The 71439-nt window shown below is 39.5% G+C and overlaps 3 protein-coding genes across 4 annotated transcripts; 2 read left to right on the forward strand and 1 right to left on the reverse strand.

Annotated features, from left to right (window-relative positions):
* Positions 1 to 15844: 15844 nt before the first annotated feature.
* BNIP2 (BCL2 interacting protein 2) lies at positions 15845 to 34360 on the forward strand. Of its 2 annotated transcripts, XM_054387710.1 has the most exons (12): positions 15845 to 15885; positions 19603 to 19740; positions 20259 to 20389; positions 21009 to 21076; positions 22105 to 22272; positions 24007 to 24183; positions 24821 to 24923; positions 25210 to 25341; positions 25922 to 26008; positions 26147 to 26245; positions 27637 to 27672; positions 30108 to 34360. In XM_054387710.1, the coding sequence occupies exons 3-12, from the start codon at positions 20340 to 20342 to the stop codon at positions 30154 to 30156; spliced, it is 969 nt and encodes a 322-aa protein (XP_054243685.1). In that variant the 5' UTR covers positions 15845 to 15885; positions 19603 to 19740; positions 20259 to 20339; the 3' UTR covers positions 30157 to 34360. The 2 variants fall into 2 exon arrangements, with proteins under 2 accessions (XP_054243685.1, XP_054243686.1); XM_054387711.1 differs by lacking the exon at positions 27637 to 27672.
* Positions 34361 to 35735: 1375 nt separating this feature from the next.
* On the forward strand, positions 35736 to 40260 carry GTF2A2 (general transcription factor IIA subunit 2). The gene is made up of 5 exons (XM_054388028.1): positions 35736 to 35776; positions 36297 to 36435; positions 36955 to 37059; positions 38225 to 38351; positions 40014 to 40260. Exons 2-5 carry the CDS (start codon positions 36364 to 36366, stop codon positions 40037 to 40039), a joined length of 330 nt encoding a protein of 109 aa, XP_054244003.1. The 5' UTR covers positions 35736 to 35776; positions 36297 to 36363; the 3' UTR covers positions 40040 to 40260.
* Positions 40261 to 48636: 8376 nt separating this feature from the next.
* GCNT3 (glucosaminyl (N-acetyl) transferase 3, mucin type) lies at positions 48637 to 49914 on the reverse strand. The gene has a single exon (XM_054388026.1). It carries the CDS (start codon positions 49912 to 49914, stop codon positions 48637 to 48639), a length of 1278 nt encoding a protein of 425 aa, XP_054244001.1.
* Between the last annotated feature and the right edge of the window lie 21525 nt (positions 49915 to 71439).

Consider the following 71439-nt stretch of genomic DNA (forward strand, 5'->3'; position numbering starts at 1 on the left):
GTAGAGGAAATTAGCCTGCAGAACAAGGGATAATGGTTTTAAACTACAAGAGGGTATATTTAGACTAGATGTAAGGAAGAAATATTTTACAATGAGGTTGTTGAAATGCTGGCACAAGTTGCCCAGGAAGGTGGTAGATGCCCCATCCCTGGAAACATTCAAGGACAGGTTGGACAGGACTCTAAGCAACCTGATTTAATCTTAAAACTGCTGAAACACATGCAGGTAACAAAGTCAGCAGTCTCTGAGGCTTTTTGTTATGTGGGACTTGGATTAGAAAAGAGGACTCACCCGAAATGATAGGATGGAAGCTATGCTACAGAATACTCTTGTGGAGGCTCTTATCTGAAGCCTCAACAAGTTCATGGGTTCTGTCTGAACAATGATTTGTGGTTACATTGTCACAGGATAACTCATGTCAGAACAACTCTTTGGAGCTCTGTCCAGTCTCCTAACCAAACCAGGGACAGATGTGGGCTAGGGCCAGGTTACTCAGGGCTATATATCCACTTTTGTCTTGACAACCTCTAAACAATTTTCTGAATCTTCTTTCCCATCTTTTCATCTATTTGTCTTATTGCTGAGTTTTTCTCAAATTTCGGATGTTTTAATTGTAGGTGTTAGGAATTCTCTGTGTCAAACAGTAAAAGCTGAACAAAGGAAGCAAGTCAAGGCACTTGCTCGGTAGGCTAAGTATAGATGTGCATGCACTTGCCCTGAAGATTTGTGACCTGAATCTGGCTTCTCTCTCTAAACTAGTTCCCTGTCTTTCAGTAGAAAACTACTGAAGATGCAGGTAATCTGATTATGAAAAAAATCAACTGCTGTGTAGCAGTAGACTATACACTTAAACCTGTATGAGGCAAAGAAGCTATATGAGTCCTCAAAATATAATCATAATTCTCTCTCTCCTTTAACAGTACACCACCTGCTATTTAAGTCACTAACTATTCTGATTATTTTAGACAAATTTCAGTGTGCATTTTCCTTATGTCTCAGTAATGAGGAGTGAGTTTGTTCCAAGATCACCCTACTACAGCTAAATGTGAAAGCATGTATTTGATCCATATTAAGCTTGGAGTTTGTTGTATTGAAATAAAACAGGAATACTCCCGACAAGTAAATACTAAAATAAACAATAAAGCTGATGCAAGTATGAGGAATGCTGAGTCCACAGAATGCATTATTAACAGCATATTAGTACACACATTGGCTGAGAGAGATAGGCAGTCGTGCATATGGGAAATAATTCTCTGGGTGTCAAAACAGTAGTGTGCAAGATAATTGAACATGCTGCAGGCAAAAGGGCATGACCCATTTTATTTTCTTTAAAAATCATGGTTCGTTCATGAACCAGTGAGTAGCTGTTCTTAGATTTTTACCCTCTATTAAAACAGTTGGGCAAGATCCTTCTGACTGGAGGATTAGTGATGACCTCTGCTCCTGTCATCCTCACCTGTGTTAGAGCTTGCATGTGTCTACACATATAAGAAGCCCTTACTATCCCTTTAGATTTCCTTTCAGAAATCTCAGAGCGTGGTTCCTTTGCCCCACTGACTTCAATTTTGTTCCTGTGCTTCTCCACAAAACTGACTTCTTGTCTAGCCTTTCTTTGACTCTATAAAAACTTCCCAAGGAGGGGAAGGAGAAGGAAATCTGCTTCAAATTGAAATTCTTGAATTCTGGTATGATCATGCAAACAACTAGGCAGAATTTATTTAACCTTCAGCCAGCTGCTTAACCAAGTTGAAATTATTGATAGCCCATCAGCAATGATCAAGATTGAAGGACTAAATGAAGAGGTGCCTTTTCTTTTTCTTCTTCAGTCCCCCCCTCCCCCTCTTTTCTTTCTTTCTTTTTTTTTTTTTAAATAAGAGAACTATTGAGCTGGTAACAAGACTTGAAATGCCGTGTCAGCTCAGCTAGCATGGTCAAGGAGCTCAGCTGTAGAAAGGAAATAAAACTGTTAAGTTATGGCTGCCCTCCAATCAGTCACAGGGGTAATGATGTTTGGCTTTAGTCAGGTTATATGTTAGTAAATATACATCTCTCAGACAGCCTTTAAGACAGCCTCAGGATCATGCTTATTGTTTTATACAGATAGGGGTTGGATGCTGATATATGGTGGTCATAGGCCACTGAAATAAATTTCACAACATTCAGCAGGTAAAGTTAATCTCAATAGAACGGAATGTGACTGCACTTTTGATAGAATATTCATACCATTGACAGTGATGGGGCATTTTTTCTCTGTTAGGTTTTGTGCAAATCACTCAAATGCAGATAATTTTTTCCCTCCCACAGCCCTGCCTTGATTCTATATTTATCACTACCTGAGGTGACCAATTACCTTCAGTCTTTACTGTGGAGTCTTGGGAAATTGAAAACTCAAAATTCCAGCTTATAAATACCACTGTAAGCTATATTCTGTTCAGCCAGCATACTCACAGAAATAAATGAATCAAATTTGAAGGTAAAGAGATCTCAGAATCCTTTACATGTGAAAACTGAGTAAGAAATGAAAGTTCTTGTTTGTCTGGACTACAAATAGGCCTGAAATTATTCAGCAACTTCCCATGTGATCATCATAAGTTAACTTTCACCTAGTAAGGCCCATTTTAGGGAGCATTTAGACAGGTATTTGAAGCTACCTAAGCATGTGATTAAGAGATTTCCTGAAGAGCGACCCTAATTATCATTCTTATGACTTAAATAAGATTGGCTACAACTGCACACCTACTTAACTTGGGGAACAAAGATTCAGCTTTCCAAATTAACATATTAAAGGTTTGTATTTTCCTTGTTTAATATATTAAGTTCCTTCAGAGAATGAGAAATGTTTTTAACTGTTTTTTAACAGTTTGTAAGGGACTACTGTTTCTCAACTCCTCCTGCTGGCTAAGTTTAAAAAGCATTAAGTTATAGGTCTCTGAATTTTTTATTACAGGTTTTACTATTGGCCAATTCTGACTGTTGTTCTATTTAATATTTGATCAGTGTCTGGAAAAACTTTTGTCTGAATGGAACGTATGATCAGTTATGACTTTGACATTTTCTGTCTTGCTGGAAGTTGGCTATCTTTTAGCAATGCTTTTAAGGCTATGGAATTGCCTCCCTGTTTTGCAACAGTGTATCTTGTATTGAGTTTCAAAGCTTTAAATCCATGCACGGCATTCCTAATGTCAATGTCTCCTTATTCGTTCTCCTTTGTCACCTTTTCCTAATTATTTGTATGATACAACCCAGTACTATAATCAGTTCTACAAGATCACTTCTAAGATTTGTAAGAAATAAAATAAAATAATCTATTTTTTATTGTTAACTTAAAGAAAACACCTTAAACCAATTGTGGTGTAAAAAGCAAGTCTCATTTAGGGCATGGCTCTAGCTTAAAAGAAGGCAAAAAGCTCCTGCTGCTTTATAGAGATTTAATGTAAAAAAGTTCCTTTAATGTGGACAGGAATAGGTATGAATTTTTTTACACCAATAAAGCTCATTCCGTAGGAAAACACAAGTCATGTAAAGTCTTTAACAGCACCTTTTAAAGCACTGTCCCTTCCTGTATGCCAACATTTTTGCTGGCATGATAGCATCAGAAAAAAAGTCCCACCCTTTTCCGTAACTACACTGGTGTGCCTGTTCAGTACTGACTATTACTTCCATGCTGTTACAGGATCTTCATGGTGATGTAACAATGGCTGTTGCAGAATCTTCTAGGGCAGAAACCCATGGAAATAAATATTTGCTTTGTTTCTTAGAGATTATTTTTGTAGAAGAAAACAAGAATTTTTCCAGTACAATAAGTCCAAACCAAAAATGTCTTCAAGAACTACTAATATAGGTAACTGTTTAGCATTTCATAATAGGCTACCAAAGGATTACACTAATGTCCAGAAAATGGAAGGGAAATAGTCAAATAGCAAATTTCTAATTTTACATAAATGATCTCGTAGTATAGGATCAAGTCTATGCAGAAATTATTCAGTATTTTACTGAGACTGATAAATGAGATCTTAGCAATATCTCTGTATGGGTTTTGGGATGAAACTTTTTCTGCTTATATCTTCACTGAACAGATTTTCAACCCTTGTAAGGAAAATATATTCTTTTTCTTATTTTTCTTTCCAGTGCTTTACAACCTACAGCTTATTCTCATATTAGGAAAAAAATAAGAAAATGTTAAGGAAAAAAAAAATCAGGAAAATTATTTCATTAATGCATATCCAGAATTCAGGCACCCTTTAGAATGCTGCTGTGGGGTTTTTGTGTTTGTGCAACAAAGGCAGGTTTTGTGCCAAGTTTGGAAGGTACTCTGGGAGGAATGGAACCTAGTAACTCTTCATAGTATGTACTTCTAAATACTTAGCAGAAAGAATTTATTAGCTATTTAATATAGAAGTTAACCAAATCACAGCTGCCCAGAGCCAAGACAGATATGCCAAACAATTTTTTGCCAACCTGTCCATTTCAAACGCAGCCAACCGATGTGCAGATTTATCTTAAGGCTATGAAGAGAGTAAGCTTCAACATTGAAAGTAGATATTTTCATGGTTTACTGTACTGGCTTTAACATCAAGTGTTCACTGCAATGAATACTTTTGCCTAGTTACTGGTATAGAAGATCCTATGAAGACTGGTTAATGTTTGTCCTCAGTAAACGCTTCCTAGGCTATCCTTGCAGGAAGAGTCAAGTGTGTTACAAGACACAGTTTCAAATTAAAATATCTCCTGGAGCATTAAAAACCACTTCCAGAGAGAAACTGCAATGTTTAACCACATATGATGTGCACACAGCTGATCTTTTGGAATTTGGTGGGATGCTCTCATGAATAAAGGTTTCCAGAACTGACCTCTATTTTTCATGCGCTTGGTTGCTGAAACATAGGGGTATTTTTATTAATTAAGATGAATTATTCTGATATTTTCCATAGCCAAAGTTTCTGGAGGCAACTATAACATTATTCTCTGAGATAATTTGTCTTGCCTCATAGAAGGTGTTTCATCACTGTCAGAAAAGCTCCCTGTGTAGTTCCCAATGAAGCCTCGCAAATATTTAAATCCCTTACTGGAGGGGAAGTTGATTTAATTGGGAGTCAACATACTTTTTAACTATCACTAAAAAAAAAAAAAAATCACAACTTATTTCTTTTTTTTTTTTTCTTTTTAAATCAACTCTGGACCTGAGTATGATTAACTTCTCTCTATAGCACTACAAGGAATAATTAAGCTGTAAATTTAGTCTGTGTTTGCCAAGTGGGAAACAATATTTTTTTAACACAGGCTCCCCCACCCCAATTTCATCTGTCTAGATAAACATAATTAAGTAATGGATGATGGTTTGTTAGCATTTTATTACATGTGTTTGCAAGGGCATTAAGAATAATCATAAAATGCACAACAAGTATCGTAGGTATTGAGGTTTTCAGCAGTTAAAACGTGACTTTTTAAAATCTGGCCTGGAAACATGTATTCCTGCAAATTAACTATTCTTCTATGCAGAACACCAATTTGAGATGCCGCTGTCTTAGTTGATTTACATACACTAATTGCTAGTTCCTATTAAGCACTCAGTGGTCACCTGCTCAATGATGTTCATAAGTTAATATTTTCAGATAGCACTTATTCACAAATAGCAGGAAACACTAAACTGACTTCAGATGATAGCAATTAAATTGGATTATGCTTTTGTTTAGGAATTCATTTGCTGCTTTACTAATCAAAATGATCTAGTGAAGCTAGTCAAAATTTGCAATATTTTGTATGTGTATATTACATAAATGTATGTGTCTGCATTTATTTGTATAATGGTAAAAGTTTTGAGCAGACAGGGATGGAGATACTTAATTTTTTCTGCATTTTGGAAAAGTCACATGATAAAAATGTCTCTACTAAAGTGACTCATTTATCTGGCTGGGAAATAATTATGCTCATATTTTGCTGATAAACCTTTAAAGCAGATTGAATTCTCCATATACAGGACCTACAGGAATAATCCATATTTATGGCTAATATAGTTCAAAGGAAAATCTGAGCTGGCACTTGTAAAATTCCTTGCAGCTGAACTTCCCCAAAAATCCATTTAACATCTTAGTTCACTAGCATATGGCTCATCTGTATCTTAACCAGTGCACAGCTGACAAGTCAGAAGACAATACTATAGACACAACATGCCTTGCCAGCCTGTGGCAAAGCGAAGCCACAGGCTCCACAGAAAATGAGAACTGAGAATGCTCAACCATAGCACAATGGACATAACCTGTACAGGCTTCACAGCAACATCAGATGGAACTTCACATAACGATGATGCCCTTGATTCAGCAAGTGCTCACAGCTAGGGAGACTAAAGCATAGCAATGGCTCTTCTGCTTCTGATCAGATTACTCCATTAAATACTACACTGAATTGAGGTCTTTATATGAGATTACTCTGGGTCCTATTTACCAAACAGATGTCCTCCATTAATAGTAGGCATCAGTGGTTAAAAAGCCTTCAGTGTTGCAACACTTCAGCTGACACATATTCTGATTCACTTGGCTCTTTTGCATTCATGTAGGTTTGGGAAAAACGCTTTAAGTCTGAAACAGACAGCCCTGGAGATGAGAGCATAACTTTTGGTACATGCTGGAAAAACATACTGAAATTCCTTATTCTGCTTCAGTTACAGTGTGAAGGGATTGTTTTAGGAACAAATTCCTCAGTTACAGAGACTCAGTTCTGTATCTGACTTCTGAAGATAACAAGATACTTTTGGTTGTTGTTATAATGACACCTGTCATTGAAGAATTTCCTGATTTATCAAAACAAAAAGACCACCCAATCTTCACAGTGTCTTTCCTTTTAAGGAATTCTTGATTCTATGTATTTGTAGTTTAATTTTCTAGGAAATGAAAAAAAAAATAGCAAGAGAAATAGGGGTTTACCTCTGTTTTTTGTCTTCTTTTTGTTTTAAGTAGTATTTGGGTCTACTGAAGGACTAGTTTTCAGTATAGTTTAGATGTGGGGTGTGTGTGTATATATATATATATATATACACACACACACACACACACATTTAGGCTTTACTTAATCTTTGGACTGCTAAATTCAGTAGCCCCTTTGAAAAAAGCTCCCCAAGAAGTAACTGTCCAGGTGTCACCGAAGATACTATGGATTAAGATCAGGAAATAATAAGAAGAGAATTAAGGTACTTGTCCCTGATTTGCATAAACATTCAGATGGTATTTTCCATTTTTGTCCTTTTGAAATGCTCATGTGGTAGCATAAAGTCAATAAATCATTCTTGTAAACCAAAATATCATTTTCAAGTTAACAGTATTAGAACACTGGTGAAATTTGAATGCATTCCATGTTCAATTTTTTTTAATAAGAACTGTAAATAACAGGCCATTTTGGAGTATAATAAATGATCGCTTCCAAAGTCTAATGATAGCTTACTTTAGTTACAGCCATCCTTTTATAGCAATAGACAGCTTTAAAAAATCATTCTTGCAGCATACACATAATTTTAAAGAGCTGGAATAAAGTTTTGGAGCCAGTCCATTCATTTAATTTATACAAGTGTGACAAGCACGAGGAGTATCTTGGATGACCTAAATCTCATCTTACATTGGAAGCTGCCTTAACTTTTGGGGTTTCAGCTTGTATATTGTATTCTCTTTGGAGGTATTTCATATTCCACAGATTTCCTTTCTACTCAGAGTATTGCTTATCTTCATTGATGAAATCTCATCAATCAGATGCTAAAGATTTATAAAGCAGGTTTAGAAATAATATCGTAAAAATTAATGAAATCTATGTTAAAATTTTTCCTCTGAATTTGAAGTCTCTGAAGAATTGAATTTTCCATATTTTTACTGGAACTCCAAAGTTTTAATTTTTTAATTAAGCACCAACTTGTACTTAATTGCATCACTTTGAGGGTTGCATATTTAAAAACATACCAAGATTTAGAATATCATCAAGAAGTCAAAACAATGCAGCCATATTATTAGCTCTTTACCAATGTTGTAAACAGATAACTATTTTCAAGCAAACTAAGATTCAGCTGTTCTGGAAAAAATATAGACATAATAAAATCAAGTCCCCTTCAGAGAAATAGCTACGTCTTTGTGCCACTGGTGAGGCTTCCATTTTGTGCTCAGACCAAGACACAAAAAACAGAGAATGTTTCATGATGAACACATTATGCTTTTCATGATGAAAAGAAATGGTAAGATCAACTTCAGTTTGAAAACAAATGCTCTTTTATGATAATATTTTGCTTGCTTGTTAGTCCTGCTCTTACTGTACTTACAGTAGTGTCCCATCACCACAATATGTGGGCATGTTATACAGAGGCTACAGCCACACAAAACCTGAGTTGTTCCTGAGGCAAAAAAAGAGAGATTGAAAGTTAGTTATTCTGAGTAGGCATTTTTTTCCCCTCAAATTTTGCCATGTGGTCAGGTTAATTCTTGAAAAGTGTAACTTTCTTGCTTTCCAGAGTCCTGCTGCAGGCTAACCACCAACTGGCACAGCCTGTTTTGTCCTTTTTGCACCACTGTATTTTTTTTTTTCAAAGTTTAACTTTTTATGATAGTTGAAACGATGAAAAGCTATTTATGGAATGAACAGCAACAAAAGCTAGCCAACTCTGCACAGCATAATGGGATTTTAATATATTCTTTGTGTCGGCATAGTGTATTTCTGTGATAATTTTATGTGACAGCGTAATTAAACTGGAAAACAATTCCCATTTCCTATGTATTTTATCTATTTATCATCATTTATTTCTTTACTTTCTTGCTCTGCTATAAATATTATTGTAAGGAGAGTTAAATAAGTTAAACCAATGCAATTACTTTTACAGATTGAAATTAACTTCATATATCAATTTATACTGGTTTGTATACAGCACCTACTATTTGCCCTGTACAAATAAATGCATTTGTTGCGGTATATTTATAGTGTCACTATGGTTTCCATGTTTGCACTCCTTTTGACTAATGATCCATATGTTAAAACTTGACATTTTAACAGTATTTTCAAACAATTTCATTCATTATCAAATAACCATTTATTATATTGTAGCAATTTCAAACCATTTACTGGACTCTCTAGACATTGCTAAACAATGATTTATCAAGGAAGGTGTGTGCAAATTTCAGTGCTTATCACAGCAAATATAAAAAGTAACATTAAATGGTGACTTGACAGTAGCACTGACTAAATTATTTGGTCTTTTTTAATCTTGATGAGTAATATTTAGTAATAGTAATTTGCAAATGTGCTGGAAATTGAGGGCAATATTCTAGATTGCTCCATTGTAGAAGGCACTTTCTGGTTTGTTCAATTCTTTTGTATGTTTGGGGCATAAATTGGAGACTCTGGAACACAGCAAACATGTCTCTTACTGCCATTTTTTATGGTGCCTGTGATGCCCCAAATTGTCATGTGTGACAGTACTTTTTACATTTTGTTTGTCCATAACTCTAACAAAATCTATCTCTAGCCAAATCTGTACTGACTTTTGCTAACCTAGAATGAATAGCAGTGTTACAAAGGAATTTCAGTTCTGTTTTCAGGAAATAAATCTCCTTTCCAATGTTCTAGCCAACAAATAGGACTGATGTATGTGACCACTTGGCTGCAAAATGCTGTGCTTGTATCCCTGTCTGTCCCTACTCAACTCGACATCCACAGTATGCTTGTGAGAGAACAGACTGATACCCACAAACAATAATGAGGTCTCTTTAAGCATTTAATTGCAAACTTTACAAGGCAACAGTATCTGAGAGAGAAATCCCCATTCTCAGAGATCTTTTTCATGGCTGCAGAGCTCACACATTCATCTCAACATTAAGTAAATGAAAAGGCTTAAATATTACAGGGAAGTTCCACAGAAGTTTCAGTGACTCTGCTGTATTCCTCATTTGTGAGATATAGCTGAACGAATATCATTCATATGGAATTTAAATTATTTCTAAATCTATTGATTGCTGTTGTTGATTTCTACTACAGTAACATTAAGTAGCCTCACTGCAAGCTAACAGCTTAACATCATTCTTGCTCAGAACAATTTACAGTCTACATGTTTTGCTTATGAGTTGGAGTAATAAGGAATGACACCTTAGAGTTTGATCTTTCTTGGCCAAGTTCATGGAAAGACCAGAACTAAACATTACACACAGATTTTCTGTATGTCAGTCTTAATTTGATTCATTACCTCTGATTTTTTTGGTGGTAAACTGTATGTTACAATCCATGGAGGTTCAGTAACCATCAGCTATTAAGATCAGGCCTCAAAATGGCAAACCCCATTTTAAAATATAATCAGGGTTAACAAGGTTCCCCTCTCAGAATTCAGAAATGTAAAGGAAAGTTAGTTTTCCCCATAATCAAAGATATTATTTCTACATGCTCATCAGCTTAGATGTGAGGGAAGGAAGTCATCAAGGTAAAGTCTTTGCTCATTTAAGGAGACGTGATACAAAACATTAAACCCAATGAGAGTATCTGTCAAAGCCTAAGAGATTCTATCTCCACTGTTATCTACCTTCCATTATGGATTAATTTGACACTAATTGCAAAAATTATTTAATTTAGCTAATCTTGAAAAAACAAAACAAAAAACTATTTGAAAATTAAAATTAATGGCAAGGATAAAATCTAAGTATTTTAACTGAATAAAAGAGACGAAAGGCTAGGGACTGACAGAGAAAGCTTAGGTGGGAATTACCTGGAAAAAAATGCATTTAATACATAAATCAACAGAAAACAAAAAAAATTAAAAATAATAATATGCCCGCTACTGGTGGAAGAAACGTGTACTGATGGAGAGAGATGGAAAAAATAAACTTAAAGCATTTTAGTTCTAAAATGGAGTTTAGAACTGTAGTTTGTTAGATTAAGACCAAAACCAAAAAACACAACAACGAAAAGAACCCCAAAAAAATAAGAAATTACATACTTTTAACAGCTTTATCTAACTAGCAGGATGTAGAAAATCAAATATTTGTCAGCTATGTATTAGACAATGGAGAATGTGATTTATATTTTTTTTTGGAAGTTTTCAACCTCTCCATATGAGGTTTGTAGTTCAAAAGTTAAATTTGCACCAGCAAACTAATCATAGCTTTGTGATGTTCTTCCAAGTCCCTATTTCTGATAGAGACACTGTGTAGTATGACAGACTCTCATCTGTACCAGATGGTACAAGTCCCCAATGAATCATGTGCCAGCTGTGCACAGCCAGAATACAACACACTCCAACCACACTTCCTCTTTCGCTGTGCATCCAGCACAGCAAGGCTACGTTGGCACTTGGGCTTGTGAGCATTCAAAGCAGCAGAACTGGTGTGGGAGGCTGTTTGTACAGTAGACGTATGAAAGATGATGGCTTCCAGATTTGCACACTGCGTTCTTCCTACTAGCTTCCTTCTTTACCAAACTTACCAGGAGAAAGGAATGCAGAGACAGCCACCTTTGTCTATTGTGCTTGTTTTGCCCAGGAGTGTTTTGCCCAGGAGAGGGAAGAGTATGGTTTCCCTTCTCTGTATATTTGCCATTTCAACATTACCCTGGTGCCACCAGCCTTGCCTTGCTATGCAGTACAGTGGGAAATTCAACTACCCCACCACAGCACTGACACCTGCTTCCCTTGTGCTCTCGTGTGCTTACCTAATGTAATTAGCAATGTGTACAGCTTGCAAAGGAGAATAAGGTTGATTCTTAACACATGGTTAATTAAGATACTACAGTTAGCTATTTGCTAGGCTGACTCAGGGGAGTAGTAATAGGATATGGAGTCTTTCACCTTCAGTTCAGCCATTCTTACCCCCAAATTCCCAGGTAGTGATCAGTAATTTCTCATTAACCCTGGCACAAGATGAATCTGACTCCACTCAGGCATGTGGATGAGTTCTGAGCACATGTCTGTCAACAAGGAGTGTCAGTGCCTCTGATAATTAAATTTCCATTGCTGTGACTGAATAGCAGAAGCTGATGCCTCCCTTTGGCAGTATTTTAGCTCCTCCTTTTTTTGTTGTTTGTTTGTGGTGGTGGTGGTGTCTCCAGACTCAAAAAGCTATCATAAACTATCAAAACATCAGCAGCTACAGATTTAGGTTGTTAAGGCTACAAATTGACTGTTGTCCTTAGTTTCCCCTACAAGACAAACAACTAATAGCAATAAAACCATAAAAGCTGGGAAAACAGTTTAAAAATTACCCAACACGTAAATTATAATGAATCTGCAAGAGGCCCCTAATTTCATGATCCTACCTGCACTGCCAAGAACGTAAAGAATCATTGGTTCTTGACATCATTCTCTTGCTGAAGGGCAATTACCTCTTCTGTATGCATTGCCTTAATCATGTCAAGTTGTGTCCCATAAATTTGCATGTCTCCCAAGGAAGCACAGTGCATTGCCAGCAGCCTGATAGGCCAGATCAAAACAATTTCCTAATGTATGTTTACATCAGCTTTGGCTCCTGAGCTGCTCTTGCTCTAGCTGATGAGCAAAACAGCAAATTTGCTCTTTAAACTGTTTGTTGCATCGGGGATAGGAGGTGCAATAAGCAGGGTATGGATGGATAAGTTGTCCTTACCAGGACTGGGCAGTGCTTTCTAGACTAATGAACTGCAAACAGCTACACAAATGAAACGGCATGCTAGGCATAAACACAGTCCTCTGAGATGGGTTTGTTGTCACAGTCAGAGAGGGAGACAGAAAGAGAGAGGAAACACACATCCTTATGTGTGATGGGGGTGTAATGAATGCCAGCTCCCCTCCCAACTCTCTAGGATACGCGAGGATGACAAACTCTCCAAGGAACAATTCCTTTGACTGGTTCGTCAAGGAAAGGAAACTTGTCACGCTGCCAAGAATAAAACTGCTTCTGGGCTTAGTTTTGAATTTTATAAAGTGAATAAGTGAAAAACGTATACACATTCACTTCAGACCCAAGTCATGAATAATTAAAAGAATATATAATTGTACCCAGTTTTCCCCTCAAGCTCAACCAGCAAAGATATCTTCTGTCCATGTAACAGGGTGCTTCATGGTTTTTTTTCAGAAACCGTAAAAAGTGAGCTGAGCCAAGTACCGCTGAATCTGTGCTGCATGGAAGTATGAATGACAGCCTGACCATCAGAACACACAGAAATGCAAATTGAGAACTCAACAGCTTCATATGAAGGAAGTTACAGATTTTTTCATTATGTGTAAATACTTTCCTGGTGTGATTCATCCACGCTTACGATGGATTTGGACCATAATATGACAAAAACTATATTGTTAACTCAGCATTATGGTAGACGTTAAGCTGATACTGCAAATACTAAAGATCAGACATTTTTTATGCGGCACAGTAAGATAAGAATGTTTACCATGTCAAAAATACTTATGCAGAAAATAACCTCAGAAAACAGAAGTTACCTGTATCTCCATGTAACTATCTCTTTTTTTCTGAGGTAGGCAGGCTTTCTAGTACAAATTAAGGACTATGAGTTAACAGTATACAGCCACACCTTTGTCTGCAATTCTACCAGTGCACTAGAATTGTCTAATAGTATTTGTCTGGAAGAGACAGATGCAAGAGTTATCCTATTGCTTTTATTTTTCCATGTTATTCCCACAGTCAGTGAGTCTGTCAATTTTCCACCAAAGTGAAATTTGTGATTAATATCTATTTTTCTTGAGGGCTTAGCTGATAATAGCAATACATGAGTACCTTACAACTGCAGGTACAGTAATCTTATTTAAATACTAATGAAGAACATCAGTAACTTCTGTAAATAAGATAATCATTATATTCCCCCTTCATACACAAGTGCAGACATGAAGATTCTCATGGCCAGCAAGTTAGCTCTTGCTTTCTCTCATACTAGTATGGCTGTTTGTACCCAACAAAATGTGATGCTCTTTGAAAGGAAAAACATATTTTAAAACTCCTGACAAGTATACACACCAAGGATGAATATGTTTTCTTCTGTACATAGGTAATAGCTATGTCCTCGAAATGGCAAACGTCTAGGGGTTGGTTTGAATGGAAGAGGGCTAGGAGATACTAAGTGTAAGTTGGCTTAGGAAGAACTAGTCCACTACAGAATCATGGGTGCTATCTGAAGCAGCTCAGGAAGGTTTGGGAGAAAGTATAGAAGGATAGGACTACTGTGCTAAGGGTCATTCCATGATATGCAACTATGAAACACAGCTACCTACAGTAGCAGTATGACAACTGATTATAATAGAATTGCTTTAAAGAGGTGATGATGTACCCCACAGGTAAGAAGTGAGGCACTACCAACTTCCTGTCCACAGATCTGAAAGCTCTATAATGTGTCGCTCTTGTCATTTTGTATCACAGGTGTCTAAGACAGGAGCCAAGTTATGTGGATAGACTACAAAAGCAGATGTAAACTGCAGCCAAAAGCCCTTTTAGCAAAAAGGGGCAAAATAGAGTTGGAAAAAACCCTATTTGTACTTTCTATACAGGTAAAAAAGGCAAGGAGGCATTCTATACAAATGCAGATCCTACATCCAACCCTACAGACAGGCATTCAAATGTTTTGAAATTTCAACCTTTCTGAGATGATGCTTGATCCACTTGAAAAGGGACATTTTTAATATAATTGATGCTTTTGTTTTTTCAGGTTACTAGAAAATGTCTCTCTAATAGGTAAAATGGGAAAAGACCATGAAAAAAGGTGAGTTGTATTCTGTTGCTTTTGATGACTACTTTCTATGTAAAGGATAATTGTGAATTCTGTCAGACGTAAAATCACGTAAGTTTATTTTTCCCATTTAGAGGACAAAATTCACATGTCAGAGCATTATTCCTTCAAGTCTATTCTCTTTGGTAAAGCTCTCGTGAGAAACTGCTTATATTTGCAATTGTCTGATGTTTAAAAATAGAATTACTCAACATTCGCTGGTAGCTGGCTCTGACCTCTTGTTTGCTTGTTTTCTAGGCTACATTTGAACACTTGAGAGATTTCCAACAACATTGCGCCACCCCGTGGTAGATGTGGGAAACTGCACAAATTTGCAGACCATCATGACACGGGCGGCATTGGTGTCCTGCAGATGACACTTGCGCGTTTTGAAGACGGCTGTGAGTCATTTAGCACATTTAGAAGAGCACTAGTAGTCTTCGATATGACACCAAATTTTTCTTAAAACATTAATCTGCTGGGAAATTTTCAATCTTTTGACATTAGTGTGGTGGCCATTTATGTATTACTGCTTTGTTGAAAACCAATGAAGATTATCTGTAAGAAAATTATTCTCTACAGCATAATTTAATCTCATTTTCTACTTTAAATAAGAATAGGACAGTATTGATTCAAAATCTGTACTCCAACACTTTGCAAAGTCAAGTTTGTTGATTAAAAAAACAAGGAAGAAAAGGCTATTCAGGCACAAAACTAAGAGACGAGATTTGATCCATGTTAACTGAGCACTTCTCTTTCTGTAATGCAATGTGCCTCTCTAATGAATCAGAGACACTCTCATCTTCATAGCTCAGTTAGAGCCAGCTCACACTGGAGTAATTTCAGCTGTTCACAGATATGTCAAAGCAGCAGGCTGAGATCTCTTCACATTCAGGTTTAAATACCTGACAGGCTGACTCAAGTCACAAAATCAGATCTTGGCGGTTAACAGCTGGGATGCTGCAAGCACTGGAAGCCCTGAAGCAGGTACAGGGCGGCAGTGCGCAAGCTCCGGCTGCCGGGGGCGGCTGGTCCTCAGCTGCGCTATTTGCGAGAGGGGCTGTCACGTGAGTCCGGCGGCCTCTGCGCTTCCGGGTGAGCGGGGGCGCACTGCGCGGCGGGACCTTCCGCGGCGGTGGTGAGGGTGAGGCCGTGGCCCGCACCCTACGTTCCTCCTTCGTCTTTCGCCAGGTACTGCCGCAGCGAGGGGCGGTAACGGAGACTTGGCATGCCGCGGCCCGGCCGCTCTGTGTGGGCGCAGGGCGGGGCCGCGGCCCGCCCGCCGGTGCGCGAGGGGCGTTAGGGCTCAGTCATGAGCCGTCGGGGTCTAGGCTTCTGCCGGGGCAGTGCTTGAGGGCGCCTCGGGCGTTAAGAGCTGCTGCCGGGCCCCGCCGGTGACGGTGCGACAGGTGGGCGGCTGGTGTCCGGGGCGGGCAGCAGGGCCCGCCTTCGCGTCCGGGCTCCTGCGGGGAGCGGAGCGGGCTCGTCGGGCGGCCCCGCTCTGTCGAGCTCCCGGCTTCCTCTGCAGAGCTCGACGGCGGCGCCGCCGTGTCCGGCTGGTGGTTAGCGCTGGGAGCCGCAGAGGGAGTTCTGAGCACGTAAATGTTAGGCTCGACACAGCGCAGCAGCACAGGCCTCAGCCCCATTCTCACTAATGGAGTTGGGGGTTGTCTTCAGTTGAACAGAATTACCCCCCTGCCTTGTCTTTTGTGCTGAAGTTTGTCCAGTGCCTTTTTCTGCTGTAGGTTTAGCAGATGCCCAGTGCAGGAGTATCTTGGCAGAGGTTAGAGTTACTTTCTAGTGCAGCTTTCAGTTGCTTTTTCCAGTACTTAGTTCCGCTGTGTTTCCAGCTACTAAGGTAATGTACGATGTAGTAATCGATTACTTCGGGCTAATTTCTGTGCATATTTAAGTTCTGCAAAGAAACTGTGTTTATGTAGAGTATAAATTCTTTCTGACTTGTCTGACAAGCTAGTATTTACCTTTACATGAGTTGCAGTGATTCAGAAAGCTGCATTCTGCTATTGCTCCGACTATGGAGTTTAAATTAGTATCTTCAGAAATGAATGCTAAGAGTGTTCTCAGAAGTTTTCTTTTTCATCTGATTGATTTTTCTACGCTTTGATGCTGAGGGAAAGGGGATAAATTGTTATTAATGAAAGAGCTTGCATCACCTCATTGTGCAAACTTGCAAATTACAAAGTCTGGATGCCCATCTTCCTATCTAGGAAGTACTTCTTCAGGTCATGGCTAGTGTGTTCATTCTAAAAGCTAATGGGTTTATAAAAACATTGAGACTTTATAGTGAGTTCACCCATGTGACTATGTGTACCAGAGAATATCTCTGTGCTTTACTTTTGGCATGTTGTAAAATCAAATGTGAAAAATACCCTTAGAGGCACCTCTTTAAAGCCTGAACCTGTGTGTAACTTAATCAACGCTTAGTTATTCTGTTGAAACAGTGAAGGTGAAATGTAGAAAAAAAAATAGGCTAAGCTTTGAAGTTGACTGACTTTTCAAGAGGAAAAGCAGGCTATTCTTGCTGATTGGATACGTAGTTCACTAGTGATCTTATTGTTGCAATTGTCTTGCAAAATAAATTTTATTTACCTCAAATGTGGTAATGCTGATCAAGGAGTGAACATAGGCCTTTTTATTGGGTAGGCAGATTTGATCATATGAACTAATAATTCCTCTTTATTTGTGTTTGCTTCTGAGAACTCCTGGTTGACAACATAAAAAATAAATTTTTCCAAGGAGTCTTTAACATCATGAGTAAAATGATCTCTTTTTCCTAAGTAGCAGGCACAGATTAGTGTCTCTGTTCAGTTCTCTCTCTGAATTTAACTTTCTGTAAAGGGCAATTTATATGGGACTTCTTAACACTGTTGTATTTGGGATTTCAGCAACTATCAACTAAACCAGCTCATTATTAATGAGAGAACTCTGAAAATTCTCTGTCTTTCCAGGAAAAAAGAGCACTGGAACATTGATGGTTGACTTTTGGTTCAAGCAGTGGTATTCTTTACATACAAACTTAAGTAGGTTTTAATCTGGTGGTCTGGAAATGGAAATCCATTCATTAGCTGTAGTGGAAGATTAATGGCTTTTAGTGATGTGTTCCCTTGCGATTCCACTTTTGTTTTGGTAATATTGTAATTTAGCAGGTGAGTTACTTATAAAGGCAGTTCTTGAGCACTGAAGTCACTCAGTGGTTCCACTAAAAGAGCAGAACCACATGGCAATCCTGCACCCAGATGTTTCTTGATGAAGTTTCTGTCCTTCAGATGGCTTCCAATATTCCAATTCAATTTCTTTACCTGAAGTGGGAAGTAGTGAACAGTGGACAGTAAAAATGATCAGGCCTGCTCTTCTCAGAAACCATGCCTTTTTGAGGTGGCTGTGAAGGGTGTTAGGATCAAGTAGAAAGTAATTGCTTTTTTTCTACATGATTAATAAATACTTGCATTATTACCATATACTGCATGTTTCAAGTTAAGCTTTTAGCTTTGTAAGCATTTATATTAGTGATGTAAAATTATTCATTAGTTGAATTTGAAGTTAGCACTTTTCTAACTTTCCTGAGAAGATTCCTTTTATTCCTTAATTACTCATTCTTCTAGTTGACAAATGATAGTCCTTTTGTACCTGAGACTTTAAGTTGAAACATGCAGATTAAGTAGTTCTTTTCAGTGTTAAGTAGGGTGTTGAAAACCTAAATTCGAGTTTATCTGATGTTGAATTTGGAACTTGCCTTGTCAGTTGTTTGTAATTGTACTGTGTGGTACTTAGTGAATGATTGCTTTCAAAGCTACATTACTGAGAAAAGTTGCTGATGAGAACTCCGTTAAGTAATGAGAAGTGTTTTGTAAAAGTGTCTTAAGCTTTGATTACACATGAGTAACTTTTAAACTCTGTCCCTGTTTTAGTGTATCATCTCGATGTAATGAAATGCATGCAGAAAGGAATTGCTTCTGTACTGAAAGTAAATAGATGTTACTTGGTATTCTTCAGAATTGAGGTGGGGAATCTGTTCAGGTCTTGGAGCAAAATCCCACTCGATACTGTCTTGTGGGAACTGTATTGTGGATGCTTAAGAGTAACACATTCACAAGCACAGTGACAGGGTTGGTTCGTGGTGATGGGTTAGTTTTTTTGTGCAAACACTCAGCAAGTTAGTACCTAGGAGAAACTGTATGCTGAGCATATCATCTCAATGAAAGAACAAACATGTTTCATGTGGAAAGTCATATGATTCAAGCAGCAAAAAACCTGCTCCAAGCAGCATATTAGTCAAAAAAAGATAGAGGGAGAGCTCTGTGGACAGTTGCTGGGAGCAACTTCTTGGAGACTCTGCACGAGCACATAGTGCCAGCTACTGAGCCATGTAGGGTATGAATGATTCAAACAAGGAGGGTCTGACCATTAAGATGAACTAGGTTACTACCTTCCAGAAATTTTATTCTGTTTTGTGGGCAAGGGGAGCAGGGAAATGTCAGTAAAGTAAGTTTGAATTTTGGTTGTTAGTGTTTAAGTTGTCTCTAATAGTGCAGTTTTAATAAGAAATGTATTTTAGTTTGCTTTTTTATTATTATTAATCAGCTTGTATACTGTAGCTTTAAAGCACTGTAGGATATTTTAAAAACAGTCTGTGGTTGTAATTAGGTCAGGAAAAGAAATTGGGATCTGTTGTGAAAGGTGATCCTACACAATAGGAAGTATAACATTTCATTTTTAGCCATGTGAAAAATAATTGTCTGGCTTAATTAGCAGTATGATTGCATTCACACCTTATACTTGTGTTCTGTGTTGATTGCTTCTTTGCATTTAAAAATCTTTCCTGTTTTGATCAGTGTTTTTTTTTTTTCCCATCTTCATTTAAGTTTTTCTGTTCCTGCCAATATTTAGAGCCAACGCAGTCAAGAGCATCAGCTGGCTTGGACTTGTATATCGGCAGAATGGTTTATTGCGTTTCATTATTGGGGATTCCTTGTTGCTGGTGATGGGTGAGCCTGAAAAAACACAGCTTGACTTGCACTTCACAGGGTGAGTTCTGTGAAAATGCTTTCTGAGATAGTCATCATCAGAGAGAGGGTTTTTGATGTTTCTCAAGAACTGAGTTGTATTTTAGGTATGACCATCTGGTTTGGTTTTGTTCTGTGGTGGTTTGTTTTGTTTTGTTTTGTTTTTTTCCTCAAAATACACACTTTTTGAATATCTCCTACAGATGCCAGAGAGCTGTCAGGTTTCTCACAGTTTAGAGTGAACTGGTGTGCTTGTAAGTAATTGGGTTGCCTAGGGTCTTGATTTTAACTGAAAGATTGATCCCTCTCAAGCAGGGCTTTGGAGTATATGAGATCCTGTTTCAGTTTAAATTATTGATGATAAAGCTTTCTATAAGCAATTTGGTATTAAAAAGAGTATCTAAGTCAAACTTTTCCTTGGTTTTGGGTTATTTTTTAGCTTTGCCTAATAGTGTAACATGCTGGTAAGTGAAAGGGTGTGTTGCAAGTATGGGAATTACAATAGTGTTGAAACTAGCATGTTCTTGTATGCTCCTGCAGCTCCTTTTCATCCCACTGTCCTCAAGACAAGAAGTTCTGGCTGATCAGGAGTCTCTACTAGCAATTCAAGTTGACTGAAGAATGGAAGGTGTTGAGTTTAAGGAAGAATGGCAAGATGAAGATTTTCCAAGGTTCTTAATTTTTTTGAGTAATTCTTATCAAATGCATAACATCCAGAAGAAGCCAGCTTTCTATTTTGCCAGTGAACTGACACTCAGTAACAATCTCAAAGGGATTTCTATTAATACAGTAGTCTCAAAAAGGCTTTGTCATGTTTCTTTATGGTCTAGAAAGGGATCACTTCTTGTTCGTGTGTAATTTAGTAACACGGGAATACAGCTTTTAAGTTTCCAGTGTTAGTAAAGTGAAAATGTTTCACAGTTAAGACTGCTAGAGGTGCTTGGGCCTACAAAGAAATGAAAACTGACTTGAGAGCCATTCTATAACAAGAAGCATATGACAAGTTTTCTTAAGGTTGACACACTGTAGCAGCAACCAGAATTTTGGCATTTGTCACATCAACAGATGCTCACTTGAATGCAACAAAGGAATTTTCTGGTGCTTTGGTGCTTTGTTTACTGAATGCTTGAATTTAAGCTATAGGTAAATTCAGTTGAGCATTTTCCCACAGTGTTTTTTGTGTTGGTTTTGTTTGTTTTTGTGTTTTTTTTAGCAGTGGATATTTGTGTTCAGGTGGCTACTTAAAAAAGAAAACACGTTTGTAAGAATAGTTTTTACTTTGTGCACCAGGCCCCTGCCAGAGGATGATCCTGTTGAGTCAGATATATTGGCTGCAGCTGGAACAGAAAGTGAAGCTGGTAAGACCATTCCACTCCAGTCAAGCTGATTGCTTACTACTTAGATTACTGTCTTTTTAAAGCTCTATTTTTGTGTTAGGGTGGGGTTCGTTTGTTTGTTTTGTTGTGGGATTGGGATAAAGATCTTGTCGAGAAAGAAAAGGGGGTTAGAGTACAATATGAGATTCTTCATCCTCCCTGTGAACAAAGCTATCCAGGTAACACTGGATGAAAATGAATTACTGCACTCAATTCCTGACCTGTCTTAAAATCTTGATTCTGTGCATCATTGAAGGCCTCCCTTTGTTTCCCTTCAAATTTCAAATCTTTGTGGCCTTTTAAGAATGTTGTCTGTCTGGTCCGAGGAGAAATACAGAGTTGGGGTTTCATGATGAGTTTTTCCTTCTTTTAATCCCTGCTATAGTTGTGGCATTTCCAGTGTTGCATCAGTCTTTTTTTTTTTTTTTTTTTTTTGTTCCCTGCTTTCAACTGCTGAGTTATACAAGTATCTGTCTTCTGTCTTACAGCATGCAATTATTCACCTAATAGTTTCTTTAATTGTCTGTCCTTGCTGTTGTCTGCCAGCTGGCTTGTTTGTTGTTTTGGTGTTTTGTTTTTTCCCCCAGCTTATGTAGTATGTTTTATTTCATCAAAGATGGTTGTGATATTACCAGTACCTAACAAAAACAAAGGACGTGGATCTATTGCATTATTTGTAACATTTATTTTGTATATCTAGACCAACTCATAGTATGCTTGGATAGAGCAAATGTTATGTGTAATAGCTGATTAGAGATGATGACAGCACTTCAGGTGGTTCTTCTGTAGGAAGTGTGGTGGTCTGCACTGATCACAGTTTGCATGCAGTCAGGTAAACTTGTGGTCTTGAGGACTTGAGAACTTTGATATTCACGTGCTGTGTTTTTCACCTCATTTAATTCTTATTCCAAATTGCTTAGATTTGCTTTTCTACATTCGCTTTGGTTTTGAAAAGAGTTTGGTGGGTGTTGTTTGGGTTTTTTTGTTTGTTTGTTTGTTTTTTAATACAGAGGTTAAAGGAACCAAAGTGAAGAAGAAGTTAACGGCTCCAGATATTAGCTTAAATTTGGATCACAGTGAAAAATCTGTTTTGTCTGATGACTTGGATGAAAGTGGAGAGATTGATTTGGATGATATAGATACTCCTTCAGAAAATAGCAATGAGTTTGAATGGGAAGGTAAGTGCTTTGTTCCTTTTGTCTAATGCCCTAAAGTAAATCTCTCGTTGTGCAGGTCAATGGTTTTTCAAGTGGGAAATAACTATGACTCAGTATTACAAGAGTACAAATATAAAGAAATTGGAAATAAATACAATGAGTTTTTAATAAGATGCAAGTCAGACCTGAAATGATTAGTGTACAGGCAGCATCATAATAACTAACCCCAAATAAAAACAGGTCTTTAATGATATTCACCTAAAAGATTCAAATCTACGGAAAATCCTCTCCATTACAGTATGTTTTTAAGAACTGACTTTGTGGAGGGTAAAAAATGTTTTACATGTGTTATAGATGAGTTTTAAGTAGAGGTGAACCATATAAAGGGGTGTAGGTTGGCTAGTCAGAAATGGATGAATTGCAAGCCTTTGTATCTAAGGAGGACTGAATGGTAGTTCTAAACATGTAACACCTCATGTCATCTTATCGTAGTGATATAATGGCAAAAGGTCAGTAGCCTTACAGTTATTGGCTGTCCAGACTGACTGCAAGTGGTGGAAGAGCCTCTATTATGTGTCAAGGATGCTTTATCTTATAGGCAAAACCTGGAGATTTCAGCAAATTGTAGTTGAGGTAAAAGCGTTGTGTGCAAATTTTTCAACTTGCAGTTTGTGTTTTAAAGCTCTTTTGTGTAAGCTAGGAACTCTATTGTTGGCCAAACAGTTGGGGTCTTTAGCTTAGGTAGACTTCATGACTAAACAGTATCTGGAAAGAGAATAAATTTGAGTAAAGAAGCTGCTGTCTTTTGACTGTTAAGTATGAAACACAACTTGGTTTTTATCCCATGATAGCTTATATATGGAGAAAGAAACTCTTGGTTTAAAAAAAAAAAAAACAAAAAAACAAAAACCACAGACATATTGGAAGTGAAGTTTTCTGAACAGAGACTGTTGGTTTACCTGTGTAAAAGGATTTTGATCATTCTAGTGAAGAACAGTTTGTATTTAGCGTTAGTTTTGCAGTGATGTGAAGGAAATATTCCAGATATGTGTGTCTTGTTTTTAAAAGTGGCTGAAAAGGGTTTCTGTCTTTTCTTCCTTTAATGCTGCTGTCTTCATTTTCCTGGAAGGATAGTTTCAATTAACAGCTTTGTCTTGGGAACTGACAACTAACTTGCAGTAGGTTTTTCTCGCTTTGGGTAAGGTCTGCGCCACGAAGTCTAGAATCGTAATGTAAATGCAGAAAATTGTTTCACAGATAGCTATCAGCATAAATTTCATGTATATTGATTGCACCCATATGAATGAAATTTAATTTCTAATAGATTCGCCTGCATGTCTGCTTGCAAGGTACTGTCAATATTTAAAATCATGCTTTTATGTCAGTCTGTGATCAAGCAATCTGTGTAATGATCATTGGAGTTAACCACTTTGTCTATTTTGGTGAGGCTCATCATGGTCTCAGCTGAAAGCCTACAATTAAGCAGTTTTCCTACATGAATGGAAATTCATCATGTGCCTTAACACAGAAAATTATGAAATTCAGTAAATGGGTAACAGGCAACAGAGTATTTTGATAAAATACATGAAACCCATCAGATCCTCTTCTGTAATGACTGACAGGAACTAAGTCATCTGACTGGCTCAAGAGTACTAAAATAATTAGATAGCAAAGTGGTTAACCTGAGTTACATAGTGGTTAACCTGAGTCACTTTACATTCATAGTGGATCTTCAATATGTTTTAACTTTGGCAGATGATCTTCCAAAACCCAAAACTACTGATGTAATTCGGAAAGGATCACTTACTGAATACACTCCAGAAGAGGAGAAAGATGATGGTCGACGCTGGCGTATGTTTAGGGTCGGAGAACAGGACCATAGGGTGGACATGAAGGCAATTGAACCATATAAAAAAGTTATCAGTCATGGCGGTAAGCCTTAGTGATATGCTGAAGACAACTGTTGAGAGATTATTTCCTTAAGATGAGTTAGGGTCACGGAGGAAGAGCTTTGGGCATGAAGAGTCATGTAACAGTTCATTTGTTGTAGTATTAAGGCATATGGTTGATTCTATTCCCCCCGCCATTAAACTGAGATTCTGAAATGTGCACTGTTCAGATGAAGCTCCCAACATGCACATGTGCAATAAGATGCACTTACCAGTTCTACAGTACCATCACTACCAGTATGATTTTTTTGGTTTTAAGAGTGTTGTAAGCATTAACTATAAATTGACTAAGGTATAAATCACTTTAATGACTCTTTCCAACAGGTCTGTGGAATTTAAGATGAGGGAAAACTGACTATATAAAATATTGTTAAATATATTGAGATACTGGTTGTAGGTACAGCATTTGATTTACATCAAATTCAGCTCTTTATTTATAGGTACACAGACTTAAAAAAGAAGCCTTGAAGTTTTCTGAAACTGAGTTAATTTGTCTATGGAGAATAGGTGTTTATAATCTCTGAGGTAACTAATGTCAAAGCTTACTTGAATGTGCTTGACTTCCTAGTCAGCATGTAGTCACTTTTGTCACTACTGCTGCTTTTTTCCTTTGGTTTTAGGTTATTATGGTGATGGGTTAAATGCCATTGTTGTGTTTGCTGTTTGCTTTATGCCTGAAAGCAGCCAGCCTAACTACAGATACCTTATGGACAATCTATTTAAGTAAGTCATCATCTGCCTCTGAATACTGTCTTTGTTTTCATATTATGAAGCCTAGCATTTTAATGCAAGGGCAATTACTTCTCTCTAATTAAAGCTTTTTGTATTTCAGATGAGGGAAAGGTAAAAAATAGCAAAGCAACACTATCTACTTCCAGGAGAAGGAAAACAATTATTAGATGTTGCTCAACACTCTTGTGGACTTTTTTTTTAACGCATTTAAGCATACTAGGAATTACATTAATATCCACAGGTCTTCATTTGAAAGTTTCCTTGCTTGTCTCTGCAGGTATGTAATTGGCACTTTAGAGCTGTTAGTAGCAGAGAACTATATGATAGTTTACCTGAATGGTGCAACAACACGGAGAAAAATGCCAAGTATAGGCTGGCTTAGGAAATGTTACCAGCAAATTGATAGAAGGTAAGAAGTTCTGCAGTGTTTTCTTACAGTATTCACATGCTCAGTGATTTACATAATTTAGGGAAAGCTGCTTTTTAATGTGGTGTCTGTACATACTGGTTAAGATTTAGTTAAGCAAATTACTTGCAGTATTGAAAACCTCTTCCTAAGCTAGACAATGTGGTATAGTGCTACAGGCATGCTTGGCTTTTGTTATGGTTTGTTCTTGGTTTTGGGGGTTTGTTTGGTGAAAGTAATTGTTAGAATACTGAATGCTATTACTACACAATATGATGAAACTTCATGTGTTAATGTTGATAAGGGGATCCTTTGTGAAGCACTTTATTGTTAGTAAAAACATTTGAAGACACTTTTCTTTGGAATGTTATTTCTTTGATGTTGTCAAAATATTGTATCTTAAATTTTGACTATACAGTTGCTTGGTATTTTTTTTTTTCTCTGGCAGACAGTATTTTCTAATAATGGAATGTCAGAATACTACATTTCTGTGACAGTTGTGCTTGCAAAAACTTCTTGTATATTCTTGTTGCCATGCTGCCTTTTTTTCTGAGTAATTATGCCTTCTGTTTAAATTCTATAGGTTAAGAAAAAATCTGAAATCATTAATTATAGTTCATCCTTCTTGGTTCATCAGAACACTTCTGGCCATTACAAAACCTTTTATTAGGTAATACTCTGGAAGCTCGCTATTTTTAAAAAGTAAAATCATAGAAACTGTTTACTTTACACTTGAAGAACTGTTTTAATATTGACACACCGAAATTTTTTGAAGTAGTAACTGTACCCTGCATTTGTTCTTCCACAGCTCAAAATTCAGCCAAAAAATTAGGTATGTCTTTACCCTGGCAGAACTAGCTGAACTCATCCCCATGGAATACGTTGGCATCCCAGAATGCATAAAACAGTATGTCTCATTATTCACACGTGTTCTACACTGATCATGCCTTAAAAACAGTATATATTGTGTTCAGTGATTGGTTTGAATGTAATAGCTTGCATTTAATAAAATACAATTCAGCTCAGATAATTGCTATCTTTAGGAGGTGTATCCCTGTTTGACCACATTGCTAACTACAGTTCGGTATACAGTAGCATGGAGAGTCAAAGTCCTGAAGTATGGGGATTTTAGCAGGTAGTGGCTTACGTAATTGCCAAGTTATGGTGTGTGAATTAAGTCTTCTAGAGACAAGGCCTGACTTCAGTTTGCTACCCCTTAGGATACTGAACTGGCTTGTGAATGAGAAATTTTGGGCATGTTGATACTGAAGTTGTTTGTAGTACCTTCAAGTGTATGTGCTAAAATGTAGAGGAAGTTAAATGGTGAAATATTACTTGGGTTGGAATTTAGTTTAAAAGAAGAGTTGTGGTGGGAAGAATGTTGACTCCCTACTCAGTTCTGAAACTTTGAAGAGGTGAAGGCATTACTAGTGTCCTTGGTTCTCTACCCTTCCTTCCCTCCAGATATGAATATCTATCAGCACAACTGTGCTTTCAAAATATGATACTTTTGTCAATAGCAGTAATAAGAGTTGAAACCATAGACTTGCGTCCTGAAAAGGACAGATGGAAATACTAACAATTCTGTTAAATTGATCAGCCTGCTGGAGGGTATAATATGAAAAACCTAGAGAGCATGCATCACAATAGATGTTCACAAACTGGGAACTCTATATAGATGACATAGTCTTGCTGTGTGGAGAGATGGCACATCCATGTTGGACAAATGTGCCCTCTCTCAAATGAGTAGTTATTGCAGTAAGCATTCAGCTGGTGTCAGCTGCATGGTGTAACTTTTTATAGAACAGTGTTCTTGGTGTGTAGAAGAACATGACAATGCTGAAGCAGCATTGTGTTATGCTTAGAATGTTTTTTCTACTGGAGCTTTTGAAGGATGTGTTAGGACTAGCCTGTCATTCCAAGTCTTCAAAGACTCCTTTCTGTATTGATGAACCTGTAACTATTCTGCTAAGGCTGGACTTGGTGGACTTGTGCAATTAATTCTTGGACTTCAGTGGAATGTTTAGCTTCAAACTCTTTTGGATACAGACTTTAGTGGTGAATATTAACACTGTACAAGAAGTTGTATTGAATTAATGTTATATCAGAGTAATTAAGTCAGTGTTCCTTGTTTAATTCTTATAAGTGTTGTAGATACAATGTATTTTTTTTCTTAATGATACTAGCTTTAAAGTTGGTATGCTTCTACAAACTGTGTTGACACTAATACCAGTGTGCAGCTTCTGTGAATTTGGCCTTCATGTGTTATTTACTGAAATCAAACTTTTCCTCACCAAGGTATGAAGAAGAAAAGTTTAGAAAGAAACAGAAAAGGTATATTCGTATTTTGATCAGGGTTGCATCTAGATAAGATGATTTGCACTGCAACTAACTCCCAGTTGATTGGCTTGCACAAAGGAATAAGCATTTGTAAATATAAACATGCACTAGTGACTAAAGTTTTATGCATGAAAGTAACTATACTGCCTGCAAAGTACAGTATGTCATCTGAAAGAACTCTCCCGGGGTGTTCAAAACAGGCATTTTGATCTATTTACATGAGATGCTTGCTTTTAAAGGGGTACGTGAATTCTCAACTGAACCTTCAAGAGGCAAAAGTATGCTTCTGTAGGTTTTACTCTTTCTAATAAGTGAAGTCTGAAGGAAGAGCTGGTTTTAGGGGCTAAGCTGTAGCTATGCATCAGCAGAGATGCAACTCCGGAAGATGCTCTGAGTCTTGCATTTTGTATCTGTGGTATTCACTACCTTTTTAGTTATCTGTGCAAGTTATAATTTAATTTAGTATTTGTAGTGCTGTTTGTATTTGCGGTGCCCATGTTCCTTGCTAATAAACACTGGATTTTCCGTTTTGTTAATTTTCAGTTTCATGCTAACTGAAAATTAACTATTCAAGCTATTGCAGCAGCCGATGAGTTCTTTAATGGATATGTTGTTTTTTTACTCTCACTAACAAAAGCAAAACTGAAAGGTTTTGCTACTAACTCTGCCCTTTTTTTTAATTACCCTTCTTGTATGTGCCCTAACTTGAGGGAGGCTTGTCTGTCTAGATTGGCTAACAAAGAGGAACACTGAGAGGTTAAAACAGAAGGCATGTCATTTCTGACAGTTATCAGGTAAAGCTAGTGACAAGTGTTGAAGGTTCTCTAGGAATTATTCCAATGAAGTGATAATTTTGCAGTGTGTAACCTACTAAGCATGTCAAATGTAAGAATGTATTGAATGCCAGTTCTGCTTCATTTCCTTCCTCCCCACCCTGAGTCACAGGTGTGCATAATTTGGCCCAATCCTATTGCAATGCCCATTGCATTCAGAGTGCAAACCTGAGGCTTTTAAAGGGTAATGTAAAACCTTTAAAAAAATCTACAGTACAACAAGCACTTTTTAGTGTCCCTCTCAATATAATCTCTATTGCCATTACTTTTGTAAAATTTATTGTGCTCCTAAGTGAAACTTCGGTGTAGAGGTCATGGGTGATGTTTGATACTGAGACTTTATCTGGTTGAAAGGCAGCATTTATTATAATAGGAGGAAAGGAGGTGTCTTGAAGTTGAATAAATTCCATGTCAAAATAAGCTTTTCAAAGATAACTGCAGTGAGGATGGGAATGAGTTGCATATTGAGAATATGGACAGATACTCAACTAGGATTGTTTCTAGACAGCTCTGCTCTGGTTCTTGGACCTTTACTAGGCTCAGTTCTTAGAGCTGAAAAAAAATCCCAACATACCAACAAACTTACTTCCCCTATTTATGGTTTGGTAGCCAAGAACTGCTGTCACTGGTTATATTAAAAAAAAAATAAATGGCTGCTTATTAGTTTGAGAGACTGGACCAGTAAGTTAAAGACAAGTAGGTTGTTAGAAGACAAACTCTGCCTTAGCCTGTCTCACTCTGGAACTCCTGTTGGTTTTTAAATTAATTTATCTCCACAACTTATTTTCTGAGAGATACAGCTAAGACTGTAGCTTGCTCTTACTGTGACGAGTAGAAGCATGTCTCATGCAGGCCTGTGAACCATCCACTGGTTTCCACAAAACATTTTGTTTGCTAGTCCTTAGGCAGATAAAAATCAAACAAGCCAACAAAATGCAAACTACAAAACAAACAAACAAAAAACCCCAAGAAAACAAAAATGAAAAAAATGCCAGCAAAACAGACCAAACCAATGTTTAGCAGCAAGTCTTAGAACTTAATAGAGAAAGTGTTGTAGTTAAGGAGCCGCTTAACTTTGGTTCACTCAGCTAGTGCTATTAGCTTCTTGGCTTAATTACTACAACATTAAAGGTAATTCTGTGCATACTCTACAGTGAAGTACATCAAAGTAGTGGTGCTTGATAGTATTGTCATGCTACCCTTAAGCTTTGTATTCCTGCTTGCATTTGTTTAAAGCACAGAACCTGCTTTTTTATTCCTTCTGTAGTAAAACTTCACTTGCACTTTTGAAAGCTTTTTGTTTTGAATGCTGTAGTTAACTGAAATGGTTTCTTAAAAAATAGTAAATAATTTATAGGGGAAGGTAGGAAAACAGATTGTGTTGTTTTGTTTTGTTTTTTTTTTTTTTTGCCTAAAATGAAGCATTGCTGTGACTGCATTCAGTAAAAGTCTTCATTTAATATTTACTAAAACTTTTCCCATGTAAAAGCTTCATATTTTCCTGTTAAGATTAATAGGTTTTGCTTAATATATAAGCTATCAAACTCAACAACTTCTTAACATAGTAGTAATTTTTCTGCTTTCTTTGCTAAGCAGAGTTGACCAAGAGCTGAATGGAAAACAGGAGCAGAAAAGCGAACCGTAAGTTCGGAGTCCAAACAAGACTGAAGAATATGCAGATGGAATGATGCTGATTTTGCTCCATTTACAATGCATTTTCTGTGTGCATGTACTATATAACCTGTTGCAAAAGGTGCTTAACTTCCTTGGACTAGCAGGCAGTGTACTGCTTACTGCTGTATTGGTTTTTCTTGACTTTAATAGCTATGTTTATATAATCATTTTATACTGCTAAATGTCAAAAAACCCCTGTTTCTAGAGGATGTTCTTGCAGTTGTTTATCTAAATGATGCATGTTCTTCAGCAAAATATTTATATACCTAAATGTTAAAGGAAAGAGATAATATATATTTTTATGACTGAGCAATATATTGTGTGTACCTGCTGAAGGAATTAATGTGCAGGTAGACAAGGCCATAAGTTACTTGTTATTGTATAAATCTGTTATGCTGTAAATGGTCAAGTGCATTTCTTTGTCACAGAAACCTTAATTTTTTTGGGTATTAACAACCACATATAATGTAGTCTTTCACAAGTGTGGAGATCCTTATTTTTTTGTTCACATACCTAATACAAGCTCTACTCATTTACCTCACTAGAGTGAGTAATGAGCTCAGAGCTGAAGCTTTTAATATCTTTTAGTCCTTTTTTTCTGAATACATAACTGCAGTTCTGTGAACTTCAGTCTGCTAGTCAAAGGGTTTAAGCCTAAGCCATAGAAGAGAAGCTAAACTCTTTGAATGACTAGTACGATATGAGACCTTTCTCAATTTCAGTTGTGAATTTTGCTTCAGTGAATCAAGGCTGTCTCAGCTGACAGAAGGAAATCAATTCATTGCAGTTTTTCTGGGGTGAATATCAGTTGCCACCAGTAGGAGCTCTGGTCATAACTCAGTAGAGCTTGGGAGTCACATAGATGCTCTAGTTGTAATCTCAATTGTTTGCAGAGGTATGGTGGGTCCTTGTAGATGAAACACCCATTTCCAAAACTATTTGACACATGATATCACCATTAATTTGACTTAACCAAAAAAGAACAAGTGACTCAAAAGTTGGACTGTTTTTTCCCTCCCCACAATGGTAGTAAACTTGTTTGTGGGAGGTGTTCTTGAATGCATAACTAGTGTCCATAGGTTTATCAGGACAACAAATAATGTACCAGTTGTGTGGTAAAACTTTTTGATATCTTTTGATAATCCTTGCAATTTTCTCATAAGGACAGGTACATGCAAATACATTCAGGAGTTGAGCAATATAATATTGTAGCAAATATATTAAATCTTCACTTTCAGTTTTTATTGTGCTCATGATTTTGTCTTAATGCCAAAAATATCACTGCCCAACGACATTAAAAGTCAGTGTTAGACAGTTCCCTTATTTAAAGAAACCAAAACAGTTGTGTTCAGCCAGATAACTATTTGATGCTGATAAACAGCAGTTAGTTCCACGGTCAAGACTTATTACCATTTAACAATATGTCTCTAATGATACATCTGTAGACTATGAGTGCTTATTTGAGTCAGATGAGGGCAAATTGCCCCTGTCTCAAGAGTTTGTCTGCAATTCAGAGACTTTCAAGATCTAGGTACTTGTGTTATAAAAGCTGCATCACATGTTTAAAGAGATTAGTATGCAGTGTGTTCTTTTTCAGCAGGAAGTCCTAATTTCAAGTTGCCTTGCATTTATTTCATCATGTTTGGATCTTGGTCTCAAAGCAGAACACAAATGTGAACAGTTTCTTTGGGGCTGAACAGTTTCTTTGGGGCTGTCTTACTGTCTTGCTTCAATTTCAGTGTTGAACCAGATTAATGTAAAGTTTCAGACAGTGAATTGGGCACTTCAAGCCTATTTGTTTCTGATACTTTCCAGTGTAGTGTGTATGCAAACCTTCTGGTTTTCACTGATTCTGTGTGGGTCCTAAAGCTAGATACTAAGTGTTCTGATCATCTCATACACATTTTTTCCTAATTAGAAAAAGTATTCTTGCCAGTAAAAGCATATTCTTAGTGGAAGGATTGTAGTTCTGTGTGTCCTGTTGCTTCCTATGTGTATAGTGGAGTGTAGAGTAGCCAATCCTCTGCATAGGTCAACTTTTACCTACTGATGGGATTGGTACTGTTTCTTTTGTGCAGGCTGAGTGGTTCTACGGTTTCATACTACAGCAGTACTATTTCTTTTGGGAATGTGCATGTTTACTGAATGGTTTATTTCTCTAGTATAAGTTTTTTGTGAATGAATATACAGCACAACAGTTCTTCTGCCCTTAAAGATCTGCAGCTGGAGAAAGATGTACTAAAGAACTATTCCCCTCTGACCTTTTGCAGCTCATCATCTAATGGTGAGGTGGATGTTTACGAAAAGTGGAGAGGTCCCAAAATTTTCTTGAACACAAATGGGTAACTTTTTGACAAACTTATCTCTCTTGAAATCTGTAAAAATAAAAAGATAATATATTTTAATATTTAAGACCATGACAAGTTGGATGTCATACTTCAATAAAAGTTAATTTAAAACCTGGATCACTTTGTGATAAGCCACAGCATTGCAGGGCATTCAATCATTCAATGTCACTTCCTTCTAAAAGTATAACTCATGTTGCTGGAATGCAGTTTGAACCCTGTCAAGAAAAGAATTTCATGAGTCACTAATTTACCTTTGATCTGGAAGTCTCATTAGTTTATATATGTATGTGTGTATTTGCAACTGAAAGAGATGTGTGTATGGATGTGACATTTTGTAAATCAGTTTCTACAAGAGAAGTGTTCAGAAGTGGCAAAAGTGTTTTGGAGAAAGTGTCATTAAAACCTAATGTGAATAGACTAGATTGCTTGAGTGTTCTGGATGTTCTGTGCAGAATGGCAAAGCCATGTGGTGTTGGAAAGCAGTGGAAATGGGTATATAAGAATTTAGTGCCTAATTAGATTGAAGGTTTTGAGGTTCTGGGATGTTAAAGTAGAGAACTTTTTGTTTCAAAACACCTAGAACTAGTTTGAATAGTGTATGACCTTGTTCATAACAATGGAGTTTAGTGGGGTTTTGGTTTTTCCTTCTTTTGCAGTGAACAGGTGAAGAATAGTACTTCTTGCTGTGAGAAACTTTGACGTGAGAAACAGTAGTTAAGCTCTGAATTACACACATTATAGCCTGTATTTGTTTGCATGTCTCAGCAATTCTGTTGCATCATATCTTAAATGTTCCAATGACATTTTATAATCTTTAACCAGTTAGTATCAGACTTCAAGATTAGGTAACATGGTGGTAATGAAATTGCCTTGAAGTGTCATAGGGAGGAGAATGTGGCTTTGGTGCCCAGGCAAATGTCACCTTCACTGATGTCATTTACGGAAATGTCTGTAATTAACTGAAAATAATGGACCTACATTGTGCATAGGCACTTTCAAAACAAATGAGAAATGAGTTTCTTGATGAAAAGTGTTTCTCTTCTAGTGTCAGATTTTTGTCCGTGTGTCCTACAGATTTATACAGTATTTATTACAAAGAAAGCTGACTTAAACGCACCTCTTAAAAAAGCTGTTGTCTTTGGATATGGTTTTAATTCTCAAGTCATTCCAGTCTCCCTCACTGAAGTCTCATACAGGGAGCAGAGGGATAATAGCTTGTGTGCTTTCTGTAACCACAGAAGTCTTACAAAGCTTGCATTGGAAATTGTTGTTCAGTCCTTGTGGATGCAGGTCATTCTCTAGAGGATTTGTGTCACTGGTTTTCAGAGATGCTTGAAGTAAATGCTTTAATTACACTTTTAAAAAATACCTGGGTTTAGTCAGAGTAGCACTCTGAAATACAAGGAGTGTTTAAATATTCATATTCTGAAAGATAGATTTTGCAGTTTTATAGCTTGAAAGTTCTAAATCGAATTACATTGTTTCCCTTATCACATCCTTTTCCCTGTATGGAGCTAATGCTTGGGGGGTGAAGGGGGGCAAAATGGCATTTGTGCCGTAAAGAGGGTGCAGTCATGTTAGTTTTTCATTATTCCCTGCAAGCGTGACTGAGATCAGTGAAATTAAAGGCGTTCTTTCGTCAAATAGATCTTCTGTTTTGCTATTTTGACTGCCCACATTACTCCCATTTACACTGAATTTTTCCATTTTTGTTTGGGTTGTGGCTTTCTTTTTTGTTTGTTTTTTCGTTTCGTTGGTTGGGTTTTTGTGGGTTGTTTTTTGTGTGTGTGGTTGGTTTGGTTTGGTTTTTGGTGTTTTGATTTTTGTCTTTTGTGGGGTTTTTTTGGTGGTGGGTTGCTGGGTTTTGTTTTTTTTGTTTTTTTTTTTTTTGCATTAATACTGGGGAGAAGCTGCTGGAATGTTTTCAAAAAGTCTTTGTTATCATGCTCCTTACTCTAGCATGCTCAGCTGCTAGTTAGTATTTATGATATAGAATTCCAGGTTAATAATTACAAAAAATATTAATGAAAGACAGGTGCTTACTTTCCAAGTGACTCTGCAGTTTCTTACTTTGTCATCTGAACAAAGTCTTTTCATCAAAAAGAAAAGCTTAAGTACTGAATGGTAGATACAAGGATTAAGATATTGTCTACTATTATCAATAGACCTAAGGTTCAGGGATGTTACAGTGGAGGCTTTCTGGTTCTAAAAAGCTTAAAACTAGTTAGAATAATGTGTAACCTTGTTCCTAACAATGCAGGCTAGCGTTTTGTGTGATGCGGGAAACGTGGAGCTGCAGTAGTCGTGCAAAAATATAGGTTGTGAATCATAGAGGATATAACTGGCTTAAAATTACTATCAATATTCTTCACAGTTGTGAATATTTTCTATTGTTCCAATGTTAAGTCCAAGGCTCCTCACCTACCTCGTAAGGGTATGATCCTTTGTTTTTTAATGAGCTTGTTTTCTGTTTGTTCCAAGGTGTCACGGACTAATACGATAAACAAATTTCTGAATGTCCTAGCTGTTACTAGTTATGGGAAACATTTTAATTGAGAAAATAAATAAATGTTATATGCAATAATCACGTTTGGAAAAGGTCTGAATGTTTATTTTTCTGCTTTGAAATATGTTGATAATCTCAAGTCTTTTGTGGCTGCATGCACCACCGACTTCCTCTGAAAAACATTACATTGGGTTCCCAGAGCATTATGGGTCACTAGTCGTAGTAGAATTAATATATTTTGAAGTTAGTTTCGAGTTGAGTGTTTCAACGCCTGTTAGTAGAGGGCGGGGCTTCAGTTTCGTGCCTGAAGGAGTGCATGGACGTCGGACACTTGCATAGGTAAAAGAAACCTAAACCCCGAACTACAGTCCTCTGAACTGCCCGTTAGTAATTCTGAAAAACTACCCCTACCTCGCCGCAGCACGAAGGCAGCGTTTAACGGATGTGGTGGGGACTGCAGCGGCGCAGTTCACTCTTTCCTACTGCCGCCGCTTTCCTGGATGGCAGGCACGGCCCGCGGGCCCCTTCTTCCGTCTCCTGCCCTTGGAAGCAAGGGACTGGCGACCGTGCTCAGGAGCGGAGTGCTCCGCTCCCCTTTCGCCAGAGCCCAGCGCTGTACTGGGGGCCGCCTCCGGGGGCGGGATGAGGCCGGGCCCTGCTCCTGCGCTCGCCGTTCCGCTTCCGGGCCACGGGACGGCCGAGAAGGGGCCTCTACCTCTTCCGGCGGCGGGGAGCTGGTGAGGCTGGGGCTGCTGGAAGGGGCTTCACTGGACGAGAGCCGCGGGGTTGGGCCCGGCGGGGCAGCGCTGTCTGCACAGCTGCCTTCTCTCGCGGCGCGGGCTGCCCGCGCACGGCGGGCCGAGGCCAATGCTGATCGTAGCTGTGGATCGGCCGTGGGCACCTTTCCCCGCGTGCTCGGGGGTCCTGGGAGTCGGTGCGGGAAGGAAGGCCGCTGAGGCCCCAGCCCTTGCCTGAAATTTCGGTCCCGGCGCGGCGTGGGGGCGGGGATCGGTTTGGGCGCGGACAGAAACGGCCCCTACCCGTCGCGCCGCTTCCAACCCCGCCGGGCACAAAGGGCTCTCGGTGTCGGCCTGGGGCGACGCGGCCCCCACCCTCCTGCCGCTCGTGCTCCTAACTGCCGGTCAGTGTTTGCGGGGTGGGTTTTTGCATTCGGTTTGCTCTGGCTGTGTATTTTAAGGGCTCTGCTGTGTTTTTTAGGATTTTTTCCTTATTATTGTTTTATTTTTTTAAATTGAGAGCGAGGGCGTAGCAGACGTCCGGAGCCGTGGATGATCAGGGAGGTGTCCAGTTCGTCCGGTGAGCCATGGCGTACCAGCTGTATCGAAACACCACGCTGGGGAACAGTCTTCAGGAGAGTCTGGATGAGCTCATACAGGTGTGTGTTGGGGGTTTCGGGTTTGGGTAATTAGCTTAATAAAGAGAGAGGTGAAACATTAAAATGGCGGTCTGATTGCTGTATCGGGGTACTTGTCGGTGTTAGGGAACCTACTGATTGAAATAAAAAACTATTGATGCTCTGTTCACATGGGAAGTCTTAACATTCTAGATGAAGGAAAACGTTCTATGTAAGTAGCATAATTCCCTGTTGCGTGGCCCAGTATATGAATGGCCAGATTAATGTGGAACACTGGGATCAATTTCCTGCTCATCTGGTTGCTTATCATGAATATTCATCAGAGGAAATCTTTGTGTCACACAGAAAGTAATTTCAGCACATAATTTCTTCCTTCAGAGTTAAAATGGGACAAAGTAATTAAACACAAGAATGTAATAGTTCTGTAAATTGTTCTTTTAGAGATCTGCTTAATGTGAAGTTTGATGTTTTTAATTTTTTTCTGCATTTTTGAGTTTACTTTGAAAAAACTCTGAAGTTCTTTATTTTAAATTACTTTAGTCACAGCAGATCACGCCTCAACTGGCCCTTCAGGTGCTACTTCAGTTTGATAAAGCTATAAATTTGGCACTGGCACAACGAGTCAGGAACAGAGTCAATTTCAGGGTAAGATGACCACATATACAAGTTCTTCAGAAGGTACAGTAACAAAGAGTCGATGCAGAATGTCATATAAAGCTGTGTGCTCTAAGCAAAAACTTAAAAAGCTCCATTTTTGACTCTGAAATAACCGGCTGTTCACATTTATATTCTGCATGCAGTTGTGAGGCTTGTTATGCTCTTACTCTGCCAGGGCTCTTTTGAAGGAATACAAAAATCAAACAGATTTTGTGGGCTGGTGAAAACAGAGAAAGGGGAAGAGGGAAATGCTTCTATGCCATCTTCAGTGTCTTGCAGATGGGGAGACTTGCTTCTCTTAGTTGTACCTAGTAGGAATGAGTTGAGGCCAGGTTTTCAGCCACATCAATTTGACGTGAAGAGAGACCAGGAAGTTGTAGATCTACCCTTATTCAAGTTGCTGGATTGCTCTGTAACTATTTTCTGTAGGTATCATACAAAATTAAGTTGTTGGGTTTTTTTTCTTTTTTTCCAACTAGCCACCCTAATGTCAGCCAGCAAATTGTTAACTGTCGTCTTGATTGTAATTTGAGGAAAAGTAACATCCCAAAACAAATCAATTGTTCTGTATATGCAAAATGCATTAATGAATGACCCAAAATTTTACTTTAAAAAACTGTATAGAGTGTTTAAAAGAGCATAACTTGTCTAACACAGAACTTGCTTTGTGTACTTAACATGGTATAGAAAACTGTTCAGAATGTGCTTAGTGGATAGATTAAAAAACTGTTACTTAGAGTTTAAGTTTGTAGCTTCATAGAATCTGTATTGGTTTATCAGAGTATCAGTTTAAAATATGTGAAGCTGAAGGCCAAAATATTCTCTGTAACACATCTAGTATGAGGGATGCTTGATCTTTTCTGATACTGGTTTTATCTACCCGTTAGAAAAGTTGTAAATCTTCTCAGTGTACCTGTGAAGCTTCCTCTTACACTGTAGTCACTGCATGGTCTTGAAAATTTCAGCCATTGGAGGACATTTAGATTGCAGTTTTCCTTAGAATTTGTTTGCCAAGTTTGTGTGCATTCAGGTTTACAGCTGGCTTTGTAGCAAGCCTAGGTCTAGAAGGTACATGAGTCAGTGACAGTAAACATCATACTGTCTGTTACTATTGGGATGCACCCTGAGGAGAATGTCTCTTGTCTTTTTAAAGGGGTCTCTGAATACATACAGGTTCTGTGACAATGTATGGACGTTTGTACTCAATGATGTTGAATTTCGGGAGGTCACTGAACTTGTGAAAGTGGATAAAGTGAAAATTGTAGCATGTGATGGAAAAAGTAAGTATGGAAATTGATATAAATAAGCTGAGACACGAGACTTGATCAGTCATAGAAAGCTTTGACCAAATTTGTCTGATTAAAGCTAGACTGATTTTGTTACTCGGACAAAAGTAGGGTTCTGAGTTCCCTTTTACATATGATGAGAAATGAAACCAAAACAAGCTAAATGCTTCCATAAGCCAAAAGCACTGAAATAGGAATGTGTTTGAGACTGCTGTGCACCTGTTGTTGGGAAGTACATGCTATCAGAGTGATTAGAAAGTCAAAAGTAATCTTAACTAAATTTGGGTGGTGGTGCTGATTCTAGTATTAATCTGTTTTGGTATAACAGCACCATGGTTTATTCAATTCAAGGATTGCTTCACTAATCTGAGCAAGTTATTGTCTGAGAAGGCTGTTGAAGCAGTTGTCTGCTGGATGTGATAGTAGGGTACCCAAGCACACGAGAAGCTCATGCTAGCATTTGCAAATAATATTTTAATATTTCTGTATTGCTCAAGAGACTCATCGTTAGTACGTTGCTTATTGGAGTTTTTGATTCTGTGATCTGCTCGATTGGATTATTTTTGTCAATGTTCCTTTAAATTATCTCCTGGGAATCGTAATGTAGTGGCTTTTGTGGCAAGCTGGTTTATAACTTTTTTGAAACCATCAGTGTAGCAGAATATTGCTAAAGATCTGTGAACTGGTGCCACTATTTCATCCCCAGGAAGTGATGCTAAAAAGAAGAACTGAAAATGGAAAAGGCTTTATTTAAATATGCACTAGACATCTGAAACAGGTTGTCCATGGCTTGCTGATCTTGGCATAATTACAGTAGTCACTTCAAGAGTTGACAATTTATTGTTTGCTCAACTTCTGCTGTTAGCCAAAGCATATAATCTTACTCTGTTTATTTTTTGTGTGCTCATTATAGTTAGTAGAAGAAACCTTACTTTCCAAGTATTAATTGTTTTCACTCTGATAAAATATGTAGATAAGATTTAAAAAACTGGGTGACTTAAAGTTGTTATGAATGTTGCAGCCTTTTTTCCCACAAGAAGTTCATTGGCTAAAGGAGCATAGTAAACACTGGTTTGCCTTTGTCCATATACAAGTTAGTTTTTTTTCCCATAGCTCATAAGAACAAGAAAGCAGTAACGATAGTAATACCAGAAGTTGAACTGGTGTTGATTGGTGCTTCTGACTGAAGTTCAGAGCAGAGAATTGCTCTCAGTTGTTCTGTGAAGATCATGCTCATTCTTGCACATATTTCAAAATGAAGGTTATGTGAAATGTGCCAATCTCTTTCTTTTCAGTAGGAAATGTGATTTAGCCAGTGTGCTCATGGCTGACAACAACGAAGTGTTCGTGTATGACAAGTTAGAGCAAAGTTTCTTCTGTTTGTAATGCCTTAATAGCAAGTGATGTGTATGCACAATCTTGAAGTTTTGTGCTGGCTCTCTCCAGTGTTCCTAAGTGAAGTGAAACAGCACAAGCAGTTCATGCATTGCATCAGTTGCAGTGGAGGGAATTGTGTAGGTACAGAACACATTCTAAAATGCTTGAGGAATGGTTTTGAGCCTGAGAAGGTATTAGAGAATGGTGTTGGTTCTCTTTAATTTATGCCCAACTGTAGTGGGGATATGTATCACTGACGCTTTCTTTTTTATTTCCTAGATACTGGTTCCAATACTGCAGAATGAATAGAACTGTGGTTTGTCTGCAATATTTTCTGTTGATACGCAGCACTTTCTGGAGAGAAGCATGGAAAGGGACTGTGTTGATATTTAATTTTTGTGATGCAGATATGAATTAATCCATACTAGAAAGCATCACAGAATGAGGGCAGAAGAAATACCTGTAGCATTTCTTCAGTTCACCTTATAGGACATGAATACGATGTTGCTTTTTTCTTATTTTTAAATACAACAGCTACTGTTGCCTTTTTTTTTTTTGTTCAAAATAATTTCTGTAATAAACTTTTATTTAAAATCATGTGAATGAGTGATCATTGAAAAAGTTTGCTTCAAAAGAATCTTTAAGTCAGCTGGCAGCTGAGTCCTGGCAGTCCAGTTACAAGAGAGGGGCTTACTCCTTCCCTCCACGCTCCTTCCACTCCCTTACCCTCTGGGTGGGCAAGGAGGAAAGGATGGGGAAAGGTGAAACTGTCAGCTGAGGTAAGGACAATTTACTACTCTCTTGCAGGGATATCAGATTACACAAAGGGAAAAGAACAAAAAAACAGGAGAAAAGGTACCAGTGTACACAGCAGACAAAACCACGAAAGCACTCACATGCAAACCAAAACCAGAACCAGCACGGAAATGGGAAAGAAACACAACCCCCCCCCCAACAAGAAACTTAAACTATAGAATATATTGCAAATTCCATAAACCTTGGCCAGGCCCTTTCCTGTCATGCAGTGAGCATGATGTGAGCATGGTGTTGAATATACAATCCAGCTTGCTCTTGCTCTGTGTGCCACTGGGCGGTAGGGGTGGTGTAGCACTGTTCCCCCACCCCCTATCCTCCTAGTGGGGTTTAAACATTTTTTTTGTTCCCTAATAATCATGTGGTAAACTGAATTTCAGCACTTACATGTATAGAAGCTTGCTGTTTCTATCTCCAACTCTTTGCAATCTCTTCCTGTTGATACAAATCTCAGTTCTCTGTAGCCTCTGGACTCCATCCTAATGCAAATAATTAGATGTCTGATTTTGTTCCAATTAAGTGTGTATTAGCATATTTACTATTATATTTATTCATTAAAAACAAATTTAATGGAGAGCACAATTGGACTGATGATGTGGGGTTATTGTGCAGAACAGATTTATGTTTACATTTCATTTATCCTTTCCTATCAGATTTCTCTCGTGTTTCAACAGTTGTACACTATTGATTTAGCACTCTCAGGCTTAGTGCTACCCTAGCTGTTAGAAGAAGAAATACTTGATTGAAAAAGAAAATATGGTAACAAATACATAAAAACTGAATGAAAGGAGAAATAATTGACAAAAATGTATTTTACTTAGTAATCCATGAAATTCAAATCAATATGAGCAGGAACCTGAAATGATTATGTTCATAATTCAGGCAAACTTTGCTGACTCAATAGAAAAGTAGTAATATTTCCATTGAAGCTCTAGACTTGGTCCTTTGGAAGGAGAAGGTGATGGGATACTCTGAGCTGATGCCTAACACTAATATTTTTTAGTTGTATACCCTACTTACCTAGTAGGTCCTATTCAATGTGAAAACTAAGATTTGAATATTGCCTTGCCTTGTAGGTAAGCTTTTGAAAAGCCCTCTACATAAGTCTTGCTGCACTGAGAAAAAAGTGACACTGATGTTCTTGATTAGCATGTTGTTTAGCCTGAGTTAAGTGGCAAAAAGGTGACAGAGATGTTATGTGTGCTTCTGAACTAACTCTTTAGATTTCTCGTAAGATTTTTCATTTTGCTAATAATAAAAGCAATGCACAACAGACTTTAAAGATTTTTGGAGCAAATAGAACTGCTACAAATAGGAAACAATCTGTTCCTGGGCACAGTAATACTGAAGGTACTGTGTGCTGAGGGAATCTGTAATTTAGTCTGTATGAAAGGCTTGAAAATACGCACAACTGGGGAGTAAAATTTTAAGTGAAAGAGCAAACAAGTGAGAGGAACAAGTGGCCAGTCATGGTATCTGCAATCTAGACATTCCGTTCTCTCAAGCCAAAAGTCTAAGACCTTTTATACAAAGCAACAGCAAGAGAGGAGTTACCACACAAAAATAAGAAAGGCAGGCAAACATGTACCCTGAACTTTTTGTACTGCTGTTGTCTAGCTAATTATTGGTGATATTAGAAGCTTTATTTCACACCTAGTTAATGTTCTAATATCGCTGTTAAAATTTTTCTGGTAATGTAGGCTAGTACTGCTTGGTTATGACAAATGCATCAAGCTGCTGTTCTACAAGCTGCTTGTTTTCCACTCATGGTAGAATCCTTTCTCTTTTCTATGTACTTTAATTATTACCAAGTAAGTATTACAACTGACTTATTAGTCCTAAAATTAGCTTACATATGCATCTTTGATCTCCATGACAGTGCAGTGTTGGGCAATGCAGATATCTGATGTTTTGAATCTCAGATGTTTCTAGGACATGGAATTCAAATCTATATGCATACAGACTACCTAGATACACACAGAATACTTGAACTTTTGTGATCGATGTGACTCTTCGCTCTTGTGTTCTGTTGTCCTTGGGAGCCAAAGGGCAATCTGTGTGCATATGCAGCAGAAAAGCATTTGGCAGCCTTGTTCCCTGCACAGTTCTGTTATGGTGCAGAGCTCCAGGTACTGCTTCTTTAGTGTCTTTTCATTCAGTGAAGATACTGTTGAAAAGTGCAGAAGTTAGTGTTGCTTTTGAGTATGTGAAGCAATAAAATGAATAAGCATTGCTTTATGGTTTCTAAAACTTCTAAAGTAAACCTTCACACAGGTCTGGTGTTCCTACCTTTTCTGGCTTTTTTTTTTTGTATTTTGTTTGGAAATACCCTGTTCTTAGCTTACTTCCATTTTCTCTCTTTTTATGTGTTGTTTCTAAACTGACCTTTTTTGTTTTTTCCTTTTTTTTTTTTTTTCCCCTGAAACTCCCCATTCAGCCTAAGGTAGATGCTCTGTTAACATTGCCTTTTCTTTAGGAAAAAACTCCTGAGGCATACTGAGCTGTGAATAACTTGGGAATAACCTTGATGTCTAGAATTTCTCCAGTGATGCTTGGGGTAGTATCTGCCTATGGAATGAAGACTGCTGTCTGCTCACTGCTGAAGAGAAGCTTGCCTAAGCTTCTGGAGGAATTAATTCCTGCAAACATTGCAATTGTTAACACAAGCTCCAACAGTAGCTTGGCAGCAGTCATATTTTTTGGCTTTAACCACATTTCTGGGATGGTGGTTGTCTAGGCACTGGATCTGGTACCTGTATGGACACTGTTTCAGTTCACTGAAGGAGAAGAGCAAAGAGAAGGTAAGGAGCACCTGATGCCAATATTCTTCCCACATTTATTGCATACTCGCTGTAACTCTTGCTCCTTCTACAAGGTTCAACAAGGACAAGTGTAGAATCCTGCACCTTGGGAAGAATAACCCCCTGCACCTCTACAGGTTGGCCTGCTAGAAAGCAATTCCACAAAGAATGATGTGGGAGTGCTGGTGGACAAGTTTACCATGAGCTGGTAGTGTGCTCTGGTGACCACGCAGGCCAAAGATATCCTGGGGTGCATGAAGATGAATGTGACCAGCAGTTTGAGGGAGGTTCACCTCCCTCTCTACTCTGGCTCCATCTGAAGTATCATGTCCAATTTTAAGCTTCCCAGTTCAAGAGAGACAGAGAGCTACTGGAGAGAGCCTGATGAAAGGCTATGAAGCTGATAAGAGGATTGGTCTTACAAGGAGAGGCTGAGGGACCTGAGGCACTGTAGCCTGGAGAAGAGCAGACTGAGAGGCCATCTTCTCAGTGCTTATAAATATCCAAAGAATTCCAAACACTGGGGATGGAATCTTTTCAGTGGTGTCGAGTGATAGGACAAGGGGCAATGGGCACAAACTAGACAACAGGAAGTTCTATCTAAATATAAGGAAAAATTTTCTTCTTGTGAAGGTGATGGAGCACTGGAACAGGCTGCCTAGGGAGGTTGTGGAAGTCTCCTTTTCTGGAGACTTTCAAAACCCACCTGGGTGTGATTCAATGCAACCTGCTGTATACAAGCCTGCTTTAGCAGGGGGTTTGGACTAGATGATCTCCAGAGATCTCTTCCAACCCCTACTGTTCTGTGTGATTCTGTATTTTTTTTTTTAATTTGAATTTCAACTAATTCCTCCATGTTCATATAATTAATGTGTTGTTTTTGAAGATTTGTTGAACTGTGACCTGAAAGTGTTAACTCCAATTTTGTTTACAAAACTACTTTAAAATACATCAGAAGACAAACCATCTTGTTGTCTACAGTATACTTGCTGCTGCCTATTTGGTTCTTTGTCTGTAGTGTTATTGACCACTTCATTTATTTAGATACTTTTTATTTTCTTCAGAAAGGTCACAGTTGCTTCCACCTATCAGTATCAGAAAGTAAAAGATATGTTTGCTCCTTGACGTTGAACTGGATTGGATGTTTCTATTTAGAAAGTAAATTAACTTAAAAGGAGAAGGAAGAGGTAAACACCAATATGCATGTGGCTGTGAGTGACTACCTGTGTTTAAACATGGCTTCCAAGAAAAAGGATTTTGTGAATTCCTTATGTGAGCAAACCAGGATATTATCTGATGTAAGCTGTTTGCTCATTCAGGGATGTCAATACTTGACTTTAAATGTTATCAGAGACACGCAAATTAAAGCAAAGTGCAAAGGAAGAATTTATGATGAATTCCCAGAAGACAAGTTTAATCAGGATCATTGTGTACATTTACACAATGACTAGGTACAAAGAGACAGATGAGAGTTACTCAAAATAAAGATATTTGTTTTAAGGGATCTCAACAGCTTAGGAGATAGTGTTTCAGTTAAGGTACTAGTGACTTGGGCTTGGTTTTTCATACTCTAGGGGTTCCTGGGTGGGGAGAAAGAAAAGTAGGAGCATGGTAAAAAGCATTTTAACTTTAATGGCTCTACTTGAAGAACCTATATTTTGATATGCCAGTGTGACTTTGGGCTAGAGCTTGTCCTACTCTATTTGAAGTTTATTCATTTTTCAATTCTGCAACTAACCTTGGGGAATTACATCCTTTCTTTGGGCCCTGATGCCAGTTTTCTAAGATGCTAGCAATCTTGTTTCTAACTTGGAGATCTCTGGAATACAAAGTTGTATATTAGAGCTGAGTGATGATGATGTTATTATTATTATTATTGTCATTTGTAATGGTATGGAGACAAATCTGGTTTTTGTTTTTCTGTATCACTGCTTTGGCATGTGACTGCACTCTGACATTTCTAATGTCTTTGGAAGGGGAAATGCTAAGAACATTCTTTTGTAAGAATCTTTTTGTCTTAGTTCACCTTCTCCATTTGGGAGTAGTCTCAGACTTTCAGAATATATTAAGTCACTACTAAAAGGAGAAGATGAATTGAAAATGAATTTGCACAGGATACGCCTTTGTTTTTGGAACCAAATAATCCAAGATAAATTGTGAACAATGCCAACAGAAGCTGAAATTTTTTTTTTTAATCAAGAAAAATTGGACATGGAAGTTTGTAAGTTGCTTACGTCTCCAGGTACTAATGCCAGAACATTAATTTTCATACAAATCAGTGAACTCAAATGGAGAAGGCTGTGTAGGCTATGCTGTTAGGTAACTGCTGTTCCTCTTGGCATGTCACCAAGCTGGTAATTTTGGCATGTTGGTTTGAGACCTTCATATTCTATGGGCAAGCTCTTTCAAATGTGGATAAATACCTAGGTTCTCTGTCTCCAAGTTTAACCAGGAAGACCATAGACTGCATAAGTAACATAAAAAGAAAAATAATTTGGACTTTGCTAAAAGACTTATTCTGTGGTTTAAGCCCAGCCATCACACAGCTGCTCACTCACTCTTCTTCCCCATCAGTGGGACAGGAAGGAGAGTTGGAAGAAAAAGGTAAAACCTTGTGGGCAGAATAAGGACAGTTCACACGGAAATGAGTAGTAACAGTAAATAGTATTGTTACTATTGAAAGCATATATGGAGCAATGCACAATGCAATTGCTCACCACCTGGAACCAAATGCTCAGCCTGTTCCCAAGAAGCAATCCCTCATGAGCATGAAGTCATAGACTATCCCCTTTTCTGATTTGCATCAGCTGTCCTGGCTGTGTCCCTTCCCAGTTGATTCTGAAAATTAACTCTATTCCAGCTGAACCCTGGACAACTTACCATGCAACAGATTTGAAGTGGTGCTTTTTTGCCCCCTCAGATTTAAACACTTGTCTCTGTCTCTCTCCATTTGTAACATTTTTTGCCAGGGCAGTGTCTGTCAATAATAGATGAAACACTGTTATTTAAATAGTATATACAAGCAATACTTATTTCTGAGAGAAGAAACAGGCAAAGTTAAACATATTTACAGACTGAATAGGACATAAAGTAACTGTTAACAAACCTGTAAGTAACTTGGCAGTATACAGCTTTCTTTACAGGTACACTTGTAAAATAGCAGAAGGGTAGCTTTTTCGACAGTCTTTCGCTACTTCAGGCTGAGATCCTTCCACTCTCTAAACACCTTTTTCCTTTTTGTAGGTGCACAGAAGTTTCTTTCATAAAGAAATTATTTAGATATTCTTACAGACATCCATTTCATGGATGGGTTGGTTTTGATGCAATTCTTTAAATAGAAAATAATGGATTTTTTTTTCTCTCATGAATACACCCATTTTCTTCTCTATTTTCCAAGGGAAAAAAGTAACACCTTGCCATAGTCAGAAACACATTGAACCAGTTTTAGTCCAAAAACTTGAATGTATCCCAGTCCCCCACTGAACCACTTACAGTGACAGTTTACCATTCTGAGCTAATACGTATTGATGTAAAGTAAACTAAAGAGATCCTACAAGTAAAATCAGATTAGGCAGCAGTGGTTTGATGCAGTCTTCTGTGTTGGATTTGAGTTCTTTCCCTCAGTCAGCAAAGCAGGTTTCTTTGTTCTAAAATAATGTACTAGATATGGAGATATTTGCTATTTAGTGTTGAATTTGCATCTGCAACCATTTAAAAATTTTCTATCAAATTAACATAATGCTTTAATGCCCCTTGTAACAGATGTGTGCTTACATAACTTGGCCAGCTTCACCACTGGGACCAGAAATACTGTTACTTTATTTGCTCTTTTTGAACGAACAAATGCCCAATGATGTTAGGTATTTGTGTCTGAGAGCTTCTCTGCCAGTAGTTAGGAGATTTGCTTATACTGTTTGCTGTGAAATCTTAGCATTTAAACAAGTCATCATATTACACCAAGTTCAGTTTCATAATCTTTAACAAAATCATGACGCACCTTTTCAAGTCAGTTATTTAATTTCTCATCCTATTAAAAAAAAGTGTTTTAAAGATCTGTGTCACTGATGTATTAGTATCATCTACCTGTATCTTGGTTCTATGGAATTGTATCAGATGTTCTTCATATAATGCTAATTCTCTACTAGAGCCCTTTAATTTATAGAGCTGGGAGCTCTATAATTTTTTTACTGACAGAAAAAAATTACTTCTAAAATGTTTTTGGTAGTACAAGACAACCAAATTAATCCCTCAGCATTACAGGTGGTGAGAAGCTGTTGGATCTGTGGAAAGTGGCTGGATTTGATGTGACAAGGTGGGAAAAATGCACAAGTGAAAGACATTAATTCACAAATCTTCACTTTCAGCTACTGGAACCTTAAGGAAAACATGTTGGATGATTGTTTTGTTCATCTGAAAGGCCAGATACACTTCTGGATGTGTAAATTATCTTACTGAAAGAGAAAACTCCTCAAAAAAAAGTTTTTTCCAGATGGGAGAGAGAGGGGAATTTTTTTTTTTTTAAATATATGTTTGCACACCATTAAGGAGGATGCTGAGGGGGTAACTGGTTTAATGGCTCTGCCTAGGAGCACAACCAGGATACAGAACACCAAAAAGCCATTTCGTTTAGTATATTTGATTTTATTGAATGTTTTTTGGGTTGTTTGTTTTTTTTTTTAATGGCTATTGACAGAAAGTGAACTTTAGCAGGAGCAGCACCAGCTGTTAAACTGAGCAGTGCAGCAGGTGCCAGGAGCAGGTGGCCTGCCAGGTGCTTTATACAAAAGCAAATTAATTACAGTTTCAGCTCCGCTTGTAGCAGGATATGGAGTTACCTGCCTGCTTACCACAAGAAGTCCTGGGATCGCTTGAGAACAGGAGAAGGGAAAAGCACACTACCCTCGCCTTTGGGGCGGTCTGTCAGAAAGACGCCCGGAGTGCCGGGCGGGAGACCGCGCTGCACCGCGCTGTCTCTGAGAGGAAACTCATGGGTCTGGGCGCAGCGCGGGAAGCTGAGCCCTCCCGCCCCTCAACCTCGGGCGTTCGCTCTGCCAGGCCCCGCCGAGGCGGCGCCCCCTGCCCAGCCCTTCCCGTCCGTAGTTACCTCGCGCGCGGCCTCTGAGGGCCGGTAGCTCAGGGGCTCGCGCCCTCCCGCCCCGCGCAGGTTCCTCTGACAAGGCGGGCAAAGCGCCTGCGCTCGTTCCTCCTCACGGCGCGGGGATCCTGACGCTCCTGCGACCCCGCCGGTCGGACTCGCCTAGGGAACGCGGGGCTGCCGTGGCGTCCCATCAGAGTCCCCGGCCATAGAGGGCCCTGTGGCGCAGGTGTTCCTCGAGACACTGAATGGCGGCATCGTCCACTTGGGGGTCGAACTTATTGGCCAAGAGGTGGTGCTGCTGGAGCATCCAGGACACGTCGCCCGCTCCGTAGATGCAGACGGCACGCTGGTGCTGGCCAGTGCAGGGTGGGTAGGGCGCGCCCTTGCTGGTGTCGCCCTCCATGTACTGCCATTTGACCAGACGGGGCAGGGCATTCATATCTGAGAGCTGGAACTTGTCACTCTGAGGCATGGCGCCTGGCACGCCAGGCATGCGGTTGAGGGTGGCCCAAACATGCTCATCAGGGCTGTAGGTGTCCTTGGCCCACTCGAGGAACTTCTGTGCCGTGGGGTTCTCAAAGATGTGCTGCACGAAGGCCCGTGTGACTAGAATGTACGCGTTGCCTGTGAATATGGGATAGTTGTGGGGTGGTGGCTCTTTCTTTGTGGCTGTCCGGGAGATGGACTTTGCCACTTCATGGTGGTACTGCCAACGCTCCCGCTTGATGGCCGAGGGCCTCTCAGACTCCATGCTATTCCGCCCCTGTAGGACCTTCAGGGCACGGACGATCTCGGCGTTGGTCTTGATGGGAAAATCGGTGCCACAGGTGTTGAGGAGATAGCGCCATGGCACGGGGCTCTGTAACAGGTCCTGCATGCAGTTGAGGTCGGCTTGCAACCGGGACCAGGAGGCATAGACCACATTTTCCAAGCGGCTAGCCACAAAGACATTGGGGAAGCAATCTGCTATGGCCCGTACAGCCTCCTGGAAGACAGCTGGGGACTTGCGGTCAATGTGGATGCAGTAGACATTCTGCGGAGCATAGACGGACCGCAGAAGCCGCTCAAACATCTCGATTTTGTTGTGGATGACCATGGAGTAGGCGATGGGGAACTCTGCCTCCTCTTGACTCAGGGGGAATTCGATGAACCGTCGGGTCTCCTTGAAGCTGCTGCAATCCCTCGTCATGTTCAGGTAGTTGCCGGGCGTCAGGGAAGCCCTTTTGTTGGCAAGCTCCATGTTGCTGAGCCGGGCCTGCTGGATGGCTCTTTCGTCCCCGTGGACGACCCCCGAGCAGTTGATCCTTCTGTCGGGGGTGAGCTCCAGCGCCCGGCGGCAGCGAGGGTGGTTGGCGGGGCAGGGGCGGCTGACACTGCGCAGCGCCACGGCGGCGGCCAGCAGCAGGGAGCCGAGCAGCACCGCGCCACGCCGCCGCGCCGCCGGGGGACTCCTGTCGCACAGCCGCATGCTCCCGCCACGTGCGGGCCGCCCGCCCGCCGCGCGGGCCGAAGGGCTGCCCGAGCCTCCTGTGCCGCCCTTCGCCGCCCAGCCGTGGGGCCTGCCGCCGCCCGGGCTGTGTGCAGGGCGCCCGAGTCGCGCCGAGCGTAACCTGACAGCCTGGGAGCCTCCTTCCTGGGTAGTGGTGAAATCGTGGCTGGACGATCTCGGCGGAACCGCAGGTGAATTATAGGTGAATAAAAGGAAGTCTCCTCCCTCCCCGTGGCGTAACAGCCTTGGGTTTTATCAGCAGTAGAGGTGGTTGTATATCTTGTGTGTCTGTTTAAAAGAGGATATTTTGTCTTACTCCTGTCCAGTGGTAACACGAGGAAAATTCCTCTAGAATGCAACCCCATGTAGCACATTATAAAACCCCACTTTACTAGGTGACTTGGGGATCTAACCTGTTTTTCCAGTGTTGAGATCATTCCAACATACAGGTCAAGTGACAGCAACAGCTCTGTAATCTAGAAGCCCAGCTGCAGCAAGCCTGGAGCATTTTGAGGTATAGTGAAGGCTTGCTGCAAAAGATGTTAGATAACTGGGCAAAGTGGAATTTCTGCTTCTACAGTGGAAGCAGAGGATGAAGACAGGGACCCTGATTTATAAATAATTTGCTGTAAAGTGTCTGCTTAAAGGAAGAAGTGATAAAATACTGGTGTAGAGTGTCAGGACCTCCTGTGCATGCACATATACATCCTGGCTAAGCATCACTTAGCAGAAAAGGAAGGATAACTGTGATTGACTAGAATATGCCATGTGCTGTGCTGAGTGAAATAACGTCCTCTAGGTTTTGCAGTCATCCTCAATGACTTTCTGGTTTGAACCAAATACGATACCTGGTAGCATTTTCAGAATAAAGGGCCAGTTTCAACAGTCAGTCAAAATTTCTAAGATGCATTTTCTAAAATGCAATCAAAGATGTATTTCTTTTATTTATTATTTCTTTTCTCCAGATGTATCAAGGAACTAAACTCACAGAACCTGCAGCTGGGCTGAGGACAGTTGACAAATGTAGGTCTGCACAGAATCTAGGAAACAATTGCAGCTACCTGTCTGGTTTCAAAACTGAGATTATTTGTTGAATTTTTAGCTTTACCCAGTTCAGTAAATAATTGTCTTAGATGTCTATGGTCCATAAATTCCATTCATAAATGGTGTTACGAAAGGTGATGATGTGACACATACAATATTTCCCATATCCACAGCTGTCAGTTTGCCTGTGCTAAGTACCAAAGTGAATATCCTAGGGAGAAATATAGGGGAAAAGGGCTTCGGGAATGTATACAAGATGGTAGATGGGCCAGCTGCCTTCTCAGCACAAGGAAGACATTAATTCCATGTATAGGTGTATTTCGCTCCTGAAATTTGTTTCTAAGGTGTATTTGGCTTACACTAGAGAGCTTGTTCACCTGGAAAAGTTTAAAGTGTTCGAGGAAAGGTACTTTCTAAGAAACTCTTGGAATAGAAAACTCTTGCCACAGGACAATAACAGTCCTCTTGGTGCATCTTCTGCTCTTCTAAGCAGCTCTTCCTCTCCTAGTCACCTCAGCTAGACTGGATTCTTGCAGTATTGTATGGAGGGTTCTTCCCAAGTTCTTGCAGTCTTGGGATTTTATTTTTCTAAAGCAATGTCTTTGTACTGATGATCTGCTCTGGTTTCAGAATGCAGATAGCCTGTTTCATACAGCCACTGCTAGTAGATTAAGAAAACAGGAGTATATTTTACGCATTGCATAACACGGTAAACAATTGTTTCTGCTTTAAGGTTCTAGCTGTATGTGTTGTACCTTGTAAGAGTCTGGTGGAAGAAGGCCTCAAATTCTTAATCCCACAGGAAATGCCAAAAACTTAATGACTCCACATAAGAGCTCATAAATGGGCTATAGTTATTTCCAGCTAATTGCATTTTTCAAAAATGGCAGTGATGTGATTTAGAAATGCCATGGTGTTTTTCCCAAAGGTGTTCTCCAGAAAATTGGAAAGAAACTGTAATTTTTAATCACGTTTTTAACATCTGTAATTCTTTGTTAAAAGCCAAAAGTTGCTAAGTCTAACTAGAGACTTGAAAAAGTGTTTTTAATGTTCTCAGCTATACTTTTCAAGCCAACAGCATATTCTGTTTCTGAACAATGCCAAAAGCCAAAAAAAACCCCAACAAAACCCAATACCCTACACTTCAAAATAGTGTATGAAAGGACTGCAAGTTGTTCAGGTGTTTGGCATTGATGGCTGTGGTTTAAAGGTCACTGTGATATGACAAGACAGACTCGTGTTTATTAATTTCTAGAATTCTTGTCAATATCAAAGAATTGAGAGTTCTTCATCAATGTGAAGACTCTCCATTAAAACAATTTTGGTAAGTCTGGGCACCACATCTCTTTAGTACCCTTTGTACCTGCTTCCATTTTAATAGGCCATATGAAGTCAGAATTCCTCCTTTTGGCTTCCCTATTAAGGGATAAAATGAATAATTACAAGGTGATCTCCTTGCTTAATTGCACAATTTTAAGGTTGTGGTTCAGGTTAGTGCATTGAGGACTGGAGAAGAAGCATGTATTCTACTTTCTTTTCCAAGGGGAAAAATACTATGACATGATTGTTTGCTGATGGTGCCACACTTGGTGAAGTAACTGGTAGAAATTTAGTTTGTGACAGCAAAGCTCATGTTCTCAGTGAGTTCCCTTGTACATAGCTTTTCTTGGGAAAGCAGTGTTAATAAAGAGGGGGAAAGAGAGCTCACTTGGAGGAATCAGCCTGAAGTGGCGGTTACTAAAATGTGTAAGGAAAGGACTTTTATATATATATTGAGATGTGTGTGTATCTATCTATCTATCTATCTATCTATCTATCTATCTATCTATCTATCTATCTATATCTTAAAGTTTAAAGAAGTCAACTTCTTTAAGTATGACTTTTAAGAAATACATGGAAGTAGTGAGTTTTGCTAACCTAATCAGGCATTTGGGACTAGGCTTGTGTACGCTACAAAAATAATCTTGTTATGTGCCATTGCTTCAGTGAGCTGAGAATGTTTTGTTTAACTTCTTCATCACAGATGGTTTGATAGTAATATTTTATTTTCTTTATGTTAATTTTTATTAGGTTAGAATCTCTGCAGTCTGTGGATCAGCCTGAGGCGATTCAGAGGGATTCCACCTCTAAGCTATAACACCACTTTTCAGTTATCAGGTCATAGTTTTCTTTATCATTCTGCTGCTTTAGGGTTTTATATTCTCTCAGTTTTCAGAAGAGAGCCTTATTTCTCACTGATCCACTTGGAGGCATAGTGTGTATTGAGATGTCATTTTGGCCATACAGGCTAACTGCTTTGTAGGTGTTACTAGCCCACAGCTGACTTCAGTGTTCTCCAGGATGTTTGTGTCAGTGGGAGGAATTTTATATTCACAGCACAATGACTCTCATTTAACCTTTGTGACTGATAGTTGTTTGTTTTTTTATGTGTCATCTAGGTAGTGAAGCAAGCCTTAAGTATAAGGAAGTATATGCTGCATGAAGCTTAAGTGTAATCAGAAAGAAATTCACTGTCCTTCATGATCTGATCCAGTGTAAGTCTCCACAGGCAGCAGCTTCTGTCAGAAAAACCTGTCCTTTATGTTCTCTCCACTGGCTGCAGCTGGGCACACTTGGTCCCCACCCTCTTCCACGTTCTTCCCTGGCCTTGGTGTCTGCAAGTTGTTTTCTCACGCTTTCTTCACCCCATGAACTGTTGAGCAGCATGTTTGGGTTTTTTTTTAAACGTTTTCCAAAACATGTTTTCACAGAGGTACTACCAGCTTCACTGAGTGGTTCAGCTTTTCGTATCAGGCACAGGGCAGCTTCTGGTCTCTTATCACAAAGGCCCCCTTTGCCTCCGCACAAAATCATTGCCATTTTAATGTGGTAGATTAATCTTTGTTTCTAAATTGATTCTCTTACAGAGGTGAGTGATAACGTTGTGACTTACGGAAAAGGTTCAATGAATAAGTACTTGGCAATGCTGGGTTAAAGGTGAGACTTGATTATCTTAAAGGTCTTTTCCAACCTAACTGACTCTATAATTCTGTGATTTAAAAAAAGATTTATTGCTTTAGTCTTTCCCTTATTCCTTCTCCTATCCTCATGGCTACATATGTTTGCATAGCGAAACTGATAATTTTTGATATAGTTAATATGTCGAAAACATGTAGATAATTATCACGGTATCACAGTGCATTAGAGGTTGGAAGGGACCTCAAGAGATCATCGGGTCCAACCCCCCTGCCAAAGCAGGATCACTTTGGGTAGTCCACACAGGAAAGTATCCAGGTGGGTTTTGAAAGTCTCCAGAGAAGGCGACTCCACAATCTCTCTAGGCGGCCTGTTCCAGTGTCCATCACCCTCACTGTAAAGAAGTTTCTCATCATGTTGAGGTGAAATCTTCTATGGTCAAGCTTGAACCTGTTGTTTCTTGTCTTATTATTGTGCACCACTGAAAAGAGATTGGCCCCTTCCACTTGACACCCACGCCTTAGATATTTATTTGATGAGATCCCTTCTCAGTCTTCTCTTCTTGAGACTAAACAGCCCCAGGGATCTCAGTTCCTCGTCATAGGGGAAATGCTCAAGTCCCCTAATCATCCTTATAGCTCTCTGTTGGATTCTCTTTAGCAGTTCTCTGTTTTTCTTGAACTGGAGGACCCAAAACTGGACGCAGCATTCCAGATGTGGTCTCACCAGGGCAGAGCAGAGGAGTAGAAGAACTTCCCTAGACCTGCTGGACACACCTTTCTTGATGCACCCCAGGTTTATGGATAGCAGGTAAGCTAAAACCACAAAGAATCAGCTTGCTGCTTCTCTCCAAAGATATATGGATTAATTATGTGAGAAATACCTACTGACATAAGGCCTGTTAAAGTATTTTCAGGCCTGAAGTAAAAATACTTAGGTCTGGCTCTCATCTCCCTGTAATGTTTGATTATATAACAGAGTATCATTAAACAAAATCAGTGATATTCTCACTGACTGCTACTTAAGCAAAACTGTTCCTAAATATCCTTTGTACATAATTTCCTGCTAAGTGCATGTTAAAATACTCTGTTGTGAAGAGCTGCGTTTAATTTTTTTTATATACGTTCCCATATGGAATTTTCTTACTTGTGTTATGCAAAAACAGATATCTTCCAAATGGATATTTTTTAAAAATCAATACTTCCTTTGAACTACACTCACAAGACATTAGATTTCTCTCTTCCTGGCTCTTCAGACCTTGTTTTATTGACTGTGCTGATACTGTGATACTTATCTGAAATTTCACAGAATCATATTTGGCTTATAATTTGAAGATCTATAGTTTTAAAATTACTTAAAAGCATTTGGAAAACATTATGATAACCTTCCCGTTATGTATCTTCATAAACCAAAACAGTTCAGTTTTTGTATGGAGTCCTTGGCACAACTTGCTTTCATGTTGTGAGGGGGGGTAGGTAGGTGAACAAGGAAGTCTTGAGGTTTTAAAATAAATAAACCTTATGCAAATACATATGTATTATGTGTGTACACTTTGTCTGTAAAATTTTAACATGATCAGCATGTTCTTATGCAGGTTTTGCTTTTAGAAATGGAAACTGTCTAGTTACAGACTTTAGCTTTGGTTTTCTTTCCATTTAATTTTGGCTGAATAATTTTGCTCAGCCCTGTACTCTATAACAGGTCAACCTGTATCTTTACAAGCTACTAATAGTGTATCCACACTAGCATCATATTTGGTTGTTTTGATGATTAATTAGAGGTTAAGACAGTCTTTGAGAAAACTGTCAGTTGTCATTTTTCTTTTTAGAGTTCTACTTCATTTCTGGTTTGTGGCAAATATTTTGAAAGCACTTCTTGGTTTGCTACCACATGGGCATGATTCAGAAAGAACATGAAAAGGCAGAATACAGTAAGTAAAAAATCAAACCACAATAATTTTTCTAGCATGCATGCTAGTTCCTATTTTGTAACTGAGCATTCTTTGATGCTGATCACCTTACAGTTGCAGGCTGGTTGCTCTGGTGTTTCTGGACCTCTGTGGAAATCTTGCTGGAGAGGAAAAGAATATCTGCTTTTATCCAGCATAGAATAGATGGACTGGATGGTATGTGGAGTAACAGTGAGTATGGCTTTGAAGAAAACTTAAGCAAATAGTCATAACTAACATATAATCAACAGGATATTAGTTATTACCTGATGTTTTACAGCAAAGCAGAACTCTGCTGATAAGGTATAATGAGTTTCCTAAATCACATTTTGTATAATCCCACAGAATAAGGCGGTAAGGCATTACTCACCTTATGCAGAATATTGAAGAGACAGGCACATAAGTGAGGTGATGCTGGTAAAGGTGTTTAAAATATTTCCTTTAAACCACTCTTAAAGCTGGTACTGTTTCTGACTGTGGTGTGCAACACTGGAAACTGAACTGTGTCCTGGGGAACAAAATAACCTGATTTTTCTTGAAGGATGTAACACAAAGAAAACACAGTGATACTGGGGGATAATAAATACATTAGCTCATGCCTCATTGTTTCTAGAAAAGAATTGCTTCATGCAGCATGAGAAATATAAACAAAACAGCAAACAAAACTCTTTTAGTTAGACAAATTCAGGGCTATAGGAATAAAGAACCAAAAAGAATTAAATTAATTTTGTGCATTTCTCACAACGGAGAACCCATGATAACTAACTTATTGAAGAGATTAAGAAGGACTCCTGAAACAGACAGAAGTGCTATTGAAAAAATTTTTATCTGAAAAACAAATAACCTTAAAAACATGTTGGCTTTGTTTCTTGCCTTGTTGGCAGCTGTCTGAATACTATTCTTAATTTTAAGTGTTTCTTTTCTGTGGTAGAACTGTATTAATTTACTAATGTTTGATGCAGTTTGTTTTGGTCATAAACAAATAGTCTGCTGTCATATCTATGCACAGAGTGAAGGCTAGCAGAGATTGTTTCCAAAACTTCTGTGTAATGTAGTATGTTTCTTTCCTGTCTCTGGCTGTTCAGAACTGTAGTTTACTTGGGACAGGGAGTTCATCCAACTGCTGAATATGTGTATTCTGGGCTTAGTGGGTCCAGTAAATTTTTCTTCAATGCTTGCAGGATTCATGTAGAGCACTTCTTATCTTCACACTCAGAAAACACAATATAGCAAAGCCGTAAAAGGAATGAGAAGAAGAAAGGTAATTGTTACTCTACAGCTGTTGCTGTGGGCTATTTGGTTCCATCTGAGGTTCTTGCAGAGTGGTGTTGTGTTTGATTTGGCCGCTATTCTGCAAAGAAACAGGTGTTTTGTAGTTGTTTGAGTGCCTCTGTCTTCTCTGCCACACATGCTGCTTGCTGCACAGAATGGTCAAATATGAAATAGCTTTGTAGGAAGGGAAAAATCCATTGTGGAGAAGTGTTGTACTACTTTGTCCTTATTTCAGGTGGTCTGTTTGCTTCCTATTTTTTTCCCCTTTAAAAATCTCCTATATGCTTGACATTTTTCCTTCCTTATGCAAAGCTGGAAGAAATATTACATGTGTTTGTGTCATGTCAGAGAAGGCTAAGTTTTTTACTAGTTATTATTTTATTCTTTCCATGCTCATAATATATCTCTGTAGGATTTCTCTGTCCATAGACATTGTTCCACATAGCTGTGAACTAACTCAGGGGAAAAGGGTTGCAATAGCATAAGATAAATTTTTTGTGCAGTAGGTCAGCAACTGAGGTCTAGAACCACTGAGGTATTTGAGCAACTCACTTGAAAATAGTGAGAAGTGCCTGAATACAATGCACCTGGATTATGGAACAATTTTGTATAAATAGTGCTAATGAGACGGTAATTTCATCCTCCTTCTGGCATTTATTATGTTCTACTATGTCCTGCACCTACAAAAAGAGCCAAAATTGAAATTGATTTTATAGGAGCACTTTACTGTTGAAGGAGTGTGATGTAGAATGACGACTGACCAAAGGTTGTGTTTGTGAGTGCTTGCAGGTGAGCATGACTGATCATACCTTTATGTGAACAAAGCAGTTTATGGTAGTGCTAGATAGCAGTATTTCCAGACTCAAAGCAAAGAATATCATATGTATTTTTAGTAAGCTTATTTCTGGGGGGGGGGGGGGGGGGAAACCAAGACCAAACAACCAACAAACCAGAGCAACTTGTAACATTTATTTTCTGCTTACAAGAAAATGCCATTCCTTCCCATTTTGACAGTTGATTTAGGTCAGTTGTTAGCCCTGCAGGCATGCCAAGCTGTAGACCTATGGGAAGCACCTTAATTCAAATTCAAGGGTGAGAGCCAGGTCACTGTTTAAAAGATACAGCACTGGCATGCCCCTGTCTTCATATTATTTTCAGTTCTAAACTTGATTGACTTATTTTTTTGCTGCTTCTGTGTCTGGCAGCAATTGTGTTAAGAGTCCAATATATAAAGCAGTGACAATAAATGTGAACTGAGGTACATGAACCTAAGAATTACTGTTCATTTAACACAGATGGAGGGGGAAGAAGAATAGAGAAGCTGGGTTGTGTTTTGTTTCAAGCAAGGATAATTTCAGTAGGATATACCTGAACCTCTTAGTTTTAGCTTGCTCAGTCAATTAGCTATAAAACATGCAGTGTCATAACTCCTCTTGTTGCAAAGGTCCATACACTTGAATGAGAGAGGCTTGCAGTGATTAGCCATTTCTGCTGTTGTTTTAGATGAGTTCAATATTGTCTAATGGCAGAAATGAACAGTATTTCCAGGTCATTGCAACCACCTATTTAAAACAATTGTGCTGTTGTGATTATGGTATTAATGATTTTATCTTTGGACTTTGTTGTGGCAAATGACAGTCCGAGAGCCAAAGTCCTTAAGGTTATGTAGTAAAAATATATGGTACTATAGGTATTTGATTCTGTAGTTATTAGGCAGCTTGCAGAAGAATGAGGTGGTGCTATAAAATATATTTTCAATTAAGAATTGATTGACATGAGTTAACTGAGCTAGCTGATAAGGCTGAGATTAAGTTTAGCAGGTTGATTCACAAAGATCTGCTTGAATTGTTACTAAACCTACCCCCCTCAACCCCATTTCCTCTCTCAAGATTCCTCTTATATATATGTAAAAAGATTTAGGCTAGAAAGATTTTGTCATATGTAAGCACATACAAAAATGAGAGTATTTGGAAAGCGTATTTTGACTAATCGTAGAGCAATTGTTGGGCGATAAAGACTGGGTTCTACCAAGGTGGTATGTTTGAACTGTTCCTTCCTCTCCCTTTCCCAGTTAGACTTAAAAAAACCAACAGCAGCAAAAAAACCAACAACCACAGTTTTCAAGGGTATATTTTAACAAACAATAAATTACATACTGAAACAATGTGTTCTTTAAGAGTACTAATGTTCCTTTATTTCAGGAAGGTTATGGTTCATGATCTTCTAGAAACTATTTGAAAATAATACAGCACAGTGTTCTGCATTTAAAATGGTGAGATCCTAGCACTGATGTATAAATACTGACATGCTGTGGAATGATGCCCTCTGCCACGCCACTGCAAAGCAGAATTGCTAAAATACTGAGAGCATTTTGTGCCTGCTGCTGACACAGTGTTACCCATTATTGCAAAAGCCAACAGGCACTGGAGAGTATCTGTGGTCAATATTTGGTATTTTGTTGTTTGGCTTTTTTTAAATACACCTTTGTATTGTTTCTTGTAAGGGTGTTAGTGTAATTGAAACTGTAAGTCTGACTAGCAGTACTGTCGTGGTTCTGCTGTTGAGACTCAGCAGGCTTATGCACACTTAACAGCGTGAATATTCAGCACATAGCAAAAAAGTAGATCCCTAAATGCGGTGTTTGTGGTTGTGTTCATTTGAATAAAACCCCATGTATGACAGACAAAACTCTCTTCACTGAAGAAGAGAAAAAACTCTCTTTCACACGCAGGAAAATAGGAACTACAGTCTTCATATCTGGGTAGTTTTGCCATTACTTCATCGTCATCTGTCCTTGCAGCATGTTGAAAATACAGTTAATTAACAGGAGCTAAGCTGACATAGTTGTTATCATTCAGTGAGAGCTCAGTCTTGTTTTTTTAAGTGCCAGAACTGACGAAATGTAATGTTAAAGCAAATGCTAGCTAGTATCTGAGAGAAAAATGCAGCAAAATCCCACAGGAAAAGTTTTGAGTTGCCTAAAAAACCATTTTAACTAGAAAATGATGGTACATGTCTCTAGGCCTTAAGGAATTATGTTTTTGACATGTGTTCTCACCTCAAATTGGTAGAGAATAACAGGTACAGTGATGCACTTTCTCCTTTGTGACTGGCATATTTATACTGATTTCAGAGTTGTGCATGCTGTGTATGTGAGGGAATAGACCACAGAACGTGACTGGTCTTGTGTGCAGAGTTTTACATCTGAGCATGTTATGGGATGTAGCGTTCTTCTTAGTTTTGAATCTGTGTCACCTGCTGGTGACACTTGAGAATTCATGGTTCTTTCATAGTGCTCAGTGCTTAATCTCTAGGCTAGCAATTGGGAAAGCCTGCATTAGTGCCTGCAGAAAAGCACCAAGAGTGTGGGCAATGTGCAACAAACAATTGAGCTTTAGAGAAGAGAATACTCCTTGGCTCACAGCAAGTTTGCAGTGCTCTTTTTCTGTAGTCTTGTTCAGCAACCCTTATCACAGTTTCTCTGGGTAATAGAGATTTCATTCCTGTTTGCTTGCACTATATAACTACATGCAAATCAGAGAGAGGAAGCAAGATGTAATTTTTGTTTGTTTGTTTGTTGAGATGCTTGCATAATCTTTGTGATTGCAGTGCAGTCACTAATACGAGCTTTGAAAAGAATTTTAAAGGAATAAGGAACTTGCTCTCAGACAGGTATTTTCTGACATGTTATGTGTGCCCTCTTCCCCTTCAGCCCCACCCTTCTGAATTACACTTCAGTAATATTTTACCACTTGATTTGATAACAGAGTTTTCTTGTGCAAGTAAGACTAGAGAAAGGTCTGCCATTCAGTATTTTTTTTTGCTTGAGGAGCAACAGTAACTTGCTTAATCAAGCCAAGTCACTTCTCAATGAGATGGGAATTTTAAGTGACAAACATTTATTTATTGAAAAAACTTTAGTCATGAATAAAAGAATGAATCACAAGAAAGCCATGAACTAGCTAGTATGTATTTGCCTTTGTGTATACTTTATGTCCAGGATGGGTGCAGCTGAAGAAGCTGTGGATAAAAGCTATTGTGACTATGCAAAGGGGTGGGGAAAAAAATGTTCTGTGTTTGGCCACTTCTGTCTGCCAGCTGAGTTAGACGGTCTAGCAAATACAGTATATATTCCAGGATCTGCCTCTAGTACTGTTCTACTGTCCACTCATATTTCTAACTAAACTGAAGTTAATTTACAGCTCAGGGAACTGGCTGGTTTTCCCTCAACTAGCCCTGTTCATCAATTGTAGGTGAAGAGTTCAACTGTAGTTTAAATTCTTCTATTGTTTCCAGCAGATGATTCAAATAATGAGGGTGAGATGTTCTGCCAGTTGCTAATTCTGAACTTCAATTAAATAATTTTTATGTTGTGTACATATAAATATATTTAACAAAGATGCCTCTTCTGAGCCATGTCAGATCTGAGACAGAAGTATTACACTCTTTTATGGTGGAAAACCTGTATGTCTTAATAGTTAATATAAACCTAATCTAGTTATTTCCTATGTTCCTTTGTAGCCTGTAAGGGCTTTCCATTATGCTGAGCAGCATGAGTGCAAAAGTATTAGGAGAGAGAATTTTAATCCATAGTCAACAAATCTTGTTCTGTCTTTCAGTGAATAGTTAAACTAGACACTGCCTCTAACACTGAATTTATGTATTGCACACTGCTTGTTTACTTCTGTGTTCTGAGTGTATATCCTTGAATGTTCTCCCTTAGTCAGACACGACTTAGGTTTGTATATACACACACTGCTGTTGTTCAAATCTCTGTTCACTGAGACAGAGGACTGTAGCTTCTTTTTAGTGCGGAGTAATTTCTGATTTTATCAGTTAGTTTTACTGGGAGCAAAAGGAAAAGGGAGTTATTTTCTTCAGGGGGAAAAAACAAATAATCCCTGACTGAAATAATTACCAAGACCAGTACTACTGGTTAGAAAGGAAGAACAGCTTTGTGTCAAAACTCTTCTCAAACATTACAGGTTCTGGGTGGATTTATTTGCTTTTGTGCAGTGTTATTTTTTAATCAAATCACAAGTTTATCTGACTGACTTTATCTTTTTAAGTTGAAAACTATTGTTGGCTGTATACATGTGGTTCAAGCAAAACTAGGTGTATTTTCTCTTGCAAATTTTCAATTATTTTTGTAAAATTAGTCGACAAAGTTAATTAGGTTTTGTCAACTTCCAGAATTACAAATTACTACAGAACAAATTATGGATTTTTAAAATACGTTGAATACAATGTTCTTGGGTGAGTACCTGTTCAGTAATACAAGACTAACTCAATGTCTCTCTTTTTTTTTTTCCTGAAGAATGCCACTTTGGCGTAGCACTTATCTGGTTGAAATAAGCCTACTCACCTGTTGGTTAAAGGAAGGGTAGATCTGCTTGTTCCGTGTTCTCGTCTGTGCTAGCAGTGGAAAGGATGACTGTAATGATAGCAGTCACCCCATAAAAGGAGTTAAGATTTCAGCTTGCTGAAGAAGCCAGTCAGCAGCTGCAGACTGTATTCTTTATATATTCACTTAACTGTATCAGGTTATTTCACTAACCCAGAAGTTAAAAGTCACATAGCCCCTTTTGGAGGCAAGGGACGGGGTGACAAACTGTTCTCTGCATTCCACATGTTTTTTCTCACAAGTATTTAACTGAGCTCTAGAAGGGAACGCTCTAGAAATACTACTTTTCCTATGAGCTCATCAGTTCATGCCTATACTTACTTAGAGAATCTCTCTTTTAAAGTTATTAGAATAACTAAAATGAAGTTATTTTCCACACAGTTTACACTTCAGGTTTTTTCCATATTTTCTTATACTTTGGTGTGCTTTTTATTAGAAAATAGAAAACTTTTGAATTAAAAAGAAGAAAAAAATGTGTGTAAGAGATAAGGGAAACCTTTTAGTTGCTTCTTCTGATGTCTACATAGCAGTTACAACTGTGCATTTATTACCAGTAAAACACAAGTGTGCACATGTACTGGGCTAAATTTTTTCAACAATCTAAAAGTTGTATATTTTTCAGTTAATAGAGAAAATGCTTTTCAGTGTTTTTTGGTTTAAGTCCTTACGGTCTGACCTCTCTCTATTCTAATTAATGATAGACATAAGTTTTGGTCATCCCATCTTTCAATTAGGTATCCTACTGATTTTTACAGAGTACTAATCCAGAAGCTAATGTTGTGAGAAAAGGTGCTGCCTGGGTACAATCTGTAGATGTATTTTGGTATTCTTCCAGTGTTATTACTCTCCCTAACAATAAAAAGATAATATAAGGAAAAAGAAAAGTGAGTTTTTCTGCCCTCAGAGAAGACAAGGATGTTCCAAGTGCTAGCCTGGGGCTTTGGAGATTGAGATTCAGTTTCTTGTTTAGTGGCAGACTTTGCCATGATGAAAAGCAATGCCATTTAATTTTTTGATAATTCATTTTTATATTCCTTTGGTGGAACTGATCTTGCATGTCTCTCAGGCCTTTTCTGAAGTTAAATATTTTCACTGTGTAATCTCTTTTACAGTCTAAGGTACAGTGTGAAGTACCTAAGCCTTAATCATAGAATAGTTTGGGTTGGAAAAAACCTTCAAAGGTCATCTAGTCCAAATCCCCAGCAGTGAACAGGGACATCTTCATCTAGACTGGGGTCTCTACTGCCTCTCTGGGAAACCTGCTACTGTGTTTCATCGCCCTTATTGTTAAAAATGTCATCTTCATTTCTAGTCTAAATCTACCCTTTTTTAGTTTAAAAACATCACCCCTTCTCCTATTGCAATAGGCCTGCCAAAAAAGATTGTACCCATCTTGCTTACAGACCTCTTTGAGTACTGGAAGGCCACAATATGATCATCCCAGCGTCTTCTCTTCTCCAGGCTAAACAATCTCCACACTCTTGGCTTTTCTTCATAGGAGATTATTTTTGTGGCCCTCCTCTGGACCCACTCCGACAGGTTCATGTCTTGTGCTGAGGACTCCAAGTGTAAACATTTATCTTCCTCATTTAGATTGGCATTTTGGCAGGTTTGCAAGTGTAGGATATCTGCGGAAAAGTATCTTCCTTGACTAGGACCTATGAACTTAATCAGAACACAAGATCACAGAATCACAGAATCAATCAGGTTGGAAGAGACCTCAAGATCATCAAGTCCAACCAATCACCCAACCCTATCTAATCAACTAGACCACGGCACTAAGTGCCTCATCCAGTCCCTTCTTAAACACCTCCAGCGACGCCCACCCCACTACCTCCCTGGACAGCCCATTCCAATGGGCAATCACTCTCTCTGTGAAGAACTTTTTTCTAAGATGAAGCTTAAACTTCCCCTTGCACAACTTGAGATATACAATGCAGACTTACCAAATTCTCTGTCTCCTTCAGAGCCTCTTGTAGTCTCTATTAGGACCCTTCCTCATTCTTTTCAGTCTTATGCAAAGCAACATTGCACCTCTCCTCTCATCTGTGGTTTCCTTGATTGCTTTTGTGCAGCTGTTTATTAGCATATTCTCAAGAATGGCTTACGTTAAATGAAGTAGACAACTCTATTTCCTGCTATCCTGGGTGTGCTGTGAGGATGGTGTGGTCCAGAAAAAGCAGAAGTGCCACAGTCTATGACTTCCATTTGTTCCAATGTACTGTATGTAATTTCTCAAATCATGTAATTTAACCTGGGGTGCTTTCTGATACAGTGTCTCTTACTTTACAGGAATGGGTCATACCTTGATCTCTGCTGCTGATCTCTGCTGCTGTCCGGAATGGCCATAAGTGTCATCCTGCCTGTGGTGGGGCAATTAAGCTAAAATTCTGTCAGTTGGAGGCTGATCTTATAACTAACATCCTGGGCTCAAAAGAGTACTGCCAGCAGTCATGCTTACATGGTAACAAAAGCAACTTCCCCACAGCAGATCATAGAATCATAGAATTGTTAGGGTTGGAAGGGACCTCAAGGATCATCTAGTTCCAGCCCCCTGCCGTGGTCAGGGAGACTTCACACTAGATCAAGTTGCCCAGAACCACATCCAGCCAGGCCTTAAAAACCTCCAGGGATGGGGCTTTTACCACCTCCCTGGGCAACCTGTTCCAGTGTCTCACCACCCTTATGGTACAAAACTTCTTCCTAACATCCAATCTGAATCTACCCACTTCTAGTTTTGCTCCATTCCTGCCAGTCCTATTGCTACCTGACATCCTAAAAAGTCCCTCCCCAGCTTTCTTGCAGGCTCCCTTAAGATACTGGAAGGCCACAATAAGGTCTCCTCAGAGCCTTCTCTTCTCCAGACTGAGCATCCCCAACTCTTTCAGTCTGTCCTCATAGCAGAGGTGCTCCAGCCCTCTGATCATCCTTGTGGCCCTTCTCTGGACACTTTCCAGCACCTCCAGATCCTTCTTGTAATAGGGGCTCCAGAACTGGATGCGGTTCTCCAGGTGGGGGTCTCATCAGAGTGGAGTAGAGGGGGAGAATCACCTCCCTCGACCTGCTGGCTGTGCTTTTCTTGATGCAGCCCAGGATATGATTGGCTTTCTAGGCTGCAAGTGCACACTGGTGGCTCATGTTGAGCTTCTCATCCACCAGCACCCCCAAGTACCTCTTCTTCTGAGAGGGCTGCTCTCAAGCCAGTTACTGCCCAGCCTATATCGGTGCTTGGGATTGCCCTGACCCAGATGCAGGACCTTGCATTTGGTCTTGTTGAACCTCATGAGGTTGGCTTGTGCCCACCTCTCCATCCTGTCCAGGTCCCTCTGGATGGCATCCCTTCCCTCCAGCCTGTCTGCTGCACCACACCGCTTGGTGTCATCAACAAACTTGTTGAGGATGCACTCAATGCCACTGTCCAAGTCGCCAACAAAATGTTAAAGAAGACTGGTCCCAGCACTGATCCTTGAAGGATTCCACTTGGACATGGACCCATTGACAGCCACCCTTTGGGTGCGGCCCTCAAGCCAGTTCTTTATCCACTGAGTGGTCCATCCATCAAACCCAGACTGCACCAGCTTGGAGACCAGGATGTGGTGTGGGACAGTGTCCAAGGCTTTGCTCAGTGCCAGGTAAATGACATCAGTTGCTCAGCCTTCATCTATTAATGTTGTGACCTTGTTGTAGAAGGCCACCAGGTTTGTCAGGCAGAATTTGCCCTTGGTGAAGCTGTGATTGTACCCACTCAGCTCTTCACTATTCTGTCTCAGCAGTGCCTTCAGGAGGATCTGTTCCCTGCTCTTACCGGGCACAGAGGTGAGAGTGACTGGCCTATAGTTCCCTGGGTCATCCTTCTTTCCCTTTTTGAAAATGGGAGTAATGTTTCCCCTTTTCCAGTCAGTGGGGACCTGCCCAGACTGCCAGGACTTTTGGAATATAATAGAGAGTGATTTAGCAACCTCATCTGCCAGTTCCCTCAGCACCCATGGGTGTATCTCATCGGGTCCTATGGACTTGGGCACTTGAACAGATATAGGGGTTAGTTGAGTGAGGCTGGGATGCAGAGTCCCTTGTTCCTTGTTTCTCTTCAACTGGTCCCCTGCTTTGTGTCTGTCTGCAGTAAGAATGTATTACCAAGTGTGCAGGAGCATTGGAAGAAAGAGAATGGAGGCCAGATTCACAACCAAGTGGCAAGAGTTTTGTTAAGAAAGGAAAAAGGAAGAAGTAGAACAGGATTCTCATGCAGTTTAGATGTTAAGAGTATCTACCACCTCACAAAGGACAGATCTTGCTGAAATGGTTTCATCCTCCATCTCAGTGGAAGTGAAGTCTACTAAACTAGGGAGTGCCCTAGCAGTGCTTTGGGTTGATGATATCTAAGGTGGCACTTCATTAACCATAGTGGGTACTTGAGTTCATCTGAACTCCTGTTGAGTCTTGGCTTGGCAAAATCTCTGTCTTAGCAAACCCTCTAATGTAAACATAATCTTGCTAACACAGAAGTACGTGACTAGACGATCAGCTCTCTGCAGGATGTGGCATAATAGTTCATTTCAGGATAAACTGCCTGTGAGTACAGGGGCTGGCCAGCAGCTATTCTGATCTATTGATACAGGCAATTCTTAATGTGACAGTAGTGCCACAACTACTTCCTATGCTAGTACAGGCTTTGTAGTGTAGATCTGCCCTTGATATTTATTTATATTGTTTTCTGGTTTTCCTTAAATAAAAGCGAGATTCTCTTCTACTTGCTATGAGAGTAGTACCAACTAAAAGAGGCTACACTGAATGAATTATTTTTCATTTTCCACCATGAATAATCAAGATAATGGATTATTGTTGGACTTCAGTTCTATGGCTTTGCACCTATATTCATGCCTGTTGTTTATGTTGCTGACATATTGCAAGCTTCTGTTTACTGCAGCACAGGGGGGAAAAAAGGCACATTTACTACCCCTTTGGGGAGTTTAATTCCTGATACCTCCTGTGGTGCCTTTCTGTGGTCACCAGTTCATTTACCTTGGATAATCTGACAGTTACAGATTTAATGACTGATTTTATTTTTTAAAAGCCGATTAAATGCGTTCAGAGCAGTAAAAGGCTGAACAGCTAAATGTATCATATATATCCAAGGAATATTCTTTCCTGTAGTGAAAACCAGAAGCTTGTATCTTTTCCATCCCATATGAGCACTTTGATGATGCTTCCACCAAAGTTTTAGCTTAGCTGAGGGGAGGTCTTGTTGTCTCCTGGGGAAATTTCATCCCATGGTGCATTCAGAGTGGGAAGAGTAAGTTCTCTTGGTGTTCAGATTTTAGTTGGTAATGTATTACACAGAGAGTACTTTTGTTTTCAAACCAGTTTTCTAAATCAGTGTTCTTCCTCCTAGTTGTATGTGCTGTAGGGGATTTCTCGTAATTCCTGTAGCATTTCCTGGACTATTTCATAGATATATATGTTACTCAGCACTTTTTCCCCTGTTGGGTTCACCTGGATGGTAGCTATGGCTGGGTGGAGGTTTTTTTCCTGTGAAATGAAGGCGTGTGCTTTCTGTTATCTCACATACCTGATTAATGAAATAGTCTGTTTGACGCCTATGATAGAAAAATTGCCTTGTCTACATGACTTATTTCTAACGTTACCTATGCAACACTTTCCTTTTTCTTACTGCTTTAATGCATGTTATTCATAACTTCATTTATAATGTGTTTACTGATGAGCATTAAAAAATGTGCTCCAGAATAACATACACTTTAGGCTTCTAGTTGTGCTGGTTGTGAACAAAGAAACCTTAGAAATTGTTATGCTAGGCAAGTTTTATTTATTAGTTTAACTTAATTTGTAATAAATGGTTCCTGGCACTCTTGATAAATGTTTAAACAGAATTACTAAAATTACTTGTGTTAGGTGTGACCAGGTGAATTATCTGCTTAACCTGGTGGTGGAATCAAAGGAAGAAGTGGTAAGACTCAGGGCTACAAGAGAATGTGAAAGGGAGTTAGACATGTGGGAGCAGGCTTTACAGACCTCCATAGTTGAGGGAGGTGACCCAGGAAGCAGGGGGGACTGGATACAGGTCCCTGTTAAGAGAGGCATGCGGAATCCATCCCAGACCTCTTCGCCTCCCCCGTGGCCCTTGCACAAGTATGAGGCACTGCAAGTTGAGGGCAATGTGAATGTGAGAAGGCAGAAGAGGAAGCATCTGATGGGTTGCCTAAAGCAAATCAGTCCCCAGTCTGCATCAGGACTAGTACCATAAAGAAAAAGAGGAGGGTAATTGTTATTGGTGACTCTCTCCTGAGGGGAACAGAAGGACCTATATGTCATCCTGACCCATCTCACAGGGAAGTCTGCTCCCTATCTGGGGCCCAGATATGGGATATCATGAGAAGATTGCCAAAGCTACTCCAGCCCTCTGACTATTACCCATTGCTGGTAATCCAGGCTGGCAGTGACGAGATTCTTAAGAAGGGCACCAGGACAATCAAAAAGGAATTCGAGGCTCTCGGTCAACTGATTGGTGGGGCAGGAGCGCAAATGGGCTTCTGCTCAGTTCCCTCAGTGGCAGGAGTGAATACTGAAAGGAACAGGAGAGCCCTCGTCTGTTATAGACCACCCAACCAGGATGAAGAGGTAGATGAAGTATTCTACAAGCAGCTGGAGGTCATCTCAAGATTGCCAGCCCTTGTTCTTATGGGTGACTTTAACCTGTCAAATATCTGCTGGGAACTTAACATGACAGAGAGGAGGCAGTCCAGAAGATTCTTAGAGTGTTTGGAGGACAGCTTCTTGACACAGCTGTTATGTGAGCCTACCAGGGATGAAGCCCTTCTTGACCTGCTGTTCTCAAATAGAGAAGGGCTGGTAGGGGATGTGATGGTAGGAGGCTGTCTAGGGTGCAGTGATCATGAAATAGTGGAGTTTTCAATATGCAGGGAAACAAGGAGGAGCAACAACAAAGCCCTTACTTTGGACTTCCAGAGGGCAGACTTCAGCTTATTTAAGCAACTAACTTGCAGAGTACCTTGGGAAGCAGCCTTTAAGAACAAAGGGGTCCAGGATGGTTGGACCTATTTCAGACAGGAATTCTTGAAGGCACAGGAACAGGCTGTCCCAGTGTGCCGAAAGATGAGCTGCCGGGTGAGGCGACCGGCCTGGATAGGAAGCATCTTCTGAAGGAGCTAAGGGAAAAAAAGAGGGTGTATTGCCTTTGGAAAGGGGGGGATGTAATTCGAGATATGTTTAAGGATATTGTTAGATCATGTGGGAGAAAAATTAGAGAGGCAAAAGCCCAGTTAAGAACGTAACTGGCCACTTCTGTGAAAGACATTTTTATAAATATATTAATGCTAAAAAGAGGGGCAAGAAGAACCTCCACTCTTTATTGGACATGGAAGGGAATATTGTAACTAAAGATGAGGAAAAGGCAGAGGTACCAAATACCTTCTTTGCCTCAATTTTCAACAGTAAGACAGGAGGGCTTCAGGATAACTGGCCTTCTGAACCGGTTGATGGGTCAGGGAGCAGACAGTCCCCCTGAAATCCATTAGGAAGCAGTTAGAGACTTGCTGAGCCACTTGAATACTCACAAGTCCATGGGACCAGATGGCATCCATCCTAGGGTACTGAGAGAGCTGGCAGATGAGCTTGCCAAGCTACTGGCCATCATTTACCACCAGTCCTGGTTCACTGGAGAGGTCCCAGATGATGACTGGAAGCTGGCCAGTGTGATGCCCATCCACAAGAAGGGCCGGATGGAGGATCCTGGAAACTCCAGGTCTGTCAGCCTGATCTCAGTTCCAGGCAAGATTACAGAGCAGATCATCTTGAGGGCAATCACAGCACACCTGCAGGATGGCCAAGGGATCAGGCCGAGCCAACACAAATTCAGGAGGGGCAGGTCCTACCTGACCAACCTGATCTCCTTGTATGGCCTGGTGGATGTGGGGCAGGCTGTGGATGTACTCTACCTGGACTTCAGCAAGGCCTTTGACGCTGTCCCCCATAGCAAACTCCTGGCCAAGCTGTCAGCCTGTGGCTTGGACAGGAGACTCTATGCTGGGTTAAGAACTGGCTGGAGGGCTGGGCCCAGAGAGTGGTGGTGAATGGTGCCACATCCAGCTGGCAGCCAGTCACTAGAGGTATCCCCCAGGAATCAGTGTTGTGTCCAATCCTGTTTAATATCTTTATTGATTATCTGGTTGAGGAGATAGTGTCCATCATTAGTAAGTTTGCAGGTGACACCAAGTTGGGAGCAGGTGTCTATCTCTTGGAGGCTGGACAGATGGGCAGAGTCCAACATGATGGCATTCAACAAGTCCAAGTGCTGGGTTCTGCACTTTGGCCCATGTCCACAACAACCCCATGCAGAGCTACAGGCTGGGGTCGGAGTGGCTGGAGAGCAGCCAGACAGAAAGGGACCTGGGGGTACTGGTTGACAGACAGCTGAACATGAGCCAGCAGTGTGCCCAGGTGGCCAAGAAGGCCAATGGCATCCTGGCCTGCATCAGAAATAGTGTGGCCAGCAGGAGCAGGGAAGTCGTTCTGCCTCTGTACTCAGCACTGGTTAGGCCACACCTTGAGTACAGTGTCCAGTTCTGGGCCCCTCAATTTAAAAAGGATATTGAGATACTTGAACGTGTCCAGAGAAGGGCAACGAGGCTGGTGAGATGTCTAGAGCACAAGCCCTATGAGGAGCAGCTAAGGGAGCTGGGGTTGTTTAGCCTGGAGAAGAGGAGGCTCAGGGGAGACCTTATTGCTCTCTACAACTACCTGAAAGGAGTTTGTAGCCAGGAGGGGTTTGGACTCTTCTGCCAGGCAACCAGCACCAGAACAAGAGGACAGTCTCATGCTGCGCAGAGGGAAGTTTAGGCTCAAGGTG

This window comes from Indicator indicator, chromosome 16 (assembly GCF_027791375.1).
Source record: "Indicator indicator isolate 239-I01 chromosome 16, UM_Iind_1.1, whole genome shotgun sequence".
Classification (NCBI taxonomy): Eukaryota; Metazoa; Chordata; class Aves; order Piciformes; family Indicatoridae; genus Indicator; species Indicator indicator.

What these genes read in the sequence shown, in the direction of transcription:
- GTF2A2 (XM_054388028.1), top strand. Translation starts at nt 36,364, where the DNA reads ATGGCGTACCAGCTGTATCGAAACACCACGCTGGGGAACAGTCTTCAG. An exon ending in GTCTGGATGAGCTCATACAG is followed by an intron (nt 36,436 to 36,954) that starts GTGTGTGTTGGG and finishes AAATTACTTTAG; the next exon opens with TCACAGCAGATCACGCCTCA. An exon ending in GGAACAGAGTCAATTTCAGG is followed by an intron (nt 37,060 to 38,224) that starts GTAAGATGACCA and finishes GTCTTTTTAAAG; the next exon opens with GGGTCTCTGAATACATACAG.
- BNIP2 (XM_054387710.1), top strand. Translation starts at nt 20,340, where the DNA reads ATGGAAGGTGTTGAGTTTAAGGAAGAATGGCAAGATGAAGATTTTCCA. An exon ending in CTTATGGACAATCTATTTAA is followed by an intron (nt 24,924 to 25,209) that starts GTAAGTCATCAT and finishes TTGTCTCTGCAG; the next exon opens with GTATGTAATTGGCACTTTAG. An exon ending in ATTACAAAACCTTTTATTAG is followed by an intron (nt 26,009 to 26,146) that starts GTAATACTCTGG and finishes GTTCTTCCACAG; the next exon opens with CTCAAAATTCAGCCAAAAAA.
- GCNT3 (XM_054388026.1), bottom strand. Translation starts at nt 49,914, where the DNA reads ATGCGGCTGTGCGACAGGAGTCCCCCGGCGGCGCGGCGGCGTGGCGCG.